Genomic DNA, 72,089 nt, shown 5'->3' with positions numbered 1-72,089 from the left:
TCTATGTTAAACTTTTTGAGGACCTGTCAAATGCTTTCCAAAGTGGCTTCATCATTTTACATTCCCATCAGCAATGTAAGAGGATTCCAGTTTCTCTATATCTCTGACAACACATTGTCTTTTTTTAACTTCTTATTTTATATTGGAGTATAGCCGATTAACAATGTTGTGATAGTTTCAGGTGCACAGCAAAGGGACTCAGCCATACATATACATGTATCCATTCTCCCCCAAACTCCCCTCCACCCAGGCTGCCACATAACATTGAGCCGAGTTCCCTGTGCTATACAGTAGGTCCTTATTGGTTAGCCATTTTAAATGTCGATCCCAAACTCCCTGACTATCCCTTCCCCCATTCCCTCCCTCCTGAGAAGTTCATTTTCTAAGTCTGTGAGTCTGTTTCTGTTTTGTAAATAAGTTCATTTGTATCATTTCTTTTTAGATTCTACATATAAGGAATATCATATGCTATTTCTCTTTCTCTGACTTACTTCACTCAGTATCACAATTTATAGCCATCCTAGTATTTGTGACATGGTGTCTCATTGTGGTTTTAATTTTCATTTCCCTAATGACTAACAGTGCTGAATACCTTTTCATGTGCTTCTTGGTAATTTGGACACTTTCTTTGAAGAAATGTCTATTCACAGCCTTTGCCTATTTTTAAATTGGGTTGTCTTTTTGTTGTTGAGCTGTAAGAGTTCTTTATATATTCTGGATACAAGTCCCTTATCAGGTATATAATTTGCAAATATTTTTTCAAATTCTGAAGTTATATTTTCACTTTCTTGATGGTATCTTTTAAAGCACTAAAGCCCCACTCAACAACTTTAACCTTCAGCTCATTGATTCTAATTATGTTATGTGGCCACCTGATCTGAAAAATGGATTGGAAATGTTTTCTACCAAGGCAAAATTATCATTCTCAACCATGAGAAGGACTTTGTTAGTAAGAGGAAAGACAGAATGGTTAATGGGGTGGAGATCAGAGGACTGCCATTTAGGGTAAAAGGATGAGTCAGTTAATCAGTATTAGAGTGCCTCTTTCCTCTCAAAAATCTGACACAATCTAGGATATCCCTTGCTCTTCATTTCCAAAATCCTGTCAACCTGTGTAATGTCTCCCTTTCACCTTCCAATCACAGGACAAAAAAATGACTCATCAGAATCAATTATTGATGACCTGTGCATTCCACCAAGCTTTCTTGAGCTCTGCATCATTGTTATAAAGTTCCCACTATAACCCACAGGAAGGTTTTTGTGATATTTTATTCACCTCTTCTTAATGATTGCAGTATACAGATACCAGAATTGTTTCTAAAGTAATCATCTTCAGATAGAAACCTAGAAAGATATAAGAAGCAAATGAGAAAATAGTACAAACACTGATATACCACATTTTAGATCACGGATGTTATTTCATGTCTTATTCAGTGGAACTATACTTCCACTTAACAAAATTATGACGTCTTATATTTAGTATTGACTACTTAATGGAAAAGACAGGACTATGACCAAATTCAGAGTGTCATTCATTTACAATTTATTCACTGATTTGCTCAATAAATATATATCAGGTATTTATTATATGCAAGACCCTTGCCTATAGTGAGTTTACAGTTTAGAGGTAAATTTAAATTAGTTTGTCTTAATGAGTTTATAGTTTACAGGTAAATTTTGCTATTTATAAATGAGACTGAGGTTCAAAGAGGTTAAGCCCCAAGAACATAAGGTATCATCCTTAAATATTGATCTTATTTTGTCTTCTTTTTCTTCATTCTTTTTTCCTTTTAGATTTAGGCTCTGTTATAATATCTATATTGTAGGCTATTTTTAAATATCAAATTTTAAACACAAATTTCCTTCAGAGTTATTTGTTATCTGATTCAAAATACTCTTATTTAATGGGTTCCTGAATCTCTTAGTAAATCCAAACTTTTTACATGATTATTTTTTAGGTGTCTGTGTTCAAATGTTCACAGCTGAACATAGGGACTATAGGATATACTAAATTATCAGTTGCATTGATGGTGTGGAAGTGAAGCCAGTAACATGATAACATGCAGTTCTCTCTACATTTGGTATAGGAAGACACAATGAATGAACAGATTTTAGGAAAGGTGTAGTAGGTTAACATACAGATATATTTTAAATTAGAGTAAATAATCCTTAAGACTGAAAATTGAATACTTTATTCACTATGTATATAAATAAATATTTGGTATAAATTAAATATTTTCCAAAATGCATTTGACAATTTCTAAATCATTTATAATTTCCCTGATATTACTATTCAAGCTAAAGAAAGCCAAAAATTTTAGCTTTTTCTGAATTAAAATATTTTGTTCTCCCCAAAACTGCCACCACTTTCTTGGAATTCTTCCATTCATCTCTGTACTCTCTTTCTCAATAGTGGAAAGATAGGAGAAAGGGTAATGTAAAGGAGGATCAATGCTATAATCTTGAACAATTATTTGAACTTGGAGACATGCCACTCAGTGCCAACTATGTCTTGGAGACATGCCACTCAGTGCCAACTATGCCTGTTTCTCCATGGGCACAGTTAGAGTTACTGAAATGTGACTTAACATCACCTTGGCTGCTGAAATGAATGGGCAAAGATCAGTTACTACATCCCACATTGCCATGTTTCCAGGCCCCAAACAGAAATTTTACGTCATCAGATGGTATCTTCTATTGACAGCCACAGACAGTGCCATTTCCTACTGTGAATTATTCCTTCCAACAGTTCACTTATTCTTGTTTACCAGTATATTTTTTTATGCTATACAAAGCCTAGGTGATCATCACGTCATATCATTACTCTGCAAAGAGCATTTTCCACGGTCATGTAAAACCAATGCACTAAAATAGTTTAAATACTTCTAAGCCAGGTATAAACAGTAGGGGGAAGGTCACTTCTAGAGACCAACACTAGAGTGAAGGTTGTAAATGTTACTATTGCACTTCTCATGTTTGTGTTTATCATTTAAAGAGTGCTGGATTTGCTGCAGACAAGCATGTTTCACTTTTGGAATGAATATTTCTGCTTAATCCAATGTTCCAGTTCAGTTAGCACACTTTATACTAAACTTCTTACCCATCAACATAGTCAAGAAAATTTTTTTCATTTCCAGCCAGATCAGTGGATTTTTGCCATGGACCTTACAGATATCTGAGATTATATCAACATTATACAACATTTAGTATACAGTATATAGAGAAAAACTACTGAATCCAAATTGAAATTTAATTAATATCATGGCTAACATATTATTATATTCAGGACAACAAAACGTATTTACATGAGGGATCAGCCTATGAAAGATGCCAATACTTAATCTATTTGAGAATGTAATACAGGAATACATAAAGGAATTTTTGTACAGGTTAAGTCCTGTATGACATTAGATAATTTTGGGGAAGAAAATCTGATATATCCTTTTTTAAATTTTTAAATTTTAAGGCCAAGATGTGCAACAACAAAAACATATCCTAAAAAAGGTTGTGTAAAGTGCCATATGGTAAACAGCCAAGGTTTCTTTAAATTGGCTAAGTACTTGTCCACCATTATGTAACACCAGTTCATGTTTTGAAAATCCTGCCTGCATTGGATTGTGATAAATTCACAGTACCTTATCTTCCAATGCAGATAGTAAAATGCACCCTGATAAGAGTTGTAAAATGTTTACATTTAATGGAATTTGAGTCCCAGAAATTAAAATAAATGTGCTTTCTGTTAACACATGACTTGTAATATCTGCAATATATATTGTGGAGAAGAATTTTATATAGTACACAATAATAACCAGTATTATACTTATTTTATAGTCACATTCCTCCAGTTAAAGATACAGATCCTATGGTCTGTTATTTGTGTTTGACACATTCAGAGTTCTCTGAAGTCTACTTTGAGAATCTACAGAATTTCAGTATGCTATGAAGGCATATGTTTATTTAAACTTTCAAATAATTTAGGAAAAATACTACATATTTTAAAAGTTTATTCTCTTCACCATTTCCAACTTCTACTTTAAATCTTTTTCCTTCTTTGACACAAAGGTTTTTGTTTGTTTTTATTCTGGAGAACAGCCAAATGACTTTTTTGGAGTTTTCATTAAGTGTCTACAAATAACCCATGAATACTTAAAATATACTTTGCTAGCCAGTTACAGTGTTCAAATTACAAGACTGATAATAACCAGATAGAGATGACAAGACCTCTCAGGAACTACCCGGATGTAAATGTCATAAATTATTTTATTATCTCATATATAAATATATTTTAAAGAAAGTTATATTGCCTGGGGGTGGGATAGGGAGGGTGGGAAGGAGGGAGATGCAAGAGGGAAGAGATATGGGAACATATCTATATGTATAACTGATTCACTTTGTTATAAAGCAGAAACCAATACACCATTGTAAAGCAATTATACTCCAATAAAGATGAAAAAAAAGGAAGTTATATTGTTTCATTTATGACAGTAAAATATTTAACATCTTAAAAATGCTTAGCAAAAATTTGTTTCACGGATATTTTTCAATACTATAGAAGATGCGTCCATACAAAGAAGTGCTCCACGTCAGTGGACTTTGGAATCAGACAATCCTGTGTTCAAATCCTCATTTATCATGTAATCCTGGACAAATTATTCAACTTCTCAAGAATAAATGTCTCATCTATAAAGTAGGAATAATATATACCTACTTCATGGAATTGTTGGGAGGATTAGTTGCAAACACAAATGTAGAGAGTTAAGCAAGTGCCTGACACAGAGTAAACACTTAATAAATGTTAGATTTTATTTTCCTCAGAAGGCTTAGAGATATATATGAAAATCAAATACGTAAATAAATTCTGACTACAAGTCTATTAAGATAATAAAGCGGACTACCAAGGATCCTGTAAAATCTTCTGTGAGTGCCTTCTCAAAATAGATAAAACTGTTTCTCTTATAGGCTATGTGTGAACCTTACATCTCAACAGACACAGGTGCCTTGTTATTGACCTTCAATCCCCTGTTGCTTCCATGTATAATTTAATAGCTAGAAGCATCTTGCTAAAGGAAGAGAAGTCTCTATTTCCAGAGGAATGCAGAGCTTTTGACTCAAATTTAAATGAGCTTCAAAATCCCTCTATTACTCCACCTTCATCATGTTTATCTCTTGAGCCTGTGGTTCAAGATATTGGATTCTTTCATATTAATTACTTGCTGGTTAACTCTTACCAGCATGCAAAACAAAAAAGCATAGGTTAGAAATGAAAATACTTAATTTTAGATTTTGGCTCCAGTATTATTCCTGAGCATCAGGTTCTACATTTGTGAAAGAATAACTACCCTGCCTCTGAGAAGTCAATGTTCAATCACGTGATGGGAAAAGTAGAAGACGTTAAAGGTACAACATGAGAAATACTTTAAGACAAAGCTTAGACTGCAGTGGAGAATTCCAGGCAATTGATCAAGCCAGAGTGGTAACATGATCAGGGAAGCTTATGCTTTAGTTTTATTATAAACCTAATATAGGATATCTCTTCTGCTACTAAAATATCTTTTCCTGTTCTCATTAAAATGTCCTAATTTAAAACTCTGTAAGATTCACAACTAAATAAAAATCAAAACTCACCAATCTACCTATAAAAGATTCCATAGGCTCCTTCTACTTGTGTGTGTGTGTATATGTGTGTGTGCATGTACATACGAACATATTCACTTGTTCATCTAAAACTACAGCTGATTCTAATTACATGGATATTTTAATTTTTATATTTTATCTGTGTTTGCTTTGTTCCTCTTATTAATGTAAAGTATTCCACCTTCCTTTATGACTCCTCATTATCATAAAGTGTTTCAAGTAACAGTGTTTTTTAAAATAATTTCCTCTTGGAATGAAACAAATATATTAGGTAGATATTCAATTTTTCTTAACATTCATTTTCAAACTTTAAAAATAAACTATTAATTCTGGTTTCTTGAACACTCCATTCTCATTTGAGCTCATAGTGACAATCCCAGATCAAACTTAAGAAATACTTGTTTTGGAATATTCAAATTTTTAAAAAGTTTTTCTTGTACATATTATATATGTATACATGTACATATATATGTATATATATTATATATATGAACAATACATGTGTATTGTTTAAAAAATAGAAGAAATTAAAGAGAAATTAAAAAGAATCACCTATAATTCCACACTGCTTGTATTTTGCAGTATGTTTTATAATTTTTATGCACATGAATCTACCATGCTTTAAAAAATAGAATTATATTATTCATAGTTTTATAATTAATTTCACTTATATGTGCTGTCTCTTCATGGCAATAACCATGTATGTATATAATAATTATAATGGCTTCATTATATATTGCATTGCACACACCAAATTTTATTTACCAATCCAATATAACTGGACATTTACATTGCTTTAATTATTTTTCCATAAACAATATTATGATAAATATACCCAACTCTTTGTACAATTGTCCAATTAATTCCCTTAGGATAAATTTCTAACATCAGAATTACTTACGGCAAAGGATATATCTTTTTAGCTTTTCGTATACTTTGACAAAATCCTCCAAAACGTTTCACTTTATTTTCACTCCTAACAGCAGGGCTGAAGAATGCCTCTTTGCTATATTCTCAACAATATTGAGTTTTAATTTTTAAAAAATTGTCTGTATATGAAATAACTTGCTTTACTCAGATATCCTTTATTATTATTAAGGTTGATCTTAATTGGCCATTTGTTTTTCTTATATGAAATGCCATTTCTCATCCTTTGCTCATTTTTTCAATCAAGTGGTTTTCTTTATATTACTTAATAAAGAGTTTTTTATATGTTAATGTAGATAACCCTTTACCTTTGTATATAAGTGTTTTTCAAGGTTTTTCCTGCTTTATTTATTGTAGTTTTTTATATATGGAGGTGTTAAAATCATATATATATAAATTGTGTTATGGTTTCTGTTAGCAAGTTCTCCTCAGTGCTAAGATGACATAAATATGTAGTGGAGAACCTCAAATCTCTTTCGGTTTTAGATTCAGAGTTAGTGTACCTTCCCCAGGCCCTTCAGTCGGTGTGAGGGCACATCCTTTATTCCTCCAAGGCTCCTCTGCTTCTCCAACACAGCATTTAACAAGCTATACTACCAATGCCTACTTACTTTTCTGTCTCCATCTCAGACCATAAACTCCTTTAGGTTATGAACAGTCTTACCTATATCTTGGTATAAATGGGAACTTTGTTACGTTAGTTCTCTCAGTTATTGTCTAGCAGGCATTTATAACCTGTGTTTGAACTTGCTGGTGTAATTGCATTAACCCTGTGTTATTGATACAAGTAATTAATTATATAAGCACTTGGTACCATTGTACCTCTCCAAAATGTGTCGTAATTATAATACTCATATTGGTTATACAAATGCTAGGTTAATATTGGTTGCCTCTCTAGAGAGAAATTAAGTCTATTTTGTACATTTCTGGATCACTATTATATTTCACTAACTGTGGAATAATTGAGAATTGTAAATGAATGAATCAACAAATATACAATTTATAACCAAGGACCTCTAGACAAAAAAATCATGATTGCTCTTTCTTGAAATTAATTTAAAATATTTTAGTTTTTCTATTTATATTATGATAGGAAACACTATATGATAGGACAGACCATGAAGAAGATTTCTAGTTTAATTTCTGCATTCATTATTGTGTCATATTGAAATAACTCAAGGAGTCTACAATATTTAAATTTTAAAATAACCATCAATAAACACTTTACAGCAAAAGCATTTTGTCTCAAGTTGCCAATGAATTGTTTTATTTTTTTGTTAATTTATGGACTCATATGTATAAACGGCATAGTGCAATGCTGGACAGGAGAATAATAAAAACAGATGGAAAACATTTTCAGTTGAATGACCTTTTAGTTCACAGGCTTCAATAAGGTTGAATCTAGTTATGCAAAATAACTAGTTGTACCTCTGAGCACCTGTTCAGTCTCCTAAATGTATTCAACCTTTGCTTCTGGGTTGTTGAGAATAACCGTGTTCTGTGATGGTAGGCAGATGTGACTTGATGTTGATGTGGCTGTACAAGCCATTCTAGTGAATCCTCAAGGGTAAAAAAATGTACAACCTTGAAGATGACCTATGAAGATGATAACCATTTGCTTAATGTCTCTTCTCACTATGGAAAAAAATTAATTTTCAATGAAGAGAGTAAAGGCTATATTTATTTTTCATCTTGTAGTATGATAGGTGACAACAAAATCAAATTGGGTTTATTCACAATCTTTAATAACATATACAATATTAAAAGTATGCTAAACTCATTTTTAGTAAACTAAAACACTGATTTATTTAATGGAAGGAGACAGATGCTGGAGTTCAGATGCTCTGGAGCTCTGAGCATCTGAGCTCTGGAGTTCAGATCCAGAGCTCAGATGCTGGAGTCTGCATTCCTGGACTCAAATCTTGGTTCTAGCTCTATACTGTACCAGTTATTAGCTATATGAACTTGGACAAGTTCTTCAACTTCTAGGTTTTCTTGACTATAAAATGGGGTTTATAATACTATTAACCATTAACTCAATTCTTGAGACACTTCATGGTAATAATTTCCACAGTGAACACTTAAAACACTCAATAATTATTATCAATTATTAAGATTATATGAATGAAAGCCTAAATTATAACAGTTTTATAGATCCCTATGTTTCCTTCAAGATCCAGATCATAAGTCACTAGTTTTATGAATCTTTCTTACCCAGAGCAGATCTAATTTTTTATTCATCTGAGCTCCTATTTATTCATGATTAGTTAATATAATGAGATTAATCTGTTGGGTTACTATTTAGATAAGTCACTTGGGCTGGGGTAAAACACTTCAAATAGGGTTACTTGAGAAGCACCAAGTATTCACAATTCCATTAATTTGGGGGGCTTTTGCTTTACGGAATGAAGTGGCCAGGCAAAACTACTTAGGGTAATAAAGATGTATAAAGTCTGTATACAAAAGGAAAAAAATGGAGAAATGAGGTGACAGAGAGAATTGAGAAAACTTGGAGAGAAGAACCTTATATACCTGAAGAAATGTATCAAGTTTCTGGGATGTATTGTGTAATGTGAGTTATCTTCCCCACTAGATCTTTAGTAAAACATCTATTTATTATCAAAGCCTTGTAAAGATTGATGGGTTTGGAAGAGTGGTATAACAAAGTACTAAGAGCATTTTGAATAGTTCAAAGACAGAAAGAGGACTGCCAATGAGAGTTCTGACATCTGCCTGTTTCCATGGCTAGCCTGTGAGTTCCTGCAGGTGGGACGATGTCATTGATAGCTGATGCCTGCCAAAGAGTCTAAATAAGTGCTAGGGATTAGAAGAAAAGTTCCTATATGTCCTTAACCTTTCCAAACTATGAAACCCTGTCTTCCATTAATATTGTGAACTGAACTTGTAAATGTAGCCATATTATCCCTTTAAAAGGAAGTGAGATTCTGATAATGTATCTAAACCTGATCACAAATGCATATAAACAGAAATACCCATGATCACATATATATACATATATATATACAAGAAAATATTAGCCTATTTATTATTTTTTTACGTTTTATATAAAGTTTTCAAAAAATTTAGAGTTTCAACATGGAATTCTAAAAACTGATTTTAGAGCCAGGATATACCAAAACAATGTTTATGTTAAAAAAAATTGACTAATTACACAGGAATTTTCCAACATTCCTTAATTAAATACATTAAATATATTCTTTGCCAGCTAAATATTATGCCTATTTCAGCTGGGAATGATGAAGCTAAAGCAAAATTTAAGGGCTCAGGAATGCTAAAGATGGATGAAAAAAACATTTTAAAATATAGCATTGGGGCAGAGGCAAATTAGAGAAACAAACCTTAACACATTGCAATAAATGCATTACATTTTTTTTTGTTTTTTTAAGTATAATTGACTTATAATATTATATTAGTTTCAGGTGTGCAGCATAATGATTTGATATTTTTATACATTATGTACCGCACAAAGTTACTACAATATTATTGACTATTTTTCCTATGCTGAACATTACATCGCTGTGACTTATTTATTTTATAACTGGTAGGTTGTACCTCTTAATCCCCTTCACCTATTTCTTCCATCCCCCTACCCCATTCCCCTCTGGCAACCACTAGTTTGTTCTCTGTATCTATGAGTCTGTCTGTTTTGTTATATTTGTTTGTTTTTCTTGTTTTTCAGATTCCACATATTATTGAAAATATACAGTATTTGCCTTTCTCTGACTTATTATTTCACTTAGTATAATACCCTACACGTTCATCCATGTTGTCACAAATGACAAGATTTCATCCTTTTTTATGGTTGAGTAATATTTCATTTTGTGTGTGTGTAAATATATATATAAATATATATATCACAATTTCTTTCTCCATTCATCTCTTGATGGACACTTAAGCTGTTTCCACATATTGGCTACCTGCAAACAATGCTACAAAAAAATGAATATAGGGGTGCATATATCTTTTCAAATTAGTGTTTTTGTTTTCTTTAGATAAATACCCAAAAGTGGAATTGCTGGATCATATAGTAGTTCCATTTTTAATTTTTTGAGGAACCTCCATACTGCTTTTCATAGTGGCTATACCAATTTACATTCCCAACAGTGGTGCACAAGCATTCCCTTTTCTCCACATCCCTGAAATTCCATGTATAGTTTTCAAAATTGGGTCTAAAAATAGTCATACTTACCAATTTATTACAAAAATCCTTTGGTGCTTACCATCAAAAACATTAGCACCTCTTGCACACCTAATTATATCATAGCAGATTTGTCAATATATACACCTTCAATAATACGGATAGACTTGCTAGATTGTGTTTCTTTTGCCATAGTTTCTATTTAAAGACCATGAGTTTAGGCATAGATAGTTTCAGCTACAACAGGAAGAAAATTGAGGAATGAGCGCAGTAATATGGTACTTGGGAAGGTTAAAGCCACACAACTCTTAAATGATGTTTCAACACATGGATTGACCATCTTGGCTGAACTCACTATTCACTAGTGTGACCAGTTTTGATATTTAGAGCCATTGAAACCAAGTTGATGAAATCATAACCCCTGAAAATCAAAAAGAATTCTGGAGCTACTCATTCCTGAAACTCTGCAAGACATTCTAGGAAGGGGGAGACAACTAGGAAGGGGAAGCATGAAAGTCATACATAGACTTAATGTTTCCATGGTCTCTGCTTGAATATTCTAGGAATGTCTATGCCTACATCCAACTGTGATGCTCTCTCTAAAGTTTTAAGGAGATTACATAACCGAACAAAACTTTTCACATCTTTTTAAATTACTAGCTGCAGGAGTTTCTTTTCTTTCTTTCTTTTTTTTTTTTTTGTCTTCACTCAGCCAAGTCCTTTTATATTAGGATCCTACTAGCTGGCTTTGGGATGATGATAATACAGCTTGGTCACTTCAATTACTGCATTTTGTCTGTCGTTTTCCTCTCATGCACTTAATGTCTGCTTTGTACAAGATGAAAGACACTTAGTACAAATCCCCCTTGAAAACGAACACAAATAAGTTCACATAGTCAAAAATTAATGACAGGCAATCTTTCATTTCTACCTGCTTGTATCCTTTTGTCTGATTGTTCCATTAGTCCCTCTCCTCTGAAGTTTGAAATAAAGAAAATGTAATGCCACCTTTAAGTGTAATTAGAATGGATAAATGAACAGAAAAGGAAGAAGCATTCTCAGTCAATTGTCCTAACAGGTTCAGTCTTGGAAACATGAATAATGAATATGCTAAACAAAAGAGAATGTGCACGTTATGCTTAGAAGCAAAGTAAAAATCAGTGAGAGGATCGGCATACAGGAGGAAAATATAGGATGCACATTGCTAAGCACCACTTAGAAAATGATGTATGCTTCCTCCTTATGATACTGTTATCATAATGATACGATAGCCATACCGGTTGAAAGCTTTGGGTTTGGGTGAGTGAGTTCTGGAAACCTTGACTTATTGACAGGGCTAATATTAAGATGCAAAACTCTTTTTTAGATTGTGTTTACATATTCAAATTATTTGATCATTTAAATTATTTTTGTTTGGTTAAAGTAAAAAGAGATTCTGTTGTTTGCATGTGTTAAGAGATAAACTGAAGTGTATTAAAATTTTTGAGTTTATTTGGGTAGCACCAAACCAGAAGTGGTTAGGAGTGCTCCACCCAAAGGAGCTCAGAGAAACTTTTATAGAGAGAAGGCAGAAGCAAAGCAAAGAAATTGACTGGCTATAGCTTAAAGCCTAGTCGGCTGTTTGTGATTGGTTGTCCTTAGGTTTTGAATTCATAATCTTGAGCCATTTAAAGGCTTAGATTTTGGTTGGCTCATGTAGGCCACCACAGCATTAGAGCCACCTCAGTCTAACGGTCTCCTTGTTTAATTAATTTAACACATGTGTTTGTTGTGTGTATGTGTATCTGTGATTATGTGGGCAGACTTTAAAAGTAGGCTTAATTGTTAGCATTATGGTAAAGAATTTATAGCAAGAGATGAGGGAGCAATGGCACAGATAAATAACCATACTTCATAAATTTTTCCTCTTATCAGAGAGACAGTGTGGTAAGGGAGTTAAGACTTGGAAAGCATATTCCTGGGGGCTCAAATCTCAGCTCTGTCACTTAGTTGCTCTGTTTTCTTGAGCAAATTACTTTTTCACTATGCCTGTTTTTTTTTTTTTTTTTGTGAAGTGGGGATGTTAAAGGTAGCTAATAGGCTTTTGTGAGGAATAAATGACTGAATATATAAGCAAGTGCTTAGAACAGTGCATAGCCCATGGCAAACATCCTTTATCTCTCAGGATAACTATAAAATATCATGATGATACATAGTACTGTCAACTGTGTTCTGGGTGATGTTAGAAGATGACAAGTTTTTACGTGATAATCCAGGGCTCAAGTAATCTATCCAGAGTCTGAAGGGTAACTCATTTGCAAAATATAAAAATACTAAAGATTATTATTTATACTAAAGGACTGATATATTGAGCTGGCCATAGTTGATTTTACCAAGATTATTAAGATGTTTATTATAATAGAACCCATGGGGATGTTGCTTTTCCTGCTATCTCTGAGTCTTTCTAGTCCCACTTCTTAATGTACAATAAATCAAAAATTCAAAGTTCATGTAAACTGATAGCCAAATGGCCCATAAAATGCAAAAACAAAAGTCTAAAAGTGCCTAATTCTCATTTGATATTCCCCTTGTCTGTCACTTCAGCAATTCATCAATAGACAAAAAGTGACAAGTTTGTAAACATAAGCAGAGAACTAGCCCTATATGGAAAATCATTTTGGAGCACCTCCTAACATAACGGTCTTTATCAGTAAGGTGCTTTCTCCCTCTTGCTCCCACTTACCATCAAGACAATGGGGCAGAGCAAATGGGGAATTAGAAAGATGTGACTTAGCTGGAGATCTACAAGGCATGAAGAGGAAGTAGGAAGCAATGTATCCCCTCATCTTTCCATCTTGTGGCTTTTGGAAGGAATAAGCGAAATGAATAGAAGTTGAGGAGAGCATGCCTCTGTTCCTTTCTCTAGTTCAAACCTGATGTGTGTTGTGAAAGGGGGGAGGCAAACTGTAGAAATATCTAGATAGGAATGAGGAAGCATGGTAGCTAGGGACATGATGCCCTGAACATGGCCTGGGGGAGTCTATAAGCTCTAAGAGACACCCTCCAGGCACCTCAGCATCACATGCGTTATGACATGGGAGTAACAGCAGTTTTCACATATGCCATAGAGAACATGCAAAGGTGCCAATGGTGACACAGAAGACTGCAGTTGATAAGAAGAGCAGCCAATGGCAGAGACCCAACATCAGAAGGCAAGGGCCAAATTAGCCATCATAAGCCGTTACATTCCAAAAGGCAAAGTGATAGGCACAGCCCAGCAGAGCAAGTTCAGAGATGGAGCTGACTGGGCCAGCCCTCCTAGATGGACAAAGGCCAGGGCATACAGACTGAAGTCTCTCTCCCTTGTGGCTGGGAGGTCAACTCATTCCTCCACTCCAACACACCCAGGTACAACAGTGGGAGGAAGAAAAAGGGGAATAATATCTGAAAGTTTGACCATTTCACCAAAAAAAGACTTGAATAACTACATTAAGGGCGCTTAAGACCAAAAGAGACTAACATATTGTTAAATTTCAGTTGAAAGAACATTTCTATACCTCTATACCACACTGCCCCCAATCCAGCTAGTGGGGTTTATATTAATAATTAAATTAGATATAGAAAACAGAGAAACTACATCTTCTTTCTTGATATTAGTCTTCATAAAAATGTGACCCCGGGCTTCCCTGGTGGCGCAGTGGTTGAGAGTCCGCCTGCCGATGCAGGGGACACGGGTTCGTGCCCCGGTCCGGGAAGATCCCACATGCCGCGGAGCGGCTAGGCCCACGAGCCATGGCCGCTGAGCCTGCGCATCCGGAGCCTGTGCTCTGCAACAGGAGAGGCCACAACAGTGAGAGGCACCGCGTACCGTAAAAAAAAAAAAAAAAAAAGATGAACACATACAAACTCTACAACCAAGAAAATTCTGCTTTCAGATATATATACAACAGAAAGGTGAATATATGTTCACCAAAGAACATGAACACAAATGTTTAGAGCTCCAGTACTTGAAATAGTCCCAAATGCAAAACAATCCAAATTTTCATCTATGGTAGGAAACACGAAACATTTGATGTATTCGTACAATATTATACAGCAAAAATAATGAATGAACTAGGATTATATGCAACAAAAGGGGTAAAGCTAACAAACACAAGCTTGAATGAAAGAAGGTTGACCACTCCTACAAAAAAACAAAGTGTATGACTCCGCTTAATACAAAGTTCAAAGACAGGTCAAATTAATCCATGATATTAGAATTCAAAACAGAGCTTCTCCTTGGTACAGGACAGGAAGAGGGTTGATGGGGGGAGTGACTGTAGAGAGGAGGGGGCTTCCTGTTCCGCTAATATTTGGTTTCTTCTTTATCTGGATGCTGGTTAAAAGGCGAGTTCACTTTTGTGAAAATACTCTGAGATAAACATTTATTACATGTAATTTGGGGAATAGATTTTTTTAATACATCTTAGTTTTTTTAAAGTTTATTGGAGTATAATTGCTTTACAATGGTGTGTTAGTTTCTGCTATATAACAAAGTGAATCGGCTATATATATACATATATCCCCATATCTCGTCCCTCTTGCGTCTCCCTCCCACCGTCCCTAACCCACCACACTAGGTGGTCACAAAGCACCGAGCTGATCTCCCTGTGCTATGTGACTGCTTCCCACTAGCTACCTATTTTACATTTGGTAGTGTATATATGTCCATGCCACTCTCACTATTCGGTCCAGCTTACCCTTCCCCGTCCCTGTGTCCTAAAGTCCATTCTCTACGTCTGCGTATTTATTCCTGTCCGGCCCCTAGGTTCGTGAGAACCAATTTTTTTTTTTTAGATTCCATATATACGTGTTACGATAAGGTATTTGTTTTTCTCTTTCTCACTTACTTCACTCTGTATGACAGACTCTAGGTCCATGCACCTCACAACAAATAACTCAATTTTGTTTCTTTTTATGGTTGAGAAATATTCCATTGTATATATTTGCCACATTTTCTTTATCCATTCACCTGTCGATGGACACTTAGGTTGCTTCCATGTCCCGGCTATTGTAAATAGAGCTGCAATGAACATTGAGGTACATGACTCTTTTTGAATTATGGTTTTCTCAAGGTATATGTCCAGTAGTGGGATTGCTGGGTCATATGGTAGTTCTACTTTTAGTATTTTTCTTTTTTTTTTTTTTGCGGTACACAGGCCTCTCACTGTTGTGGCCTTCCCCATTGCGGAGCAGAAGCTCCGGACGCACAGGCTCAGCGGCCACGGCTCACGGGCCCAACCGCTCCGCGGCATGTGGGATCTTCCCAGACCGGGGCACGAACCCGTGTCCCCTGCATCGGCAGGCGGACTCTCAACCACTGTACCACCAGGGAAGCCCTACTTTGAGTATTTTAAGGAACCTCCATACTGTCTTCCATAGTGCTGTATTAATTTCCATTCCCACCAGAAGTGCAAGAGGGTTCCCTTTTCTCCACACCCTCTCCAGCATTTATTCTTTATAGATATTTTGATGATGGCCATTCTGACTGGTGTGAGGTGATACCTCATTGTAGTTTTGATTTGCATTTCCCTAATGATTAGTGATGCTGAGCATCCTTTCATGTGTTTGTTGGCAATCTGTATGTCTTCTTTGAAGAAATGTCTATTCAGGTCTTCTGCCCATTTTGGGATTCGCTTGTTTTTTTGATATTGAGCTGAATGAGCTGCTTGTATAATTTGGAGATTAATCCTTTGTCAGTTGCTTCATTTGCAAACATTTTCTCACATTCTGAAGGTTGTCCTTTTGTCTTGTTTATAGTTTCCTTCACTGTGCAAAACCTTTTAAGTTTCATTAGTTTCGATTAGTTAATTTTTGGTTTTATTTCCATTTCTCTAGGAGGTGGGTCAAAAAGGATCCTGCTGTGATTTATGTCATAGAGTGTTCTGCCTATGTTTTCCTCTAAGAGGTTTAGAGTGTCTGGCCTTACATTTAGGTCTTTAATCCATTTTGAGTTTATTTTTGTGTATGGTTTTAGGGAGTGTTCTAATTTCCTTCTTTTACATGTAGCTGTCTAGTTTTCCCAGCAACACTTACTGAAGAGGCTGTCTTTTCTCCAATGTACATTCCTGCCTCCTATATCAAAGATAAGGTGAGCATATGTGCGTGGGTTATCTCTCGGCTTTCTATCTTGTTTCTATATTTGGGCCAGCACCATACTGTGTTGATACTGTGTTGATTACTGTAGTTTTGTAGTTTTGTAGTATAGTCTGAAGTCAGGCAGCCTGATTCCTCCAGCTCCATTTTTCTTTCTCAAGATTGCTTTAGCTATTCGGGGTCTTTTGTGTTTCCATACAAATTGTGAAATTTTTTGTTCTATATCTGTGAAAAATGCCACTGGTAGTTTCACAGGGATTGCATTGAATCTGTAGATTGCTTTGGGTACTATAGTCATTTTCACAATGTTGATTATTCCAATCCAAGAACATGGTATATCTCTCCATCTGCTTGTGTCATCTTTAATTTCTTTCATCAGCATCTTATAGTTTTCTGCATACAGGTCGTTTGTCTCCTTAGGTAGGCTTATTCCTAGGTATTTTATTCTTTTTTTTGCAATGGTAAATGTGTTTCCTTAATTTCTCTTTAAGATTTTTCACCATTAGTGTATAGGAATGCCAGAGATTTCTATGCATTAATTTTGTAAGCTGCTACTTTACCAAAATCATTTATTAGATCTAGTAGTTTTCTGGTAGCATCTTTAGGATTCTCTATGAATAGTATAATGACATCTGCAAACAGTGACAGCTTTGTTCTTTTCTGATTTGGATTCCTTACATTTCTTTTTCTTCTGATTGCTGTGGCTAAAACCTCCAAAACTATGTTGAAAAACAGTGGTGAGAGTGGACAACCTTGTTTTCTTCCTGATCTTAGAGGAAATGGTTTCAGCTTTTCACGATTAAGAACAATGTTTGCTGTGGGTTTGTCACATATGGCCTGTATTATGTTGAGGTAACTTCCCTCAATGCCTACTCTCTGGAGGATTTTTATCATAAATGGGTGTTGAATTTTGTCGAAAACTTTTTCTGCATCTATTGAGATGATCATATGGTTTTTCTCCTTCAATTTGTTAATATGCCTTATCACATTGATTTGCATATATTGAAGAATCCTTGAATTCCTGGGATAAACCCCACTTGATCATGGTGTATGATCCTTTTAATGTGCTGTTGAATTCTGTTTGCTAGTATTTTGTTGAGGATTTTTGCATCTATGTTCATCAGTGATATTGGACTGTAGTTTTCTTTCTTTGTGACATCTTTGGTTTTGGTATCAGGGTGATGCTTGCCTCATAGAATGAGTTTTGGAGTATTCCTCCCTCTGCTATATTTTGGAAGAGTATGAGCAGGATAGGTGTTAGCTCTTCTCTAAATGTTTGACAGAATTTGCCTGTGGAGCCATCTGGTCCTGGGCTTTTGTTTCTTGGAAGATTTTTAATCACAGTTTCAATTTCAGTGCTTGTGATTGGTCTGTTTATATTTTCTATTTCTTCCTGATTCAGTCTCAGAAGGTTGTGCTTTTCTAAGAATTTGTCCATTTCTTCCAGGTTATCCATTTATTGGCATAGAGTTGCTTGTAGTAGTCTCTTAGGATGCTTTGTATTTCTGCACTGTCAGTTGTTACTTCTCCTTTTTCATTTCTATTTCTATTGATTTGAATCTTCTCCCTTTTTTTCTTGATGAGTCGGGCTAATGGTTTATCAATTTTGTTTATCTTCTCAAAGAACCAGCTTTTAGTTTTATTGATCTTTGCTATTGTTTTCTTCATTTCTTTTTCATTTATTCCTGATCAGATTTTTATGATTTCTTCTGCTAACTTTGGGTTTTTTTGTTTTTCTTTCACTAACTGCTTTAGGTGTAAGGTTACACTGTTTATTTGAGTTGTTTCTTATTTCTTGATGTAGGATTGCATTGCTATGAAATTCCCTCTTAGAACTGCTTTTGCTGCATCGCATAGATTTTGTGTTGTCATGTTTTCATTGTCATTTTGTACTAGGTATTTTTTGATTTCTTCTTTGATTTCTTCAGTGACCTCTTGGTTATTTAATAATGTATTTTTTTAGCCTCCATGTGTTTTATTTTTTACAGATATTTTCCTGTAATTGATATCTAGTCTCATAGCAGTGTGGTTTGAAAAGATACCTGAAATGGTTTGTATTTTCTTAAATTTACCAAGGTTTGAATTTGTGACCCAATATATGATCTATCCTGGAGAATGTTCCATGAGCACTTGAGAAGAAAGTGTATTCTGTTGTTTTTGGATGGAATGCCCTATAAATACCAATTCAGTCCATCTTGTTTAATGTGTCATTTAAAGTTTGTGTTTCCTTATTTATTTTCATTTTGGATGATCTGTCCATTGGTGAAAGTGGGGTGTTAAAGTCCACTACTATGAATGTGCTACTGTTAATTTCCCCTTTTATGGCTTTTAGCATTTGTCTTATGCATTTACGTGCTCCTATGTTGGGTGCATAAATATTTACAATTTTTATACTTCTTCTTGGATTGACCCCTTGATTATTATGTAGTGTCCTTCTTTGTCTCTTGTAATAGCACATTTATGTAATATACTATATGTAATAGTATATTAAAGTATATTTTGTCTGATATGAGAATTGCTACTCCAGCTTTGTTTTGATTTCCATTTGCATGGAATATCTTTTTCCATCTCCTCACTTTCAGTCTGTATGTGTCCCTAGGTCTGAAATGGGTCTCTTGTAGACAGCATGTATACAGGTCTTCTTTTTGTATCCATTCAGCCAATCTATGTCTTTTGGTTGGAGCATTTAACCCATTTATATTTAAGGTGATTACCGATATGTATGTTCCTATTACCATTTTCTTGTTTTGGGTTTGTTATTGCAGGTCTTTTCCTTCTCTTGTGTTTCCTGCCTAGAAGTTCCTTTAGCATTTGTTGTAATGCTGGTTTGGTGGTGCTGAAGTCTATTTGCTTTTGCTTGTCTGTAAATGTTTTAATTTCTCCATTGAATCTGAATGACATCCTTGCTGGGTAGAGTAATCTTGGTTGTAGCTTTTTCCCTTCATCACTTTAAATATGTCCTGCCTCTCCCTTCTGGCTTGCAGAGTGTCTGCTGAAAGATCAGCTATTAACCTTATGGGGATTCCCTTGTATGTTATTTGTTGTTTTTACCTTGCTGCTTTTAATATTTTTTTCTTTGTATTTAATTTCTGGTAGTTCGATTAATATGTGTCTTGGTGTGTTTCTCCTTGGATTTATTCTGTATGCGACTCTATGTGCTTCCTGGACTTGATTAACTATTTCCTTTCCCATATTAGGGAAGTTTTCAACGATAACCTCTTCAAATACTTTCTCAGTCCCTTTCTTTTTCTCTTCGTCTTCTGGGACCCCTATAATTCGAATGTTGTTGCGTTTAATGTTGTCCCAGGGGTCTCTAAGACTGTCCTCAATATTTTTCATTCTTGTTTCTTTATGCTGCTCTGCAGTAGGTATTTTCACTATTTTTTCTCCCAGCTCACTTATCCGTTCTTCTGCCTCAGTTATTCTGCTATTTATTACTTCTAGAGAATTTTTAATTTCATTTATTGTGTTGTTCATCGCTGTTTGTTTGCTTTTTAGTCCTTCTAGGTCCTTGTTAAATGTTTCTCATATTTTCTCCATTGTATTTCCAAGATTTTGGATCATCTTTACTATCATTACTCTGAATCCTTTTTCAGGTAGACTGCCTATTTCCTCTTCATTTGTTTGGTCTGGTGGGTTTTTACCATGCTCCTTCATCTGCTGTATGTTTCTCTGTCTTCTACTTTTGCTTAACTTACTGTGTTTGAGGTCTCCTTTTCACAGGCTGCAGGTTCATAGTTCCTGTTGTTTTTGGTGTCTACCCTTAGTGGCTAAGGTTGGTTCAGTGGGTTGTGTAGGCTTCCTGGTGGAGGGGACTAGTGCCTGTGTTCTGGTGGATGAGGCTGGATCTTGTCTTTCTGGTGGGCAGGACCATGTCTGGTGGTGTGCTTTGGGGTGTCTGTGCCCTTATTATGATTTTAGGCATCCTCTCTGATAATGGGTGGGGTTGTGTCCCTGTCTTGCTAGTTGTTTGGCATAGGGTGTCCAGCACTGTAGCTTGCTGGTCTTTGAGTGGAGATGGGTCTTAGCATTGAGATGGAGATCTCTGAGAGAGCTTTCACCATTTGATATTATGTGGAGCCAGGAGGTCTCTGGTGGACCAGTGTCCTGAACTCGCTCTCCCACCTCAGAGGCATAGGCCTGACACCTGGCCTGAGCACCAAGACCCTGTCAGCTACATTGCTCAGAAGAAAAGGGAGAAAAAAATAAATAAAGTAAAATAAAGTTATTTAAAAAAATATATATAAAAATTTTAAAAATTAAATAGTAATAAAAAAGAAATAAAGAAAGAAGAGAACAATCAAACCAAAAAACAATCCACCAATGATAACAAGCACTAATAAGTATACTAAAATAAACAAACAAAAAAAATGGACAGACAGAACCCTAGGACAAATGGTAAATGCAAAGCTATACAGACAAAATCACACAAAGAAGCATGTACATACACACTCACAAAAAGAGAAAAAGGAAAAAAATATATATCTATATAAAAAAAGAAAGAGAGCAACCCAATCAATAAACAAATCTACCAATGATAATAACCTCTAAATACTAAACTACAATAAACATAAAACCAGAAACAAATTAGATGCAGAAAGCAAACCTCAAGTCTACAGTTGCTCCCAAAAGTCCAGCGCTTCAATTTTGGGATGATTCGTTGTCTATTCAGGTATTCCATAGATACAGGGTACATCAGGTTGATTGTGGAGATTTAATCCATTGCTCCTGAGGCTGCTGGGAGATATTTTCCTTTCTCTTTGTTCACAGAACTCCTGGGGTTCAGCTTTGGATTTGGCCCTGCCTCTGCACGTAGGTCTCCTGAGGGCATCTGTTCTTCGCTCAGACAGGACGGGGTTAAAGGAGCAGCTGATTAGGAGGCTCTGGCTCACTCAGGCTGGGGAAAGGGAGGGGTATGGAATGTGGGGCGAGCCTGTGGTGGCAGAGGCCTGCGTGACGTTGCAGCCTGAGGTGCGCCGTGTGTTCTCCTGGGGAAGTTGTCCCTGGATCATGGGACCCTGGCAGTGGAGGGCTGCACAGGCTCCCAGGAGGGGAGGTGTGGATAATGACCTGTGCTTGCACACAGGCTTCTTGGTGGCTGTAGTAGCACCTTTAGCGTTTCACACCCATCTCTGGTGTCCGCGCTGATACCCGCGGCTTGTGCCCATGTCTAGAGCTCGTTTAGGTGGTGCTCTCAATCCCTTGTCCTAGTGCACCCTGGAACAATGGTCTCTTGCTTCTTAGGCAGTTCCAGACATTTTCCCGGACTCCTTCCTGGATAGCTGTGTCACACTAGCCTCCTTCAGGCTGTCTTCACGCAGCCAACCCCAGTCCTCTCCCTGGGATCTGACTTCCGAAGCTGGAGCCTCAGCTCCCAGCCCCCACTTGCCCTGGTGGGTGAGCAGAGAAGCCTCTCAGCTGTTAAGTCCTGGTTGGCAGCAATCCTCTGTGCAGGAATCTCTTCGCTTTGCCCTCTTGCACCCCTGTTGTTGTGCTCTCCTCTGTGGCTCCGAAGTTTCCCTCCCACCACCCCCCGTCTCCATCAGTGAAGGGGCTTCCTAGTGTGTGGAATCTTTTCCTCCTTCACAGCTCCCTCCCAGAGGTGCATGTCCCGTCCCTATTCTTTGGTCTCTGTTTTTTCTTGTTTCTTTTGTCCTACCTAGGTACGTGGGAAGTTTCTTGCCTTTTGGGAAGGGTGGTCTGCCAGCATTCAGTCGGTGTTCTGTAAGAGTTGTTCCACATGTAGATGTATTTCTGATGCACTTGTGGGGAGGAAGGTGATCTCCACGTTTTACTCATCTGCCACCTTGAAGGTCTCTCTGATAGATCTTTATTGGAGTATAATTGCTTCACAATACTGTGTTAGGAAAGATGTTTTATATCAAAATGATTTACATGAAACATAGAGATTTCACTCACATATTCTGTCATAGTCTCTAGGGATCATGGAATAAATATCACTTTCAAAGTGTTTGGCCTGATTTAGCAATAAATTTATGAAATTTCAGTTGGTGAAGGAAAACTCTGGCATTTATCCCAACACATCCCAAAATGTCCATGGTACATATTCACAAGCACACATACCTACAGCTTGAAAGTACACTCTGTTGTAATCCAGCAGATACTCATTTCTATTATTTCAGTGTGTTCAGTTCTTCTTTTATTCATTACCAAGCAAACTGCCATATAGCTTATAACAATTTAAATTAACTAAAAGATATTAGACTGTTTAATAAACATCTGTGTTTGAAGAAAAAATAAATTACAATATTACACCTTACCTTCTGCTGTTAGAGATGTGTTAAAGCTAACAGAAAAGATACTGTCTCTGGCATTATAATATTTGCTTTTCTTAACCAAATTTATAGGTGATAAATGAATATTACTCCAAAGTCTGTATTAACGTTGGCCTTCGTTTACACTCAATATATCAAATTAATTTAACACACTCATTCAAAACACACTTATGGAGAGGTTACCATGTGGCAGGCACTGAAGTAGGTTCCAATGATACAAAGTTAAAGAAGAAACAATGTCCCTCAATGAACGTTCATTCTATTAGGGGCAAGACACAAATAAATCGATAACTGCAGTGAAGTATAAGAGATAATGGAAGAAATAAGCACAGCATTTTGGTGTACTGATAAGAGCACAAAGGAAAACACAGACTCCATATTTAAGATCTTCATAGGACACGTTACCTTTGGACAAGGTTTTTAGCAAATGTGTGTTTGGAGTGAAGGGAATGGGGAACAAATAATCAACTAATGGTTGTAGGGAGGATTTCAGCGAGTAAGAATGTCATATGACTAGACACATATCTCAAATCTTTCTGGTCCCTCAGATGATTTTTAAATATGATACACAACTTTGATATAAGCCTGACCCTAGAATAGCAAGATGACTGCAAAACAGTTCTTCAAAACAGTAGAGTGATTTCATGAGGTAAAGTGGCAAGAGATGAGGTTAGAGTTACAGGCAGGAATTAAATCATGAAGGGCCTGTGTAGCAAGTTAAAGAGTCTCTTTACCCTGAAAATAATTTGTTCAAGATCACATAACAGATGAAAAGTGAACTAGGATTTCAATCCTAGTCTGAATCCAGAACTCCTACTCTTAACCACTGAGCCATTTTGCATTGCATTTTAGAAAGATGGCATCAGTGTGAATAGTACTTGGGGAAGAGAGGTGGACTACATTGTCAGAGCAATTAGAAAGCTCTCACAGTGACTGAGATGATGAGGTTCTAAGGGGAAAAGGAATTAGAGGGGGTGAGGATTCAAAGGAAAGAGATTAAAAGCCAGCTCATAGACTTAAGGGTATTAATAAAATAGCTCCATAAAATAGCTCCAAAAATAAAATAGCTCCACAAAAGGGTATTAATAAAATAGCTCCACAAAAGTCAAGTTTGTAACATTATCTTAAACTGTCACTGAGATAAAACATTTAGGATCAGGTAGACCAAGGTCCAGCCCCAGATCTTTGATTTACTAGATGTGTATCTTTGGAACAGAAATTTAATCACACTGAGCCTTTGCTAGTTGTCTGTAAAATGGAAGTGAGAAGGTTTAATCTCATGGAAATGCCATGAAAATTAAACAAAGGAATAAATTTTATAACCTGTATCACAATATCTAACACATAGTAAGCCTTCTCAAACCAAGGTTATAATCCAGGTTTGGCAAATGTAGTTCTTTACACAAGCATAGTGTTTCATTCTAATGCTATCTCTCCCAAAACAGTATATAAGGAAGCGTGTATGTTGAACACCTTTTCCTTACGAAGATAAATAGGAAAGTGGTTCTATGTCTGCAGTTGCCACTGATTTGGATATGCATTTCATTACTCAGCTTCCTCATGACATCAAAGTTTAGGAATGATTTTGAGGACTAGTAATGTTAGGGGAAGGGTGCATGTGAAATTTTATGACTCTTTCTCTTAATCTTCTTTTCTTTGCCCCTTCAAACTAAGTCCTTGAGATTTTTTTTCTTGTAACTTAACAAATAATTAAATCATGGCTGTTTTTCTCTGCTCAAGTAATGTCAAAGGTTAACATTTATTTTGTTGTTTGTGAATTGAGAAAGGGTGTTAAATGAGCAACTACACAAAATAGATTTATAAACCTACAAAGTATTACCACTTCTCATTTAGGAGAAAAGTATAAGTACAAAATATAAATCTGTCTAAACAACATGAATATACAAACTAGAAATAAAGATTTAATAGCACAATCCGTACCACGGATATGAATTCAAATTCATTCAATTTGTCACACAGACAAATATTATTAGGTCAAAAAAGATCTTCATCAGAAAAATAATGGGAAAACCCTGAAGTATAAGCACTAGAGTAATTTGACAAGCATATTTATTTTCCTTAATTATAGCCCTTCTATTATTTTCAAATACAACATGATTTGCAAACTATGAAAGCCATACTGAAATTTTATTATGGAAAATAAAACCACTGATCTCTCCTTCCTTGAATATTTTCCAAATTAAAACTGTGGGTAGTAACTACTCAAATTAGAAATATGTAGAAGGTAAGACAAATAGATTGTAATCATGGGAAGTCTTAAAAGATTTTAATTTCCTTATCTGAAGGTCTTTAAAAGTAGACCCATCAACCATCTGAAACACATCCTTTCTTGCATCCTAAATGAATTAAAGAAAAAATAAAAATTCAGCCTAGACAAAAGATGTGTGGATCTCAAAATACCATGCGTTTTTAATAATGCATTCACTTTTCTAATAGCAAGCCACAGTTTACAGTTCTAATCCAAATTAGGTTTGCTTAAAGGTCAAATAGACAATGTTGTTAGAAACAACAGGAATGATATTTCCAACACTAATGCTCATAATAACCACATAAATTAAGGGCACAGCATAACTACTTTATATATTACTATTCTAGAAAAAAAGGTATAGCGACATATGCATTGAAAATTAACAAATAGCTGCTGCTAGGAAATATTACCTATGCTATCAGAATATTGCTGATGAGTTTATGCAAGATATTAATTTAAAATATATGTTTCTTTGCAGTTTAGAAATAAGACTTTCTTTCTTTGGACAATTAATTTATATTCCTGTGTCTTTTTTTCAATCTTTATAAATATTTTTCATTATGAGATATATACACTGAGAAGAATGTACGATACATAGATGCTCAATTTTTAAAAAATTATTAAGACAATATACTTATAACTCCCTCTGAGGTTAAGAAACAGAACCTTTGTTGCATTGCCAAAGCACACTCCTTTGTCCTTCCCAGTCAAAACTCCCTACTTTTGCCCAGGGTTAACCACTGTCCTAACTTCTATGACAAACATTTTCCTGGTTCTTATTATGATTTTACCATTGTTATAACTCCCTAAAACGTATTATTTCATTTTGCCTGCTTTTATTTTGCTTTATATAAATGGGATCTATTCTATATATTCTTCTGAGAATTGCATAATTGATCAACATTATGTTTGATTTATCTGTGCTATTGTCTGTAGCAACTATCCTCAGGTTTTGGAATCTGAGTTAATGGTAAGCTCTCAAAATGAATTTAAGAGTATTTCTCTTTCTATTCTCCAGAGGATTCTGTGCAAGATTAGAATTGTTTTATTTTTTGAAAGGTGTGAAGAATTTTCCAGGAAAAATTATTATAATGTTAACAATGTAGTAATTTTTTCATGTATATGTATTACCTTACATAATTTAAAATTTATTTATTATAAATATTAACAGTGCTATGTGTATCAATAGATACATACATTTACTTTGTTTGGAATGGAGTTCAGTCTTCCTTGGTTTTTGTTGTTGTTGCTTTTTTTTTTCTCTCATTTTTAAAAAATTGAATGAAAGTTTCTTTAAATTCTATAGTGCTCTACGATTTTCAAAAGTTTCACACACATGATTTCATATAATCTGATAATAACTCTTACTTTCCCCCACCCCTGTATTGCCCCTCCCCACTTCCCTCTCTCCACTGGTAACCAATAGTTTGTTCTCTGTATCTGTGAGTCTGCTTCATTTCTGTTTTATTCACTGGTTTGTTGTAGTTTTTAGATTCCACATATAAGTAATATCATACAGTATATGTCTTTCCCTGTTTGACTTATTTCATTTAGCATAATGCCCTCCAAGTCCATCCATGTTGCTGCAAATGGCAAAATTTCATTCTTTTTTATGGCTGAGTAGTATTCCATTATATATATATGTATGTGTGTGTGTACATATATATATATATATATGTACACACACACCACATCTTCTTTATCCATTCATCTGTTGATGGACACTTAGTTTGCTTCCATGTCTTGGCAATTGTAAATAATGCTGCTATAAACATTGGGGTGCATGTATCTTTTCAAATTAGTGTTTTTGGTTTTTTTGGAGATATATCCAGAGTGGAATTGCTGGGTCATATGGTAGTTCTATTTGTAGTGTTTTGAGAAACCTCTATACTGTTTTCCACAGTGGCTACACCAATTTACATTCCCACCTGCAGTGTACGAAGGTTTTCTTTTCTCCACATCCTCTCCAACATTTGCTATTTGTGGTCTGATGACAGTCATTCAGACAGATGTGAGGTGATATCTCACCATGGTTTGATTTGCCTTTCCCTGATGCTTAGCGATGCTGAACACATTTTCATGTGTTTATTGGCCATCTGTATTTCCTCTGGAAAAAAGTCTCTTCTGCCCATTTTTTAATTGGGTTTTTTTTTTTTGATGTTGAGTTGTATGAGCTGTTTATATATTTTGGATATTAATCCCTTATTGGTCATATCATTTGCAAATATTTCTCCCATTCAGTAGGTTGCCTTTTCATTTTGTCAATGGTTTCCTTTGCTGTGCAAAAGCTTTTAAGTTTAATTAGGTCTCATTTGTTTACTTTTGCTTTTATTTTCTTTGCTTTAGGAAATGGATCCAAAAAGATACTGCTGCGATTTATGTCAAAGAATGTTCTGCTTATGTTTTCCTCTCGGAGTTTTATAGTATCCGGTCTTACCTTAAGGTCTTTAATTCATTTTAAGTTTATTTTGGTATACGGTGTTAGAGAATGTTCTAATTCCATTCTTTTACATGTAGCTGTCCGGTTTTCCCAGTACCACTTAATGAAGAGACTGTCTTTTCACCATCGTATATTCTTGCCGACTTTGTCATAGATTAATTAACCATAAGTGTGTGGGTTTATTTCTGGGCTCTCTATTCTGTTCCATTGATCTATGTGTCTGTTTTTGTGCCAGTGGTTGGTTGGTTTTTAATTGAGTAGGGCCTTCTTTGACTTATACAGCTATTCAAAAAAGTAGAATAATAAGTAGAAAAAATTTGATTATTTTAATATGGAAATAAAAAGCTTTTCTCCCTCCAAACAATTGAATATAGAAACTGTTTTAAAGTTTTTAAGGTCTGTTTTGAAATAACTTGTCTGGATATTTTTATCTTTATCATAAAATGGTAATGCAATACCCCTTTCAGTATTAGGTACAGAGTCATATTCCTCTGTTTATCATAATGCTGAGGACTCAGAGTCCACCTTCCCATGTTTTAGTGTGGAATTTCTTATAATCCCCAAAGAGATAACACCAACACCAAAATTGGTCTCATGGTGCATTGTGGTAGATAGAAATGCCTGTTAAATAGAATAGAGCAAACACTGATGGCCAACATCATTGAAGTTCAAATTTAATATCACTATCAAAAATTGAACTAATAAGTAAAGTCATTATTTTGTGAATCTATTCAACACCTTGCATTTCATGTTTTCGACTTCTTTGTGCTCTGATTTCATTTTTAAATCAACTTCCTCCTGAATAAAATGAAATGTTAAAGACTTCTTGGAACAAGTGTCTTCATCTACCAACAGGGTCTTTTTCTTTTTGGAAATATAAAATACTTGTCTCTATTATAATCTGAATAACGAATTACATAATATTGTTGGATAGTTTCAAAGACTTAATTAGATTTTTGCCAAAGGCCTATACATATATTTCCCCCAAGGGAAAAATAAAGTGCGGTGTAAACCACAGATACATGAACCTAGTAATTAAAATAAAATATTGAATATAAAATATTGGCTATATTAATTATCAAGTACTCCAGCAAAAAGACTAAATAAACAAATGAAGTTTAGAGAAAATGAAAATTTTTCATAATTCTACGTTGTTGTGACAGCACTAACAATCATGTCAAAGCCAAGGCCAATGTACATCATGTTTATTTTTATTCCATCTTGGAAGAAGTTAATCACTTTAAAGTGGCTACCACTGCCACGCTAAAGGTTATAGATCTTTTCAAAATTGTTACTGTTTTCTCAAGAGAAAATAGTCCCAATCTTAACCGGATAGAGGTATTTTTGTGATCACAGTGTAAGTACCTCGCAATCTTTCAAAATGTAGAAAACTTCATGGCACAAAAATCACATTCTTTTTACTCATTTTTTTCTCTCAATAGCCTTTTCTTGCATCTTTTCAAAAATCTGAATTTAATCCCATACCCTGTAAATAAAAGTATCTCTGAAAAGATTCTTTATACTTAAGTAAAATAAACACAGAGCATCAGAATTTTTCTCCTAAGAAAATCATTTTAGAACTTTATAAAAGAGCTTTTTAAAAGGGAGTGTCTTTTAACTCTTCTATATATTACCCTAACAAGTAATTCAGGGGAGTAAAGTTTCAGGCTAACTTAAAAAGTGAGAAAATACATATGAAAGTTTCACATTCCATCCTGTTCTCTCACATCCTCTAGACCTATAAATAGGATAAAATTATTGTGCACAGTGCTTTGCCTAGCTTTTCTCAAATTAAAAAAAAAACGTTTAAAAGAACCAAGTGGGTTTCTACCCATTGTGAAGCCCTATCTCCTGTTTAAACATTAAGTCCCTACTGATAGGGAGGAATGAAATTGTAACATCTACCACTGGAAAGCTTCACTCTTGCTCTTAAGAATTGGAGGGTATACAGTTTAACCTAGTTCGGTCTCTCATGGAATGCAGCATAGATTCATGCACATAAAGACAATTCACATTCACCTATGATACTTTTCATAGAGGTAAATTAGCGCCTGCCTCTACATGATTTTTATGTACTTGGAAGAATCAAGTTCATAGTCATCACTTTCAGTGTTTAGTTATTTGAAGAACAGGGCATTTCCCTTTGTTCTGACTGTCCATATATAATTAATTTATAGGCATTCAAGACTGATCATTTGTACTTAAGGTACCTAATTTTTCCTTAGCCTTTATTTAATGTTTGCTAATACATTCACCCCTTGTTGCCTTCTGGTGCCTCAGTATATTCTATGAATGGTAAGGACTGGTATTGTATCCTAAAATCTAACACTAAATTTTCAATAAGTTCATTGAGTATAGAAATTATATCAAACAAACAAATTTTAAAAACCCCACAAACTATTTAAGGTGAGCTCTACCTAACATTCTAGAAGACAATTTTAGTTTTTTAGTTAGAAATACAGATATTATTACTGGCACTTCAACATCGTCCAACTATTATTTATAAATTACTAAGAAGTTTTCTCTTTTCTTATGGTTGCAACAGTCTAGAGGTTAACAACTTCCCAAGATGAAAACCTGTGTTTGAATACTGCTCTACAACTTATTTACTATCTGTGTGACCACCAATAGGTTCTTTAACTTTACTAAAATTCATTTTTCTCATATATAAATTCTTCACAGTTGTATTATTTCACTTGTCTACTGCACTAGATGGAACTTCCAGTACGTTATTATAGAAGTGAAAGGCAGAAACAGAGACACAGATGTAGCAAACAAACGTATGGACACCAAGGGGAGAAAGCAGGGGGTGGGGGGGGCGGTAGGATGAACTGGGAGATTGGGATTGACATATATAAACTAATATGTATAAAATAGATAACTAATAAGAACCTGCTGTATAAAAAAATAAATAAATAAAATTCAAAAATAAAGTGATGAGATTGGACATACATACCTTATCCCTATTTTTAGGGGGAAAGTGTTCCATATTACCAGTGAGTATAATGTTAACTGTAGGGTTTTCATGGACTAGCAGGAATATATTAAACAGAAACTGTCTCAATATCTTAAGCCATCCCACCCCTCAAATCTCATAGTTACACAAATTATAATGTTGTATTTTCAACAGATATAACCAAGAAAATAAAATAAGTTAGAGTTTAGTGATATTTTAAAAATCACTTAAAAAGCTGAAAAATACAGTTCTTTGTTTTTAGTCAGTGGAGTTATGTACACTACAAAGTCCATTATTCTTTCAAGAAAAGACCCATCATTTATCCCTTTCAATTCTTAAGTATTTCAATTTCCTCTGATAATTTTACCCCAAAACTGAAACTCATGTCGATGAGACATAATCCTGAGTTTTTTTCTGTTGGGCTGCTCAGAACTGAGAGAATTTAAAAGCTAATTCTTCCTAGTGTGATTGAACCCATGAGAAAATGTTCTTCCTTCTTAACAGATCAGTACAAAATATTATCCACAGGGACACCAAGCTCACACGTGAATATACTATCCCTCCATTGTTAACAAAGATAAATTACTTCCTCGTTATTTCTCCCTGCATGACAAACCAGCTCCACTTTGTATGTAGGCTGCTTCAAATCCAGAAATGTTTTACAAGATTGCTCTTTCATTTATGTTTTAGGTATTCAGTAATTCTAAATCTTTATTTATATTGGTGGTCTTCTCAGGGAATAGTTTATGTGCTAAATGAAATTTCCTGTGATGTGCTTGAGATGTCAAATCCCTCTGTTTAAAAACAGTTCCTTCCCTTTCTGGAATGTTAAAAAAAGAAAGGTTGTAAGTTCTTTGAATTTGACAATGAAATCTATAGTTGCTTCTGAGGGTATTAGATACTATTAGTCATGTTTCTCTGACTCATATTGCTTACTTCCTTAATACCAGAAATTAGAATGCTTTAGTGTTCATTATAAAAAAAGTAGTTGGGGGAGAGAATTCTAGGTTCCTGGTAAATAAGTAGTCATCTGAATCTGAATCTCTTCAAATACCATCTAAAAACCCTATCACTTGATAGAGAAAGCAAACAGAACCAGCTGTAATCCATGCCTATAGTGTAGTCAGATGATAGAACATACTAGAAAACTTAACTTGCATGTATATAGGGAAGTAAACACCCCACACCAGCAGAGCCAGCTCTAGAGTCCAGGCTGGACTGAAAAGTCAGGCAAACATCATGCCAAAAATGGAGAGAGCTCTGTGCACCTAGGAGTAAAAGAAGACAAATAAAATCATCATCACCATCATCAAAAAAGAGGACTGCCCTCTGGTAGAAAATACTGAGAAGAATCTGAGACCTTTGATTCAGAGGAATAGCTACAGAAAAACTGAAGGCCGGGCATTTAAAAGCATATGTGAACTGCAGTCCTGGGAAAGCACAACTTTGTAAGAAGAGGGAAGAGACTTTTAAAAAGTGCTTCTTTAGTAAAGCAAAAGAAAGAAGTGGGCAGTAGAATTTAAAGATCGTACAGAAGCAAAAGAAAATCACAAAATTAGAAGATACTCCCTAAAATCACCATATATTAAAGAACCTGAACATCATACTATAATAGGAGAGGACAGTCCTGAACAAAAAGACAAAGAAAGACCATCTAACTACTCACACCTTCAAAGATAGCATCATCTGTTACTGTCCATCCAGGAAATATGACATTGGAAAAAAACAGAAAATCCATACAGTTAATATCCATACAAAGTCACTATAAAAAGCAAATGAAAATGAGAATCAAAACAGTTTAATGGATTAAAATACTCCTCGTAAAATCAACCATGAAACAGAAGAATAAATGTAAAACAACATGGAAATCTGAATTAAACAAGCATTTATAGATATGAAAAAATGAAAAACTTTAAATCTCAAAAGAGAAATAGATAAAATCAGAAGATGTGAAATTATAAGATTTAAATTAAAGAAGAAAACTGAAGAAAAAACAAAATTATCTCAGATTTGAAAAATGAAGAATAAATTAGAAGGTGCCAAAGGGAAAAAAGACATGACTGAAAATTTAATACGGCTCATTGAGGAGAGTACTATAATGAAAACAGCCAGAAGAACAGAACGCAAAATTAAAAAGTAAAAGAAACAGAGAGAAAGTGAGAGATTTAGAAGACAGGTGAAGAGTATTCAGCATATTTATAGATGGAGTCCCAGTAAAGAAAACCAAAACAATAATTAAGACAGTACGCCATCAGTAGAGGGATAGATACAGAGATCAGTAGAACAAATAGAGAACCCAGAAATATATCCACATAAATATGACCAACTGATTTTTAACAAATTTTCAAAAGTAATTCAATGGAGGAAGGATAGTCTTTACAACAAATAATGCTGGAGCAATTGGACATCGATAGGCAAAAATATAAACATTGAGCTAAATCTCATACCTCATATCAAATGGATCATATATTTAAATATAAAACTATAAAACTTTTATGAGAAAATAGGAAAAAAGTCTACAGAACCTAGGGTTAGGTGAAGTGTTCTTAGATATAAAAACCAAAAGCACAATCTATAAAAGAAAAAAATGATTAATTTTAGCAAAATTAGAAACTTGTTTTGTAAAAGTTACTATTAAGAGAATGAAGATAAGTCACAGACTAGGAAAAAATGTCTGCAAATCTCATATCTAACAAAGGACTCATATCTATAATATGTAAAGAACTATACTCAAGAGTAAGAAAATAAATAATCCAATTAGAAAATGAGCAAAGGAATTGAACAGACACTTCATTAGACACAATGAGAAATAAGTACATGAAAAGATGTAAAACATCATTAGCTATTACGGAAATGCAAATTAAAATATGAGATAGTATAACATACCTATTAGAATGACTAAAATAAAAAATATTAACAGTACTAAATTCCAGTGAAGATGCATAGAAACTCAATCTCTTATACACTGATAATGCAGATGTAAAAACAACTACTCTGGAAATTAGTCTGATATCATCAACCAAATAATTAGCTTGATTTGTATAAATTCACTGTAGAGTTCTAGTAATTTATCCCTCCAGTCAAAGTAAACATCCTGGTATACTTTTCAAAGTTCTGTCCACTGGGAGATTTTCCTATATGACTGTCCTTCAGGAAAATCTCAGAGAGGGATTGCAGTGCTGCAGCTGAACCAACTGCTGACCAGGCGCAAGTATGTTTTTCTTCAGTCCACTTGTCATAGAGAACTTCCCATACAGTTACAGGTGGAGACTGAGAGGTAGGAGACAATGTAGCCAGACTGGAGGATTATGGCACCTGGGCCACTTACTCATGCAACTTACTGGTGCCTTCACAACTTACTCAAGCCTGATCTTTTATATACTACTTCTGTTTGATGATGGAGTGCTTCTGTGCATGCCCAAATTCATGGCTAGCTCACGATGGGGTCACTTAGTAGACAATGATCTAGCATTCAATACTTGCTAAGGTTTGCAGCTTTAGAAATCTCCAGAGGATAGCACACTTTGCTCCAAAATCCTAGGACTCTGTGCTGTGATTCAGTTTTAGAAACATGCTGTAGGTCCTATACAGCATTTCTGTCACAGACATTTCAACCATGATTGCATTTACTGAGACACATGTCCCAAATTACAGAGCAGCTGGCACAGAAGCCTGGACCGACTGCAAATTCTTCACTTATTCTGCGTATTAGTCAAAACTATCAGTTTTTCAGTTACTTGGTAAAAGGGTCAGAGTAGCTCTCCCAAATGACGTATATGTTGCATCAAAAATCCAAAGAAGATTCACTAGGCATTGTCCCTCTTTCTTAGCAGTAGGATGGAACAGATGCAGCAACTTTCCTTCACCTTGTAAGGGATATATCAACGTAACCACCCAGACCATTGGACTTCTAGAAATTTTATGGAGGTGACAGGTCTCTGAAGTTTTGTAGAATTTGTTTTCTATTCATAATCATCCATGCATGTGCTTTATTAAGGTATTTTTCCTGATCAGCAGGTCTAATAAGCATGGTATCATCAATGTATTAGTAAACCTTCCACTATGGATTCCTGTTAGAAGAAGCAATCAAATTCACTGTAGATTACATTTTGCCATAGGGCTGGAGAGTTCATGTAGTCCTGAGGTAGGACACTGAGGTATAATGTTGGTTCTGCCCAGTAAAAGCAAACAGCCTCTGATAGTCTTTACTAAGAGGTAATAAGAAACATTTGCCAGATATCAAATTTGCATAAAGAGTACCAGGAGATATGCTGATTTAGTCTAGCAAACGTAAAAAACCACATCTGGATGAGCACCTACAATTGGATTCTTTACCGTCTTAAACTGACGGTAATCCATTCTTCACAGGCTCCATCTGTCTTCTGCACAGGCCAAATAGGCAAATTGAGTGTTAAGTGGTAGGAGTACCACTCTGCATTTTTCAAGTCCTAGATAATGGCACTAATCTCTAAAATACCTAGGAATGTGGTATTGCTTTCATTTTATTATTTTAGAAGGTAGAGGTAGTACATTAGTCAGGGTTTTCCAGAGAAACAGAATCAACAGAACAGAACATGGGTGTATATATGTGAATGTGTATGTATGTATGCATGTGTACACACACACACACACACACACACACTGCAAGTTAGCTATAAATTACTGGTCATCTATTTTAGTTCTTGGAGCATCATGATCAACTACCCAATGGTAAGATCATTGCAGTTCAGAATATTCGATCACGGCTTCAGATCTGCTGTTCATTATAATATTCATAACCATCTTGTCTTTGGTGATAAAGTCCCACCACTTGCAGAGATACCATCATCCACACAAAATTCAGGAAATTCAGTTTGATTTCAACAATTCTCACCGTGAACCACCATATAGCAAACACATACCCACAGAGTAAGAGAAGGAGAGCAAGGGCAACAGAGAGGGAGAGAGGAAATAGGGATTATATTTTCTTCTCAAAGGCATGTGAGATTATAGCCTCAATAACCATAAAAATTGACCATATGTTAGGTAATTTTTTAAAATCTCAAAAAGTGTGATAAGATAGCAATAAAAAAATTCTCTGTTCAGAATGCAACAAGTTTAGAAATTAATAACAAAAGCAAAAAAGAAACAAAAATGTACTCACATCTGGGAATATGAAAACTTTTGCATTAAACAACTCTTGGTTTAAAGTAGGAACTCAAATAACAGCATTTCTAAAATATAATGATAACAAATATATTTCACATCAATGATCAGACACAAGTTCTTAGGTCCTTATAGTGATAAAATTGAAAAATAGAATAAAAAGAATTAAAGTCCCACCTCAAAAAATTTAGAAAAGTAATATTCTATGAGTATCTACTAGATGTCAGGCATTCTTGGCAACTTTCCTTATTATTAATAAAAGACATTTATTATTTAGTTTGCCCAGATATTATACTAGGTATTCTAAAGCATACCTCATTTCATCCTCACAACAATTTCATGAGGTAGTATTATTCCCATTTTACAGATGAAGAAAATGAAACCCAGAATAATATATCCAAGATCTGAAGGTCATAAGTAAGAGAACCAGGGTTTCAGAGATCCATCTGACTCCTCAGCCTCTTTACTCAGCCTTACTCTCAGCATACTTATTTTGGCAGTGCCTGAGACCATACTTGTAGTATTATTTACATGATTATGTTTGAACAATCTTAAAAGCATCTGAGGGAATGTAGTTTTCTGTTGCCTATCCTAATTTTTAGCCTATACGTCTTATATCTTTAAGCTTGAGTACATGGAACTCCAACACTTAGAGAGAAAGAGGAACTCTAAAAGCACCTACACAAATTCATGAAAAAAAAAAAATGCTTCATGACCAGTAAAGAATTAAGCAACACTTAATGAACCAAAGAATACAGTGACAGCCAAAATTTACTCTCATGCCACTCATCTGAATTTATGTGACTTTCTATTTAAAAAAAAACCCCACAGAAACCATACAAATTAAGTTTTAAATATTAAATTGACCCTTTGTAATAACATGCATATGATTCACTAAATTCACTCAAATGTATAGAGCTTCCAGCTGGCATGTCAATAGATTCACATCTGGTTGTTTCATAAAACGTGAGTCAGGTATCCTTTCTGTTCCTAAAGTACTGGTGTTCCAGCCTGGAAATAATGAACTGTAAGTAGACTGCGTGTCAAGTGTGCATCACAGCAATGCTATAGGAACATGACTGTGCCACTTAAAATCTGTTATTACAGATAAGTACTAGTATTTAAAATATTCAATGTAAAGCATTTTAACATCAGTTGCAAAACTTACACTGAAATACGTAAAAGAGTTCACGGTAGGAATAGTAGGAGACACTGTCCAAACTGATGTGGTCATTTCTTTCACAGCCTTATTGACATGCCATCTGTCTTAGTCCATTCAGGCCATAGACTGTGTAGTTTATAAACAACAGAAATTTATTTCTCACAGTTCAGGAGGCTGAGAATTCCAAGATCAAGGTGACAGTACGGTTGGGTTCTGGTGAACAGTTCTGGGTTGTGACTTCTCACTGTGTCCTTACATGGTAGATGGGGTGAGGGATCTCTGTGGGGTCTCTTTTTTACGAATACTAATCTCATTCATTAGTCTCCTCCCTCATGACCTAAACAGTTCCCAAAGGCTCCACCTTCTAATACTATCACATTGGACATTAGGATTTCAACATATGAATTTTGAGGGGGAAACAATCAGACCATAGCACCAGCCTATTGCTTTTCTCTAAAATGACTATGATCAGACCTCTCTTCCAATCATGTTAATTCTAGTAGTCCAAGTGAATTCTTCATACATTTGCTGGTCCTCATAGTGGAGGCTTCTAGAAATCTGGCTCTCATAAGATAATAGAAATACCCGTTTAGGCAAAGCAGGCCTATGCACAATCCATATGAATATACAGTTAATATGACTAAGACCCAGAGGCTTCAAGGTAATGTAGCAATGTTTAATGGAGGACTATGGCATAGAAATCTAGAGAGCTGAATATACTTTCCACTCAGCCACAAACTGATAATATGACCATGGAGAAGGCATTTACCTACTCAAAGTTTACTTTTTCTGAACTATCCTATGAAGAAAAGAATTATATATAAACTTTAAGGTTTGATTGAGTTATAAAATTCTGTCATATATGATTCTTGGCAAGATGGCAAACTAACATGGCTGGCTGTTTCCCTCCCCAAAATCAAGTTTGGAGAAAGTATAGCTTCCAGAAAGAAATATAAATTCAAAGAACTAGAAAGAGATAGAGACAGAGACACCACAACATTGGGAAGAAAACTTCTTGAACAGTTTTATGGGGATCGCGTTACTGTTGGACAATTACTACCTAAGACATCACCACAGGTATTACTAGCAACAGCCCAGAATACTGTACACGAAGGTGATATCAACACAAAACAAAAGTTTTGAAGTGAAGAGGAAAGGCCCCACCAGCTGCCCACAGGCATTTCCTCATCCATTCTTTCTAGTTCAAGCTCCCAGAGCTGGGGAATAACAAAGTCAGAGGATATCTTCCCTTCAATGCTGCCTCTACCTCTGGGTTTAAAGGTAAAACGCTGAACAGAGGAATTATCTGGCAGAGTGAGAGCAAATGGAAGCTACTAACAGTAGTTTTGTCGGTTGGAACCATCTATTCTAGGGCTCATAACCTCACTCTCTTTAAACGCAATAGGACTGATATAAACTAGGGCCTGGTCTTTGGCCCTTTCATAGTTTGTATTACCAGAAAGAACAGCTGATAAACCCTAAGAAACATGAGCTCACAGGCAAAATAACTAAACATCTGAGTAAAACAACAACTTTGAAAAGTTTGAAATTTAGGAAATTCAGCTTGGAGTAGAATTATTAGAAGAGATACACCAAGAATTGAAGTTAAAATGATGGACATACATAAGGAGATAAAGATATTAACATATAAAAAGAATGAGATTATTAAAAATCAAGATTTATTAGGTATAAAAATAGTAGTTGAACAAAGGAAACACTTTAGATGGGACAAATAATATGATAGACACAGCCAAAGGTACAGCCTGTGAGATAAGGGTAAAGAAACAATATGCCCTTTTAAGATTCAGATAGTTTATTAACTTATATACACAGTGAAAGTAACAGTAGTCAAAGGTGCTAGCTCTCTGCATCATTTATCCCACAGGATGGCACTGAAAGGAAAGGGTATACAACTGTAACATAAATGATGGGACACACTGTTGCTAAGAAGCCATGCTATAGCTAATTAGTTTTATAGCCTCTTATACACCTTAGGATGGGTAAAGCAGGTATTCTCATACCTTCATTGGAACGAGAAACTGTATCATGACAGGCTCCTTGGTAGATAGAGAGGTGAGTGGGTGATGGTCACAAGCCTCTCATGGTTTCATGTTCTGGGAGGATTACAAAGCATTCTGTCAAGACTCAGATCAGCTATGGTTTAAGCCTTTTCTACATGACCTGTGTGGATACGTGCAAGGTTGTTCGGGTGTCATAATAGAGTCATTCTCCTACAGACAAAAAGCATATGTAAAAGAAAAGAAGGAAACATAGATGACAGAAATGGAAATGCCAATATCTGGATAATAAGAGATATAAGAAAGAAGAGTAAAAATGGAGAGGAGGAAAGAAATTGAAGAAGTAATGGATAAATTTTACAGAGTTAAAGAAAGTTAAAAATCTCAGATTGAAAGATCTAATAATGTTCAAATAAGGAAAGAGAATGGAAAAATCACATGTGAACATGAAAGCAGGAAAGTTAAGAATATCAAAACCAAAGATTCTGAAAGGATCTAAAGAGAAAGAGAAGTTAACCAATGATAAGAAATTAGGTTTACATTCGACTTTCCAATAAAAATGTGAAATAATCGCCAATCTTATAATTCCATGTCCAGCAAGAATATCTTTTAAAAATGAAGGCAAAGTAAAAATGTTTGCAGAAAAATAAAAGCTGATGGAACAGAATTTCCACACTTCAGTCCGCCAAAAGTGATCACAGAGGGAAATACACAATGTGGAAAGGAAAAAAGAACACCAAAAAGGGTAACTATAGGGAAAATATAAATTAATATTGATTATAGTTTTTGCCTGTCCATAAGCCTGAGAATGTCTGACCAGAATTATTTGTAGGTTTCTTTAAAATGTGAGGTGTTTTATACCTCTTTGGCCTCAGCTTTGGGCCCAAGTCATCAATTCCAGATGAGTGGAAAAATAGCACTATTATTATAACAGCCTTCAAAGCACATTGACACAACATTTCAAATAAATACCAAATCAATGAGAAACACAACATGTACCCAAAAGATGAGGGGAAGTGAAGACTCCTTTGTGCCAGAATTTTCAGAGCCTAGATTTGATTAAGGAAGACGACCTGAGTTGAGCTTAAAGAATAGCTGTACTGTAAATGAAGAGGCAGAGGGAGGACAGTCCATGTAGTAATTTGCAGTCAGTATGGTATTTGAAGACTTGTTGGAAGTGGAAGCAAAGAAATTGGATGGAGTCAACTAAATGAAAAATGTTAAACCTTAGTGATAAGGAAAATAATAATAGAATTTGACCAAATCAAAGAAGCCTGGTAGAGGAACTATGAGTAAAATGAAGTTTGAGACATGTTTAATTTCAGGTGAAGGCAATGAATAAGTTCAGTAGTCAAAAGAAAGACACTACCAACAGCATGTAAGTACAAGGTCAGGGATGAAACTGATCAACTTGCATTAAAAACTTGCATCAGTCTTTTAAAAACTAATTCAAATCAACTACCTTAGAAACTCATGTTCTCCTGGAAGCAAGATTTCTTGCTATGTTAAACTCACTCAAACCTCAAATAAGATCTAAAAAAAAATGTATTTTAGTTAGTTCTTTATTGCAATCCTATTCAACAACTTCCTTTGCAGAATAAGAAGAGGGCTTATTTTAAAATAACTTGATATTCTGAAACTTTTATTTTGGAATGAGTCACTAATGTATGAGTCACTATGGATGATTAAATATAAATTAGAATTAGTGAGTATTTGTTCTGTAGAGTACGAATTTCAATGTAGCCTATTCAAAAAGAAACTAAAATTTCAGGCAAAATACATACTTCAATACTGGATATTGATGACCCTATCACTTTAGCAAAGAAGAAATAAAAGTTATAAGATTTTTATTCCATTTATGCTGTTTTTCAAGTACTTAAAATTAATGACTCTACAGAGATCTTTTAAAATAAAAGGTTTTTTTCCTATGTGAAATGAAATCCATTGACACCTAAATTAGACAGCCATATGCAATCATGTAGTAGCTTTATTATTCATAATGCCTTTATCTAGGTGATATTGAAAATAATTCTCTTTGAAATTTTCATGAAATACATTCCCAGAAGTAATAAAGCATGAAATAAAAGTATTATATTGATATTTTGTAGAAACATGGTAGAGTATTATATATAATAAAATAGAACATTTTTACTACTGGTGCTCACACACTTGTATGGTAAATTTTCACAGTATTTCTAGTTAGTATTTAACAACTTAGGATAATGTAAAATTTATAGTATGCAGAATAAAACATAAAATAAAATTGTATAATATAAAATATTTTCTTTATTTTCATTTTCCTTCAAAGAGAATGACTTTCACGTCACCCATTATCACACTCTATGTGTGGAGAGTGATGATCTTTCCTGTCAATCATAGCAGTCTGCTCCAACAGTAAATGACAAAGTCACAGTCATGAACCCTGAAATGTGTAAAGATAGTTCACAGTTACACAGCTTCTGATTTGGTCTGCATGAGCTTCTGATTTGGCCATAAAAAGGGATTATATCAATCAGAATAATATTAGGCTGGATGCAGTAGAAAACTTCATGAATAGTGACTTTTACTTTAGTAGTTTACTTGGGTCATGTAAAAACTTAGAAGTTTGGTAAATACTGTTGGGTGATGCAGCTGCATGAGGACATTTATCTTCCTGAGCTGTCACTCAGCTTTTACTCATGGTGACCTGACGGCTACTGCATTTCTAGGCACCACATTATTGTCTCAGGCTTGAAAAGGGGGAAACGACAAGGCCAGTGGAGCACGCCAGCCTAACCAGTCCCAGAATGCCCACCCAGGGCACTTCATTATTTGGAACTAGATCACCTTTAGCTACAAAAAAAAAGTTTGGAAGGCATTTTAAATCTGCATATTCAATATCAGAGGAAAGCAAAGGGAAAGGGAAGTGGGGGTAGCATTTGGGCCACTATCATACAGCACAGAGAACACTAGAGAGCTGCAGAGGGTCTCTTCAAGTATTCAGCTGAGTACTCATAGTACACATGAGTTCACTACCAGGGTATGCATAGTGTATGCATATAAGTCCAAGAAGAGATTCATCTGAAATAATTAGAGGTAACAGTGCCCAGTACTCAGAAAGGACTGCAGATAGTGCCTATTCCCACAAGCCAGTTGGAAAACATCATAATTCATAGGACATTGGGTAGAGTACAGAAAGGTTTTGCTCTAGTAGTGGGGAATTATTAGGTCCAAACTGAGCACTGCTCCAGTCCCATTTTTAAAAAAATCTTAATAGTAAGACCCAAAAGGATCAACTATTTCTAAATGTCTTAACTAAAACCAAGAACAAAGGCCAAAAACTTAGGCATTCAAGAAGCAGGAAAAATCTACCCATAATGAAGGGGAAAAAAGCCAATCTAATTAAAGACATAGATGTTAGTGGACAAGGACATTACAAGTTATTCAAATCATATGCCATATGTTCACAAGGTAGAGACATGGATGATATTAACAAAAAAGACTCAAATCAAAATTCTACAGATGAACATTACAATGTGTAAGATACTGGGGATGGGGTTAATGGCAGATGAGACATTCCATAAGAAAATATGAATGAATTGGAAAACAGAAATAAAACTATTCAAAATGAAATAAAGGAATAGAATTTAAAATGTGAAAGAGGAGCAGTGAGTTGTGGGACAACTTCAAGAAAATTTGTATGCATGTAAATGAAGTCCCTGAAAGAGAGACATGGGGAGAAAAAATACATAAAGAAATCATGTATGATTATATACAATACCCAATATATGGAAACAACCTGTGTCCACTGACAGATAAATGGATAAAGAAAATATGGCATATATTTACAATAAAATATTATTCAGCCATTAAAAATAAAGAAACCCTGCCTTTTGCAACAATGTGGATGGACCTTGAGGGAATTATACTAAGTGAAACAATCAGAAAGACAAATACTGTATGTTCTCACTTATTTGTGTAATCTAAAAATGCTGAACTCACTGAAATAGAGGATAGAATGGTGGTTGCCAGGGGCTGGGGGAGATGTTTGTCAAAGGATACAAACTTCCAGTTATAAAGTAAATAAGTTTTGGGGTTCTAATGTACCTCATGGTGACTATAATGAACAACACTGTATTATATACTGGAAAGTTGTTAAGAGAGTAAATCTTAAGTGTTATCACCACACCAAAACATGGTAATTATATTAGGGAATGAAAGTGTTAATAAATTGTATTGTGGTAATCATTTCATAGTATATATGAACATCAAATTATCATGTTGCATACTTACATATATATGTCAATAACAACTCAATAAAGCTGGAAAAAAGAAAAATAATGTCTCAAATTTTTCCAAATTTGATAAAAGCTATACACCCAGATTCAAGAAGTTCAGCAAAACCCAATCTCACACACAGGCACACACACACACACACACACACACACACACACACACTACACCAAGGCATATTATAGGTCAAAATGAGAACAAAAGAAAATCTTAAAAGGAACTAGAGACAAGCTACATAAGATTAAAGGTAAGGATGACAGCAGATTTCATATCAGAAACAATATCAAGTGATAAAATAGTAGAGGAACATATATAAAGTACTGGAAAAAAAGTTAATCTAAAATTCTAAACCTAGAAAAACATATCTGAAAAATGAAGGTAAAATACACTTTTTCAAACATACAAATTCTGGAAGAATTCATCAGACAGAAGGAAAATGATATCATATGGAAGAATAGAACTAAGCAAAGAAATAAAGAGCACTGGAAATATAATACTTGGGTAAACATATTAAAATTTTCTTATTGTTTATAATTCTTTAAAATGTAACTGACTTTAAATAAAAATAAAAATAATATTGTGTGGGTTCTAAAAGAAAATGAATGACAATACCAGAAGTTGGGAATAGGGGGAGTAGGTGAAAGGTATACTGTGATAATTTAAAGATATATACTATAAAGCATGAAGCAGCAACTAAATACAGCATGATAGGTATAACAAACCAACAAGGGACATAAAAATAGACCCATAAAAAATTTCCAATAATTCCAAAGTAGGCAGAAAAAGAGATTAAAAAGGGACAAAGAACAGATGGGACAAATAGAAAAAAAATTACAAGATAATAGATTTAAATTATATCATATCAGTAACAACATCAAATATAAATGGTCCAAAAACCCCAAATAAAAGGGAAAGATTGTTACACTGGATTTTTAAAAAGCACGATCTAATTTCTACATGCTACTGTGTCAGTCAAGTTCAACCAGAGAAGCATGACCAGTGTGTGTGTGTGTGTGTGTGTGTGTGTGTGTGTGTGTGTGTGGTGTGTGGCATGTGTGTGGTGTGTGTGTGTATGTATGTAGGGCAGGCATTTAGGAAAGGAAGACCATAATCAATACAAAACTCCATAAGCACAAGCCAAAGCTATTGGTCACAGGAAGAATCTCTTCTCTTCCTAGGAGAATCCTCATTCCTGTTTTCAAGGCCTTTCAATTCACTGAATCAGGCACCCAGATAACCCAGGATAATTTCTCTTAAAGTTAACTGATCAAGGACTTTAACCCACCTGCAAAACATCACAGCTACCCCTAGGTTAGTGTTCAAATAATTTGGAACTGAAGTCTAGCCAAGTTGACATTTAATTTGTGGAATATAGCTAAATCATTACTCATAAAAAATTTACAGTATTAAATTCCTACATTAGAAATGACAGGTTTCAAGTCAGTTATCTCAACTACTGCTTTAAGAAACTAAAAAATAAAAAAATATAAAAAACAAGAATAAGTTAACAAAGTAGAAAAAAGAAAATAATAAAGATCAGAGTAGACATTAGTAAAATGGAAGATAGAAGAAAAAATTGGAAAAAATCAAAACCAACCAAAAGCTGGGTACATTGAAAAGATTAATAAATAATAAGTCAGTCTACCAATAGTGATCAGGGAATAAAGAGAGAAGATACTAACTACCAATATCAGGAATGGTAGGGGAGACATCACTATAGATTCTATAAATATTAGAATAATAATAAAGAAAAATTATGAAGAACTCTATGCCAGTAAGTTTGACAACTTTAGGCAAAATAGACAAATTTATTGAAAGAAGCAAAAACACCAAATCTAAGTCAACAAGAAAAAGACAAGTGGAATATTATCCATTAAAGAAACTGAATTTGTAGTTTAAAACATTCTTCTAAGGAAGACTCAGGGAGCAGATAGCTTCATTTGTAAAGTCTCCCAAACATTTAAGGAAGAAAGAATACCTAATCTACACAAACGTTCCAGAAAACTTAAGGAGGGAACACATCTCAACTCAGTCTATATAGCCAGACTGACCTTGGTACCAAAACCAGAAAAAAGACATTACCAAAAAAAAAAAAAAGAAAGAAAAAAGAAGGCTATAGGTAAATATCTCTCATAAACCTAAATTTAAAACTTGTAAACAAATTTAAAAAACTGAATCCAACAATACATAAAAAGGATAATACATAACACTCAAATTTTTTTTTTTTTTTTTTTTTTGTGGTACGCAGGCCTCTCACTGTTTTGGCCTCTCCCGTTGTGGAGCACAGGCTCCGGACGCACAGGCTCAGCGGCCATGGCTCACGGGCCCAGCCGCTCCACAGCATGTGGGATCTTCCTGGACTGGGGCACGAACCCATGATCCAGGGAGGCGGCGGACTCTCAACCACTGCGCCACCAGGGAAGCCCAACACTCAAATTTTTTAATCTCAGAAGCAGAGGGTTGGTCTAACATTCAAAAGTCAATCAATGTAATTCACCAAATATATAAAAAAGTTTTATAAAATCCAACATTTATTTCAAATAGGAACTCTCAGTAAAGTAGGAATAGAAAGGAACTTCTTCAACCTAACATAAAGCATCTGTTAAAAACCTAGAGCTAACCAAACTTAATACCAAACAAAATAATTCTTTCCCTCTAAGACTGAAAGATCAGGATTCTACTGTCACCAGTTCTTTTCAAAATTTTTACTATAGGTTCTAACCCATGCAAAGGGGCAATACAAAGAAATAAAAGGCATCTAGATTTGAAAAGAAGCATCAAAATATCTCTATTCACAGGTGACATGAGCATCTATGCAGAAAATCCAATGGAATATACAAAAAAAGCTACTAGAATGCATAATGTTAGCATACTTGCAGGATGCAAGATTATATACAAAATTAATTGCCTATACTAGCAGTGTTCAATTAGAAGTGAAATTAAAAACACAATACCATTTATAATGCATCAAATATGTGAAATACTTGAGTAAAAATGGGATAGAAAATGTCAAAAAGCCAGATTCTAAAAATTACAAAAGGGGCCTGCTTCAATATGGCAGATGAGTAAGACATGGAGATCAACTTCCTCCCTACAAATACATCAGAAATACACCTACATGTGGAACGACTCCTAAAGAACACCTACTGAATACTGACAGAAGACCTCAGACTTCCCAGAAGGCAAAAAACTCCCCAAGTACCTGGGTAGGGCAAAAGAAAAAACAGAGACAAAAGAATAGGGAGGGGACCTGCACCTTTGGGAGGCAGCTGTGAAGGAGGAAAGGTTTCCACACACTAGGAAGCCCCTTCACTGGCAGATACGGGGGGAGGCGGGGGGGAAGCATCAGAGCCACGGAGGAGAGCACAGCAACATGGGTGCAGAGGGCAAAGCGGAGAAATTCCTGCACAGAGGATTGGTGCCAACCAGCACTCACCAGCCTGAGAGGCTTGTCTGCTCATCCGCTGGGGCGGGTGGGGGCTGGGAGCTGAGGCTTGGGCTTCAGAGGTCAGATCCCAGGGAGAGGACTGGGGTTGGCTGTGTGAAGACAGCCTGAAGGGGGCTAGTGTGCCACAGCTAGCCAGGAGGGAGTCCAGGAAAAAGTCTGGAACTGACTAAGAGGCAAGAGACCATTTTTTCCAGGATGCTTGAGGAGAGAGGATTCAGAGCACTGCCTAAATGAGCTCCAGAGATGAGCGCAAGCCGCAGCTATCAGCACGGACACCAGAGATGGGAATGAAACACTAAGGCTGCTGCTGCCGCCACCAAGAAGCCTGTGTGCAAGCACAGGTCACTATCTACACCTCCCCTCCCAGAAGGCTGTGCAGCCCTCCAATGCCAGGGTCCCGTGATCCAGGGACAATTTCCCAGGAGAACACATGGTGCACCTCAGGCTGTTGCAACATCATGCAGGATTCTGCCGCCACAGGCTCAGCCCACATACCATACCCCTACCTCGCCGTGGCCTGAGTGAGCCAGAGCCCCCTAATCAGCTGCTCCTTTAACCCCATCCTGTCTGAGCAAAGAAAAGACACACTCAGGTGACCTACATGCAGAGGGGGGCCAAATCCAAAGCTGAATCCCAGGAGCTGTGCAAACAAAGAACAGAAAGGGAAATATCTCCCAGCAGCCTACGAGCAGCGGATTAAATCTCCAAACAACTTGACATACCCTGCATCTCTGGAATACCTGAATAGACAATGAATCATCCCAAAATTGAGGCAGTGGACTTTGTTTGATTTTGTCTGTATAGCTTTGCTTTTACCATTTCTTCTAGGGTTCTGTCAGTCCATTTTTATTATTTGTTTGTTTTTGTTTTTTTTAGTATAGTTTTCAGGGCTTGTTATCATTGGTGGATTTGTTTTTTGGTTTGGTTGCTCTCTTCTTTCTTGTTTTTATTATTTTAAAATTTTTTTATTTTTAATAATTTTAAAAAAAATTTTAACTTTTTCTTCCTTCCTTCCTTCCTTCCTTCCTTCCACCCTTCCTTCATTCCTTTCTTTCTTTCTCCATTTTCTTCTCAGCCATGTGACTGACAGGGTCTTGGTGCTCTGGCCAGGTGTCAGGCCTGTGTCTCAGAGGTGGGAGAGCCGAGTTCAGGAACTGGTCCACCAGAGAACTCCCAGCTCCACATAATATCAAACTGCAAAAGCTCTCCCAGAGGTCTCCATCTCAACGCTAAGACCCAGCTCCATTCAATACATCTCCACTCCACCCAGCTCGACACCCTATGCCAAAAAACTAGCAAGACAGGAACACAACCACATCCATTAGCACAGAGGCTGCCTAAAATCATAATAAGGACACAGACACCCCAAAACACAACATCAGACGTAGTCCTGCCCACCAGGAAGACAAAGTCCTGCCTCATACACCAGAACGTAGGCACAAGTCCCCTCCACCAGGAAGGCTACTCAACCCACTGAATCAACCTTAGCCACTGGGGGTAGACAACAAAAACAACGGGAACTACGAACCTGCAGCCTGTGAAAAGGAGACCCCAAACACAGTAAGTTAAGCAAAATGAGAAGACAGAGAAACATACAGCAGATGAAGAGGCAAGGTAAAAACCAACAAGACCAAACAAATGAAGAGGAAGTAGGCAGTCTACTTGAAAAAGAATTCACAGTAATGATAGTAAAGATGATCCAAAATCTTGGAAATAGAATGGAGAAAATACAAGAAACGTTTAACAAGGACCTAGAAGACCTAAAGAGCAAACAAACAGTGATGAACAACACAATAAATGAAATTAAAAATTCTCTAGAAGGAATCAATAGCAGAATAACTGAGGCAGAAGAACAGATAAGTGACCTGTAAAATAAAATAGTGGAAAAACAACTGCAAAGCAGAATACAGATAAAAGAATGAAAAGAATTGAGAACAGTCTCAGAGACTTCTGTGACAACATTAAACACACCAACATTTGAATTATAGGGGTCCAAGAGGAAGAAGAGAAAAAGAAAGGGACTGAGAAAATATTTGAAGAGATTATAGTTGAAAACTTCCCTAATATGGGAAAGGAAATAATCAAGTCCAGGAAGCACAGAGAGCCCCATACAAGATAAATCCAATGAGAAACAGGCCAAGATACATATTAATCAAACTATTAAAAACTAAATACAAAGAAAAATTATTAAAAGCAGCAAGGTAAAAGCAACAAATAACATACAAGAGAATCCCCATAAGGTTAACAGCTGACCTTTCAGCAGAAACTCTGCAAGTCAGAAGGGAGTGGCAGGACATATTTAAAGTGATGAAAGGGAAAAACCTACAACCAAGATTACTCTACCCAGCAAGGAACTCATTCAGATTTGATGGAGAAATTAAAACCTTTACAGACAAACAAAAGCTAAGAGAATTCAGCACCACCAAACCAGCTTTACAGCAAATGCTAAAGGAACTTCTCTAGGCAGGAAACACAAGAAAAGGAAAAGACCTACAATAACAAACCCAAAACAATTAAGAAAAAGGTAATAGGAAAATACATATCAATAATTACTTTAAATGTAAATGGATTAAATGCTCCAACCAAAAGACATAGACTGGCTGAATCGATACAAAAAGAAGACCTATATATATGCTGTTTACAAGAGACTCACTTTAAACCTAGGAACACATACAGACTGAAAGTGAGGGGATGGGAAAAGATATTCCATCCAATTGGAAATCAAAAGATAGCTCAAGTAGCTATTCTCATATCAGGCAATACTGAATTCAAAATAAAGACTATTACAAGAGACAAAGAAGGACACTACATAACAAGCAAGAGATCAATCCAAGAAGAAGATATAAAACTTGTAGATATTTATGCACCCAACATAGGAGCACTACAATACATAATATGGCAAATGCTAAAAGCCATAAAATGGGAAATCACCAGTAACACAATCATAGTAAGGGATTTAACGCCCCACTTTCACCAATGGACAGATCATCCAAAATGAAAATAAATAAGGAAACACGAACTTCAAATGATACATTAAACATGATGGAGTAGACTGATATTTATAGGACTCCATCCAAAAACAACACACTAACTTTCTTCTCAAGTGCTCATGGAACATTCTCCAGGATAGATCATATATTGGGTCACAAATCAAGCACTGGTAAAATTAAGAAAATTGAAATCATATCAAGTATATTTTCCGACCAGAACACAATGAGATTAGAAATAAATTACAGGGGGAAAAAAGTAAGAAACACAAACACATGGAGGGTAAACAAAGTGTTACTAAATAACCAAGAGATCACCAAAGAAATAAAAGAGGAAATCAAAAAATACCTAGAGACAAATGACAACAAAAACACCATGATCCAAAACCTGTGGCATGCAGCAAAAGCAGTTCTAAGAGGGAAATTTATACCAATACAATCCTACCTTAAGACACAAGAAACAACTTAACTAAACAACCTAATCTTATACCTAAAGCAATTACAGAAAGAAGAACAAAAAATCCCCAAAGTTAGCAGAAGGAAAAAAATCATAAAGATCAGATAAGAAATAAATGAAAAGGAAATGAAGGAAACAATAGCAAAGATCAATAAAACTAAAAGATGGTTCTTTGAGTAGATAAACAAAATTGAGAAACCATTAGCCAGGCTCAACAAGAAAAAAAGGGAGAAGACTCAAATCAATAGAATTGGAAATGAAAAAGGAGAAGTAATTAGTGACAGTGCAGAAATACAAAGGATCATGAGAAATTACTGCAAGCAACTATATGCCAATAAAATGGACAACCTGAAAGAAATAGACAAATTCTTAGAAAAGCACAACCTTCCGAGACTGAACCAGGAAGAAATAGAAAATAGAAACAGACCAATAACAAGCACTGAAATTGAAACTGCAATTAGAAATCTTCCAACAAACAAAAGCCCAGCACCAGATGGCTTCACAGGCACATTCTATCAAACATTTAGAGAAGAGCTAACACCAACACTTCTCAAACTCTTCCAAAATATAGCAGAGGGAGGAACACTCCTAAACTCATTCTACAAGGCCACCATCACCCTGATACCAAAACCAGACAAAGATGTCACAAAGAAAGAAAACTACAGGTCAATACCACTGATGAATGTAGATGCAAAAATCCTCAAAAAAATACTAGCAAACAGAATCCAACAGCACATTAAAAGAATCATACAATCATGATCAAGTAGGGTTTATCCCAGGAATGCAAGGATTCTTCAATACACACAAATCAATCAATGTGATATACTATATTAACACATTGAAGGAGAAAAATCATATGATCATCTCAATAGATGCAGAAAAAGCTTTCGACAAAATTCAACACCATTTATGATAAAAACTGTCCAGAGAGTAGGCATACAGGGAACTTACCTCAACATAATGAAGGCCATATATGACAAACCAACAGTCAACATTGTTCTCAATGGTGAAAAACTGCAACAATTTCCTCTAAGATCAGGAACAGGACAAGGTTGTGCATTCTCACCACTATAATTCAACATAGTTTTGGAAGTTTTAGTCACAGCAATCAGAGAAGAAAAAGAAATACAAGGAATCCAAATCAGAAAAGAAGTAAAGCTGTCACTGCTTGCAGATGACATGATACTATACATACAGAATCCTAAAGATGCTACCAGAAAACTAGAGCTAATCAATGTATATGGTAAAGTAGCAGGATACAAAATTAATGCACAGAAATCTCTTGCATTTCTATACAATAATGATGAAAAATCATAAAGAGAAATTCAGGAAACACTCCCATTTACCAGTGTAACAAAATGAATAAAACACCTAGGAATAAACCTACCTAAGGAGACAAAAAACCTGTATAGAGAAAACTATGACACTGATGAAAGGAATTAAACTGATAGAAACAGATGGAGAGATATACCATGTTCTTGGATTGCAAGAATCAACATTGTGAAAATGACTCTACTACCCAAAGCAATCTACAGATTCAATGCAATCCCTATCAAACTACCAATGGCAGTTTTCACAGAAGTAGAACAAATATTTCACAATTTGTATGGAAACACACAAGACCCCATATAACAAAAGCAATCTTGAGAAAGAAAAACGGAGCTGAAGGAATCAGGCTCCCTGACTTCAGACTATACTACAAAGCTACAGTAAACAAGACAATATGGTACTGGCATGTAAACAGAAATATAGATAAATGGAACAGGATAGAAAGTGCAGAGATAAACCCACATATATATTGTCACCTTATTTTTTATAAAGGAGGCAAGAATATACAATGGAGAAAAGACAGCCTCTTCAATAAGTGATGCTGCGAAAACTGGACAGCTACGTGTAACATAATGAAGTTAGAATACTTCAAAACACCATAAACAAAAATAAACTCAAAATGGATTAAGGACCTAAATGTAAAGCCAGACACTATAAAACTCTTCGAGAAAAACAGGCTGAACATTCTATGACATAATTCACAGCAAGATCCTTTTGATCCACCTCCTAGAGAAATGGAAATAAAAACAAAAGTTAACTAATGGGACCTAATGAAACTTAAAAGATTTTGCACAGCAAAGGAAACCATAAACAAGGCAAAAAGACAATCCTCATAATGGGAGGAAATATTTGCAAGTGAAGCAACGGACAAAGGATTAATCTCCAAAATATCCAAGAAGCTCATGCAGCTCAAAATCAAAAAAAGCCAATCCAAAAATGGGCAGAACACCTAAATAGATATTTCTCCAAAGAAGATATACAGATTTCCAACAAAGACATGAAAGGATGCTCAACATCACTAATCGTTAGAGAAATGCAAATCAAAACTACAATGAAGTATCACCTTACACCAGTCAGAATGACCATCATTAAAAAGTCTACAAACAATAAATGCTGAAGAGGGTGTGGAGAAAAGAGAACCCTCTTGCACTGCTGGTGGGAATGTAAATTGATACAGATTCTGTGGAGAACATTATGGAGGTTCCTTAAAAACCTAAAAATAGAATTACCATACGACCCAGCAATCCCACTACTGGGCATATACTCTGAGAAAACCATAATTCAAAAAGAGTCAGGTACCTCAGTGTTCATTGCAGCTCTATTTACAATAGGAAAGACATGGAAGCAACCTAAGTGTCCATCGACAGATGAATGGATAAGACGTGGCACATATATAAAATGGAATATTACTCAGCCATAAAAAGAAATTAAATTGAGTTATTTGTAGTGAGGTGGATGGACCTAGAGTCTGTCATACAAAGTGAAGTAAATCAGAAAGAGAAAAACAAATACTATATGCTAACACATATATATGGAATCTAAAAAAAAGGTTCTGACGAACATAGGGGCAGGACAGGAATAAAGATTCAGACATAGAGAATGGACTTGAGGACACAGGGAGGGGAAAGGGTAAGCTGGGTAGAAGTGAGAAAGTGTCATGGACATATATACACTATGAAATGTAAAATAGATAGTGGGAAGCAGCCACATAGCACAGGGAGATCAGCTCGGTGCTTTGTGCCCACCTAGAGGACTGGGATACGGAGGGTGGGAGGGAGACGCCAGAAGGAGGAGACATGGGGATATATGTATATGTATAGCTGATTCACTCTGTTATAAAGCAGAAACTAATACACTATTGTAAAATAATTTTATTCCAACAAAGCTGTTAAAAAACAAAGGTAAAACAATTTTAAAAATTAAAAAAATACTAAACACTGAAAAAAATTAAACAACTAAATGGAGAGATATACTGCATTCATGGTTTGGAAGATGTAATATTATTAAAATGTCGTTTTTACTCAAACTGATCTGTTAGTTCTCCTCAAATACAATACCAATCAAAATCTCAGCAGCCTTTTTAAAAATAGAAATGGACCAAAAAAAAAAAGAAATTGACAAACTGATCTTAAAATTCACATGGAATTGCAAAAACTAAATTTGCCAAAACAAATATAAAAACAAGAACAATGTTGAAAGACACCATCTGGTTTCAAGATTTATTGTAAAGGTGCAATAATCCAGATAGTGTGGTACTGGCAGGATTATAAACAAAATAACAAAATAGTCAAGTGTACATAATAGATTCCCGAAAGAGATCCACATACGTGGATCTGACAAAGGTATATCAACATTTTTTTTTAACTTTGGAATTTTATTTTATTTTTATACAGCAGGTTCTTATTAGTCATCAATTTTAAACACATCAGTGTATACATGTCAATCCCAATAGCCCAATTCATCACACCACCATCCCCACCCCACTGTGGCTTTGCCCCCTTGGTGTCTATGCCCTTCTTCTCTACATCTGTGTCTCAACTTCTGCCCTGCAAACCAGTTATTCTGTACCATTTTTCTAGGTTCCACATACATGTGTTAATATACGATATTTGTTTTTCTCTTTCTGACTTACTTCATTCTGTGTGACAGTCTCTAGATCCATCCATGTCTCAACAAATGACCCAATTTTGTTCCCTTTTATGGCTGAGTTATATTCCATTGTATATATGTACCACATCTTTATCCATTCGTCTGTCAATGGGCATTTAGCTTGCTTCCATGTCCTGGCTATTGTAAATAGTGCTGCAATGAACATTCGGGTACATGTGTCTTTTTGAATTATGGTTTTCTCTGGGTATATGCCCAGTAGTGGGATTGCTGGGTCATATGGTAATTCTATTTTTAGTTTTTTAAGGAACCTCCATACTGTTCTCTATAGTGGCTGTATCAATTTACATTGCCACCAACAGTTCAAGAGGGTTCCCTTTTCTCCACACCCTCTCCAGCATTTGTTGTTTCTAGATTTTCTGATGATGCCCAGTCTAAGTGTTCTGAGGTGATACCTCATTGTAGTTTTAATTTGCATTTCTCTAATAATTAGTGATGTTGAGCAGCTTTTCATGTGCTTCTTGGCCATCTGTATATCTTGTCTGGAGAAATGTCTATTTAGGTCTTCTGCTCATTTTTGGATTGGATTGCTTGTTTCTTTAATATTGACCTGCATGAGCTGTTTATATATTTTAGAGATTAATCCTTTGTCCATTGATTCGTTTGCAAATATTTTCTCCCATTCTGAGGACTGTCTTTTCATCTTGTTTATGTTTTCCTTTGCTGTGAAAAAGCTCTGAAGTTTCATTAGGTCCCATTTGTTTATTTTTGTTTTTATTTCCATTACTCTAGGAGGTGGATCAAAAAATATCTTGCTGTGATTTATGCCAAAGAGTGTTCTTCCTATGTTTTTCTCTAAGAGTTTTATACTGTCCGGTCTTACATTTAGGTCTCTAATCCATTTTGAGTTTAGGTGTTAGAGAATGTTCTAATTTCATTCTTTTAAATGTAGCTGTCCAGTTTTCCCAGCGCCACTTATTGAAGAGGCTGCCTTTTCTCCATCGTATATCCTTGCCTCCTTTGTCACAGATTACTTGACCACAGGTGCGTGGGTTTATCTCTGCACTTTCTATCTTGTTCCATTGATCTATGTTTCTGTTTTTGTGCCAGTGCCATATTGTCTTGATTACTGTAGCTTTGTAGTATAGTGTGAAGTCAGGGAGTCTGATTCCTTCAGCTCCATTTCTTTCTCTCAAGACTGCTTTGGATATGCGGGGTCTTTTGTGTGTCCATACAGATTTTAAGATTTTTGTTCTAGTTCTGTAAAAAATGCCATTGGTAATTTGATAGGGATTGCATTGAATCTGTAGATTGCTTTGGGTAGTATAGTCATTTTCACAATATTGAGCCTTCCAATCCAAGAACATGGTATATCTCTCTATCTGTTGATGTCATCTTTAATTTCTTTCATCAGTGTCTTATAGTTTTCTGCATACAGGTCCTTTGTCTCCCTAGGTAGCTTTATTCCTAGGTATTTTATTCTTTTTGTTGCCGTGATAAATGGGAGGGTTTCCTTAATTTCTCTCTCAGATTTTTCATCATTAGTGTATAGGAATGCAAGAGATATCTGTGCATTAATTTTGTATCCTGCAACTTTACCAAATTCATTGATTAGCTGTAGTAGTTTTTTGGTGGAATTTTTATTATTCTCTATGTATAATATCATGTCATCTGGAACAGTGACAGTTTTACTTCTTCTTTTCCAATTTGTATTCCTTGTATTTCTTTTTCTTCACTGATTGCTGTGGCTAGGACTTCCAAAACTATGTTGAATAAAAGTGGTGATAGAGAACATCCTTCTATTGTTCCTGATCTAAGAGGAAATGCTTTCAGTTTTTCATCATTGAGAATGATGTTTGCTGTGGGTTTGTCATATATGGCCTTTATTATGTTGATGTACATTCCCTCTATGCCCACTTTCTGGAGAGATTTTATCATAAATGGGTGTTGAATTTTGTCAAAATCTTTTTCTGCAACTAATGAGATGATCATATGGTTTTTCTTCTTCAATTTGTTAATATGGTGTGTCACATTGATTGATTTGCATATATTGAAGAATCCTTGCATCCCTGGGATAAATCCCACTTGATCATGGTGTATGATCCTTTAAATGTGTTGTTGGATCCTGTTTGCTAGTATTTTGCTGAGGATTTTTGCATCTACATTCATCAGTGATATTGGTCTGTAATCTTTTTTTTGTAGTAACTTTGTCTGGTTTTGGTATCAGAGTGATGGTGGTCGCATAGAATGAGTTTGGGAGTGATCCTTCCTCTGCAATTTTTTGGAAGCATTTGAGAAGGATGGGTGTTAGCTCTTCTCTAAATGTGTGATAGAATTCACCTGTGAAGCCATCTGGTCCTGGACTTTTGTTTGTTGGAAGATTTTTAATCACAGTTTCAATTTCATTACTTGTGATTGGTCTGTGCCTATTTTCCGTTTCTTCTTGGTTCAGTCTTAGAAGGTTATACCATTCTAAGAGTTGTCCATTTCTTCCAGGTTGTCCATTTTATTGGCACAGAGTTGCCTGTAGTAATCTCTTAGGATGCTTTGTACTTCTGTGGTGTCTGTTGTAACTTCTCCTTTTGCATATCTAATTTTATTGATTTGAGTCCTCTCCATCTTTTTCTTGATGAGTCTGGCTAATGATTTATCAATTTTGTTTATCTTCTCAAAGAACAAACTTTTAGTTTTATTGATCTTTGCTATTGCTTTCTTTGTTTCTATTTCATTTATTTCTACTCTGATCTTTATCATTTCTTTCCTTCTGCTAACTTTGGGTTTTGTTTGTTCTTCTTTCTCTAGTTCCTTTGGGTGTAAGGTTAGATTGTTTATTTGAGATTTTTCTTCTTTCTTGAGGTAGGCTTGTATTGCTATAAACTTCCCTCTTAGAACTGCTTTTGCTGCATCCCATAGATTTTGGATCGTCATGTTTTCATTGTAAATTGTCTCTAGGTGTATTTTGATTTCCTCTTTGATTTCTTCAGTGCTCTCTTGTTTATTTACTAACGTATTGTTTAGCCTCCATGTGTTTGTGTTTTTTACGTTTTTTTCCCTGTAATTCACTTCTAATCTCATTGCGTTGTGGTCAGAAAAGATGCCTGATATGATTTCAATTTTCTTAAATTTACTGAGGCTCGATTTGTGACCAAGATGTGATCTATCCTGGAGAATGTTCCATGCGCACACGAGAAGAAAGTGTAATCTGTTGTTTTTGGATGGAATGTCCTACAAATATCAATTAAATCTATCTGGTCTATTGTGTCACTTAAAGCTTCTGTTTCCTTGTTTATTTTCATTTTGGATGATCTGTCCATTGGTGTAAGTGAAGTGTTAAAGTCCCCCACTATTATGGTGTTACTGTTGATTTCCTCTTTTAGAACTGTTAGCAGTTGCCTTATGTATTGAGGAGCTCCTATATTGGGTTCATATATATTTATGATTGTTATATCTTCTTCCCTTGATCATTATGTAGTGTCCTTCCTTGTCTCTTGTAATTCTTTATTTTATAGTCTATTTTATCTGAAAGGACTATTGCTGGTCCAGGTTTCTTTTGTTTTCCATTTGCATGGAATATCTTTATGCATCCCCTCACTTTCAGTCTGTATGTGTCCCTAGGTCTGAAGTGGGTCTCTTGTAGACAGCATATAGATGGGTCTTGTTTTTGTATCCATTCACCAAGCCTGTGTCTTTTGGTTGGAGCATTTAATCCATTCACGTTTAAGGTAATTATTGATATGTATGCTCCCATGACCGTTTTCTTAATTGTTTGGGGTTTGTTTTTGTAGGTCTTTTTCATCTCTTGTGATTCCCACTTAGAGAAGTTCCTTTAGCATTTGTTGTAGAGCTGGTTTGGTGGTGATGAATTCTCTTAGCTTTTGCTTGTCTGTAAAGCTTTTGATTTCTCCATCGAATCTGAATGAGATACTTGCCAGGTAGAGTAATCTTGGTTGTAGGTTCTTCCCTTTCCTCACTTTAAGTGTATCATGCCACTCCCTTCTGGCTTGTAGAGTTTCTGCTGAGAAATCAGCTGTTAACCTTATGGAAGTTCCCTTGTATATTATTTGTCATTTTTCCCTTACTGCTTTCAATAATTTTTGTTTGTCTTTAATTTTTGCCAATTTGATTACTATGTGTCTCGGCGTGTTTCTCCTTGGGTTTATCCTGTATGGGACTCACTGCACTTCCTGGACTTGGGTGGCTATTTTCTTTCCCATGTTAGGAAAGTTTTCGACTATAATCTCTTCAAATATTTTCTCGGGTCCTTTCTCTCTCTCTTCTCCTTCTGGGACCCCTATAATGCAAATGTTGTTGCATTTAATGTTGTCCAGAGGTCTCTTAGGCTATCTTCATCTCTTTTCATTTTGTTTTCTTTATTTTGTTCCACAGCAGTGAATTCCACCATTCTGTCTTCCAGGTCACTTATCCATTCTTCTGCCTCAGTTATTCTGCTATTGATTCCTTCTAGTGTAGTTTTCATTTCAGTTATTGTATTGTTCATCTTTGTTTGTTTGTTCTTTAATTCTTCTAGGTCTTTGTTAAACATTTCTTACATCTTCTCGATGTTTGCCTCCATTGTTTTTCCAAGGTCCTGGATCATCTTCACTATCATTATTCTGAATTCTTTTTCTGGAAGGTTGCCTATCTCCACTTCATTTAGTTGTTTTTCTAGGGTTTTATCTTGTTCCTTCATCTGGTACATAGCTCTCTGCCTTTTCATCTTGTCTATCTTTCTGTGAATGTGGTTTTTGTTCCACAGGCTGCAGGACTGTAGCTCTTCTTGCTTCTGCTGTCTGCCCTCTGGTGGGTTAGTCTAAGAGGCTTGTGTAAGTTTCCTGATGGGAGGGACTGGTCCTGGGTAGAGCTGACAGTTGTTATGGTGGGCAGAGCTCAGTAAAACTTTAATCCGCTTGACTGCTGGTGGGTGGGGCTGGGTTCCCTCCCTGTTGGTTGTTTGGCCTGAGGCAACCCAATACTAGAGCCTACCTGGGCTTTTTGGTGGGGCTAATGACAGACTGTGGGAGGGCTCATGCCAAGAAGTACTTCCCAGAACTTCTGCTACCAGTGTCCTTGTCCCCACAGTGAGCCACAGCCAGCCCCTGCCTCTGCAGGAGACCCTCCAAGACTAGCAGGTATGTCTGGTTCATTCTCCCCTGGGGTCACTGCTCCTTCCCCTGGGTCCTGATGCACACATTACTTTGTGTGTGCCTTCCAAGAGTGAAGTCTCTGTTTCCCCCAGTGCTGTTGAAGTCCTGCAATCAAATCCCACTAGGCTTCAAAGTCTGATTCTCTAGGAATTCCTCCTCCCGTTGCTGGACCCCCAGGTTGGGAAGCCTGAGGTGGTGCTCAGAACCTTCACTCCAGTGGGTGGACTTCTGTGGTATAAGTGTTCTCCAGTCAGTGAGTCACCCACTCAGCAGTTATGGGATTTGATTTTATTGTGATTGTGCCCCTCCTACCATCTCATTGTAGCTTCTCCTTTGTCTTTGGATGTGGGGTATCTTTTTTGGTGAGTTCCAGTGTCTTCCTGTTGATGATTGTCCAGCAGCTAGCTGTGATTCTGGTGTTCTCACAAGAGGGAATGAAGCACGTCCTTCTATTCCACCATCTTGGTTCCTCCAATCACAGTGACTGGTAATTCAATATTAAACAGAATCTTTTTAACAAATGATGCTAGTACAACTGGATATCTATTTGCAAAATAACAAAACAATCACCAGATACAAAATTAACTCAAAAACAGATCATATAATTCAAAAAGAAAAATCTAAAACTAAAAATTTTTAGAAAAAAATATTGGAGAAAACCTTTGGATTTGCAAATTTGGATTATGCAAGCATGTCTTAGCTAGCACACAAAAAAGCATGAGCCACAGAAGAACTGAGAAATAAGTATTAATCAAAATTTAATTTAAGGCTTCCCTGGTCGCGCAGTGGTTGAGAGTCTGCCTGCTGATGCAAGGGACATGGGTTTGTGTCCCAGTCCGAGAGGATCCCACATGCCACGGGGCGGCTGGGCCCGTGAGCCATGGCCGCTGAGCCTGCATGTCCAGAGCCTGTGCTCTGCAATGGGAGAGGCCGCAGTGGTGAGAGGCCCACGTACAGCAAAAAAAAAAAAAAAAAATTAATTTAATTTAATGGTTTTCAAAAGATACTATTAAAAGATTGAAAAGACAAGTCACACATTTGGGGATAATATGTGTACACCATATAAACAAAGATGAAGAACTTCTCTCCAGAATATGTACAGAATATTCAACTCAAGAAAGCAATCCAATTTTTTTAAATGGACAAAAGGTATGAAGAAACACAAAAGACAATACATGGACAGAAAATAAGCACATGAAAAGATGCTCAACATCATTAGTAATTAGGTACATTGAAATTAGAACCACACTGTGATAACATTACATACATTGCTTCTTCCATTCTGCAGTGAACCTCTCAGAAATAATTTTGACATGTCTGGCTTAGAGTTTTAGAATACACAAAGAAAAAACTAGGAATTTTTGGTCCTAAATTATTCTGAGGATATATATTACAAATTATGCTAAAGTATTCCTTTAGATATAAAATTTTATAAAAGAAGTTGATTTTTATATGAGTGTGTTTGTGCTATAATTAGAAATATTGTCAGAAAGATAACAGAAAATCTGACCCTGAATTTACTGTCTGAAACACAAAAAAATTTTAAGGATGGGAGTCTGAGTGGTATTCATATTTGTGTCTAGTGCTTACCATCATGTGAAGCACACAGATATGGAAATAAGCCTTGAATATGGTTCCCAGTGAACTCCACACCTTCTGATATTCACACCCCACCCTGTACCAAGTTTGGCCTGTGTAATGAATAGAACACAGCAGCAGTGATTAATATCACTTCTAAGATTTGTTATAAAAGACACTGTAGCTTTTGGTATACTGTCTTTTTTTTGCATCATTTTATCTGGAGAAAGGCAACTCTCATGTTATGAACAGCCCCACATGAGAAATTGACGTTTCCTACCAATAACCACTGAATGAGCTTGGAAACAGATTCTCCAACCCAGCCAAGCCTTCAGATGACTCCAGACCTAGCTGATATCTTGACTGTCACCTTATAAGAGATCTTAAGCCAGACCATATAACTAAACTTCTTTCAGATTCCTAACTCTCAGAAACTGTGAAATAAATGTTTGTTGTTTTGGCTGCTATATTTGGGGATAATTTGTTATAAAGCAATAGGCAACTAAAACAGTAGATGAGTGATAACTGTTTGCTGATTAAACAAATAAATGAATAAATAAGTATTTTCAAATAAATTATGATTTTCAATGCTTGATTAATCTAAAAAGTTTGAATAATGCCAGGGCCACTAAAATCCCTAATTCATACTTACACATTTTCAGACAGGGCAGACAAACTAAACTGTGGTAGTACTTCTATTTTAATTCAAATCAGTAGTTTATTAAGTCTTAATTTTCTTATTTTCTTACATCTGTAAAGGTACTTTTACTTTTTATAGGATCTTAGTATTTGAATCACCCTCTGCTCTCCATCGGAATTTCTATTCTAATGATGAGTACAAGATATTAAGTGCAAATTTCAACGCTTGTTTGTATTTCCTGTTGCGAAAGCTAAAAGAAACATGGGCAAAGAGAACATAATATGTTCAGTATGTTCCAACTTAAAAATAAGACATGTCTTCATAGTTAACCAGTTATTTTCTTGGAAAATTAAAATCTATTTATTGAAACATATATCAGTTTACATCTCCCCAAATTAACATTGCATGCTCTTTATCAGGTACATAAACCCTTATTTAAAAAGAAAGAAAAACTTAGACCTCAAAAACTTTCTCATATTAATATGATATAGAATCCTTCAAGCAAGTCAGACAAATGTGTTTTAAAATAGTTCTTCATTATACCAGTGCCATGAAACATAATCAATTTCCAAACTGTGATTCACATCCAATTTAAAACATTTTTCTATTATATGCATACTTGGTAGCACTCTTTTTCAAATTTGAGAATAAAAATTACAGAGAGAAAAGGTAGAAAGCGAGCACAGATTAATAGGATACATCTTCAGTGGTTTGATACTTTCTCAGTTGCTAAAATAAATCAACAAATAGGTCAGGAAAGCCATCATCTCATCTTAAAAGCATCAACTATAGAGTATAATGGGATTTATGCATATTAAAGCAGCGGGCTGAAAATGCCAATAGATAGCACACTGTCGTTTAAAAGGAACAAAAAACAGCACAACTATCCACTACACAATACAAATTAAATGGAAGATCACAGCTATTTAAAGGACTTGCCTAAAAGTACAGTAAATTTAACTTTAGTGGGATCGTAGTTTTGATTTTTCACTAGACTTAATATATTCATTCAAAGCCATTACTTTAACAATATCTGTGTAGAATTCACTTACCAGCAGTGATGAATGTGTTTATTTATAGCCTAGTTATTTATTTCACCTTATTTTCTTGTAAAATACATCCACTGTAGTGCCTCTAGACATGTGCGAATAAAATTAAATATAAACCTATATTTTCCCCAAAGATAAAAACTAAAATAAGAGTTATTAGATACCAAAGCCAGATGAATTTAATTGTAATGTAGAATTTGACCTCTTCAATTAGCTTCAGAATATCTAAATGGCCACAGTTCTACAGGGTGGTTAGGATATGGAGTTCCTATCCTGTAAACAGCCCCAAATGCTTAAATGCTGAAGCTTAAATGCTGAAGGAAAAAAAAATGAAGTTTTCAATTCTGTGCTTTAGATGAAAACTTATAATGGGGAAAACAGTTTTAAACACCTTTCTACATATATTTGAGCATTATTCTTTCTCACTACAAACAAGCTTAGTGCCTTGGCCTCCATAAATCCCATGTCCGCTTCTTCAGGTTCTGATTCCACACAAATTCTCTAAATGAGTTTTCCTTTCTCCCCATAGGCTGACCTTCAAAATTTCTCATTTCTTCAGTTTTACAAGGAATAAACACACACAGTGTGATTACATTTATTCACATAAATATGTGAAGGACTGTCATCATTTCAAACTTTGAGAGGATTTAGCAAAGAAAGATTCTCTTAGGAAAACTGTGATTAATGAATCTATTAAAAATATGTGGTATTCTCCAAAGAAGACATACAGATGGTTAAAAAGCACATGAAAAGATGCTCAACAGCACTAATTATTAGAGAACGGCAAATAAAAACTACAATGAGGTAATCTCACACCTGTCAGAATGGCCATCATCAAAAAGTCTACAAACTACAAATGCTGGAGAGTGTGTGGAGAAAAGGGAACCCTTCTACACTCCTGGTGGCAATGCAAACTGGTACAGCCACTATGGAGAAAAATATGGAGGTTCCTTAAAAAACTGAAAATAGAGCTACCATATGATCCAACAATACCACTCCTGGGCATATGTCTGCAGAAAACAATAAGTTGAAAAGATACATGCACCCCGATGTTCATTGTAGCACTATTTACAATACACAGAACATGGTAGCAACTTAAATGTCATCAACAGAGGAATGGATAATGAAGATGTGGTACATATATAAAAAGGAATATTAGCCATAAAAAAGAACAAAATAATGCCATTTGCAGCAACATTGTTGGACCTAGAGATTCTCATACTGAGTGAAACAAGTCAGAGAGAGAAAGACAAATATCATATGATATTGCCTATATGTGGAATCTAAACAAAAAAGGCTACAAACTTAACTATAAAACCGAAATAGAGTTACAGATGTAGAAAATAAATTTATGGTTATTGGAGGATAAGGGGGAAAGGGATAAATTGGAAGAATAGGATTGACACATACACACTACTATATATAAAAGAGCTAACTAATAAGGATCTACTATCTACTGTAGAGCACAGGGAACACTACTTAAAACTCTGAAATGGCCTATATGGGGAAAGAATATAAAAAAAGAGCAGACATATGTATTTGTATAAGAGATTCACTTTGCTGTACACCTGAAACTAACAAAACATTGTAAATCAATTATACCACAATAAAAATATTTTTAAATATATGTGGTATTTAGTGGCCCCTAGGTTCACCTTCAATCACTAGGTTTATACTGCCACCAAATATAGTAAAAATCCTTCTCAAAACATTCCATTTATACATATATACCCTCTTTTTTGGATTCCTTTCCCATTTAGGTCACCAAAACATTAAGTAGAGTTCCCTGCGCTATACAGCAGGTTCTCATTAGTTATCTATTTTTTTTAACATCTTTATTAGAGTATAATTGCTTTACAATGTTGTGTTAGTTTCTGCGGCATAACAAAGTGAATCAGCTATGTGTGTATATATATATCCCCATATCCCCTCCCGCTAGCATCTCCTTCACACCCCTCCTTATCCCACACCTTTAGGTGATCACAAAGCACCGAGATGATCTCCCTGTGCTACGCAGCTGCTTCCCACTAGCTATTTTACATTTGGTAGTGTATATATGTCCATGCCACTCTCTCACTTCATACCAGCTTAACCTTCCCCTCCCACCGCCATGTCCTCAAGTCCATTCTCTATGTCTACGTCTTTTTCCTGTCCTGCCCCTAGGTTCTTCAGAACCATTTTTTTTTTTACATTCCATATATATGCATAAGGATACGGTACTTGTTTTTCTCTTTCTGGCTTACTTCACACTGTATGACAGATTCTAGGTCCAACGACCTCACTGCAAATAACTCAGTTTTGTTTCTTTTTATGTCTGAGTAATATTCCATTGTATATATGTGCCACATCTTCTTTATCCATTCATCTGTTGACAGACACTTAGGTTGCTTCCATGTCCTGCCTATTGTAAATAGTGCTGCAGTGAACATTGTGATAAATGAATCTTTCTGAATTATGGTTTTCTCAGGGTATATGCTCAGTAGTGGGATTGCAGGGTCATATTGTAGTTCTATTTTTAGTTTTTTAAGGAACCTCCATACTGTTCTCCATAGTGGCTGTATCAATTTACATTCCCACCAACAGTGCAAGAGGGTTCCCTTTTCTTCACACCCTCACCAGCATTTATTCTTTATAGATTTTTTGATGATGGTCATTCTGACCGGTGTGAGGTGATAACTCACTGTAGTTTTGATTTCAATTTCTCTAATGATTAGTGACGTTGAGCATCCTTTCATGTGTTTGTTGGCAATCTGTATATCTTCTTTGGAGAAATGTCTTTTTAGGTCTTCTGCCCATTTTTGGATTGGGTTGTTTGTTTTTTTGATATTGAGCTGCATGAGCTGTTTGTATATTTTGGAGATTAATCCTTTGTCAGTTGCTTCATTTGCAAATATTTTCTCCCATTCTGAGGGTTGTCTTTTCGTCTTGTTTATGGTTTCCTTTGCTGTGCAAAAGCTTTTAACTTTCATTAAGTCCCAATTGTTAATTTTTGTTTTTATTTCCATTTCTCTAAGAGGTAGGTCAAAAAGGATATTGCTGTAATTGATGTCATAGAGTGTTCTGCCTATGATTTCCTCTAAGAGTTTTATAGTGTTTGGCCTTACATTTAGGTCTTTAATCCATCTTGAGTTTATTTTTGTGTATGGTTTTAGGGAGTGTTCTAATTTCATTCTTTTACATGCCAGTGTCCAGTACTGCCAGCACCACTTATTGAAGAGGCTGACTTTTCTCCATTTTATATTCTTGCCTCCTTTATCAAAGATAAGGTGGGTTTATCTTTGGGCTTTCTATCCTGTTCCATTGATCTATATTTCTATATTTGGGAAAGTACCATATTGCCTTGATTACTGTAGCTTTGCAGTATAGTCTGATGTCAGGGAGCCTGATTCTTCCAGCTCTGTTTTTCCTCCTCAAAGACTGCTTTGGCTATTTGGGGTCTCTTGTGTTTCCATACAAATTGTGAACTTTTTTGTTCTAGTTTTGTGAAAAATGCCATTGGTAGTTTGATAGGGATTGCACTGAATCTGTAGATTGCCTTGGGTAGTATAGTCATTTTCACAATGTTGATTCTTCCAATCCAAGAACACAATATCTCTCTCCAAATATTTGTATCACCTTTAATTTCTTTCATCAGTGTCTTATAGTTTTCTGCATACAGGTCTTTTGTCTCCTTACGTAGGTTTATTCTTAGGTATTTCATTATTTTTGTTGCAATGGTAAATGGGAAAGTTTCCTTAAGTTCTCTTTCAGATTTTTCACCATTACTGTATAGGAATTAAAGAGATCTCTGTGCATTAATTTTGTGTCCTTTTACTTTACCAAATTCATTAATTAGCTCTAGTAGTTTTCTGGTTGCATCTTTAGGATTCTGTATGTATAGTATCATGTCATCTGCAAACAGTGACAGTTTTACTTCTTTTCTGACCTGGATTCCTTTCATTTCTTTTTCTTCTCAGATTGCTGTGCCTAAAACTTCCAAAACTATGTTCAATAATAGTGGTAGGAGTGGGCAACCGTCTCTCACTCCTTATCTTAGAGGAAACGTTTTCAGTTTTTCACCATTAAGAACGATGTTGGCTGTGGGTTTGTCTTATATAGCCTTTATTAGGTTGAGGTAGGTTCCCTCTATGCCATCTTTCTGAAGAGTTCTTATCATAAATGTGTATAGATTTTGTCGAAAGCTTTTTCTGCATCTATTGAGAAGATCATATGGTTTTTCTCTTTCAATTTGTTACTACGGTGTATCACATTGATTGATTTATGTATATTGAAGTATCCTTGCATTCCTGTGATAAACGCCACTTAATCATGCTGTGTGATCCTTTTAATGTGCTCTTGGATTCTGTCTGCTAGTATTTTGTTGAGGATATTTTGGTATCAAGGTGATGGTAGCCTTGTAGATTGAGTTTGGGAGTGCTCCTCCCTCTGCTATATTTTGGAAAAGTTTGAGAAGGATAGGTGTTAGCTATTCTCTAAGTGTTTGATAGAATTTTCCTGTGAAGCCATCTGGTCCTGGGCTTTTGTTTCTTGGAAGATTTTAAATCACAGTTTCAATTTCAGTACTTGTGATTGGTCTGTTTATATTTTCTATTTCTTCCTGGTTCAGTCTCAGAAGGTTGTGCTTTTCTAAGAACTCGTCTATTTCTTCCAGGTTGTCCATTTTATTGGCATATAGTTGCTTGTAGTAATCTCTCATGATCCTTTGTATTTCTGCACTGTCAGTTGTTTCTTCTTTTTCATTTCTAATTCTCTTGATTTGAGTCTTCTCCCTTTCTTTCTTGATGAGTCTGGCTAACAGTTTATCAATTTTGTTTATCTTCTCAAACAACCATCTCTTACTTTTATTGATCTTTGCTATTGTTTCCTTCATTTCCTTTTCATTTATTTCAGATCTGATCTTTATGATTTCTTTCCTTCTTCTAATTTTGGGTTTTTTTGTTCTTCTTTCTCTGATTGTTGAGGTGTGAGGTTAGGTTGTTTATTTAAGATTTATCTTGTTTCTTGACGTAGGATTGTATTGCTATAAAATTCCCTCTTAGAACTGCTTTTGCTGCATCCCATAGGTTTTAGGTCATCATGTTTTCATTGTCATTTGTGTCTCGGTATTTTTTGATTTCCTCTTTGATTTCTTCAGTGATCTCTTGGGTATTTAGTAGCGTATTGTTTGACCTCCATGTGTTTTTATTTTTTACAGTTTTTTCCTGTAATTGATATCTAGTCTCAAAGCGTTGTGGTCAGAAAAAATACTTCATATGATTTCAATTTTCTTAAATTTACCAAGGCTTGATTTGTGACCCAAGATATGATCCTGGAGAATATTCCACAAGCACTTGAGAAGAAAGTGTATCCTGTTGTTTATGGATGGAATGTCCTATAAATATCAATTAAGTCCATCTTGTTTAATGTGTCACGTAAAGCTTGTGTTTCCTTATTTATTTTCATTTTGGATAATCTGTCCATTGGTGAATGTGGGGTGTTAATGTCCCCTACTATGATTGTGCTACTGTTGATTTCTCCTTTGATGCTATTAGGATTTGCCTTATATATTGAGGTGCTCTTATGTTAGGTGCATATATATATTTACAATTTTTATATCTTCTTCTTGGATTAATCCCTTGATCATTATGTAGTGTCCTTCTTTGTCTGTTGTAATAGTCTTTATTTCAAAGTCTACTTTGTCTGATATGAGAATTGCTACTCCAGCTTTCTTTTAATTTCCATTTGCATGGAATATCTTTTTCCATCCCTTCATTTTCAGTCTGTATGTGTCTCTAGGTCTGAAGTGGGTCTCTTGTAGACAGCATATAATGGGTCTTGCTTTTGTTTCCATTCAGCCAGTCTATGTCTTTTGGTTGGAGCATTTAATCCATTTACATTTAAAGTAATTATCAATATGTATGTTCCTCTTATCATTTCTAATTGTTTTGGGTTTCTTTTTGTAGGTCTCTTCCTTCTCTTGTGTTTCCTGCCTAGAGAAGGTCCTTTAGCATTTGTCATGAAGCTGGTTTGGTGGTGCTGAACTCTTTTAACTTCTGCTTGTCTGTAAAGGTCTTAGTTTCTCCATCGAATCTGAATGAGATCCTAGTTTCTCCATCGAATCTGAATGAGATCCTTGCTGGGTAGAATAATCCTGGTTGTAGGTTTTTCCCTTTCATTACTTTAAATATGTCCTGCCACTCCCTTCTGGCTTGCAGAGTTTCTGCTGAAAGATCAGCTGTTAACCTTATGGGGATTCCCTTGTATGTTATTTGTTGTTTTTCCCTTGCTGCCTTTAATATTTTTTCTTTGTATTTAATTTTTGATAGTTTGATTAATATGTATCTTGGCATGTTTCCCCTTGGATTTAACCTGTGTTGGACTCTCTGTGCTTCCTGGACTTGACTGTTTCCTTTCCCATATTACGGAAGTTTTCAACTATAATCTCTTCAAATATTTTCTCAGTCCTTTTCTTTTTCTCTTCTTCTTCTTGGACTCCTATAATTCGAATGTTGGTGCAGTTAACATTGTCCCAGAGGTCTCTGAGACTGTTCTCAATTCTTTTCATTCTTTTTTCTTTATTCTGCTCTGTAGTAGTTATTTCCACTATTTTTTCTTCCAGGTCACTATCTGTTCTTCTGCCTCAGTTATTCTGCTATTGATTTTTTCTAGAGAATTTTTAATTTCATTTATTGTGTTGTTCATCATTGTTTGTTTGCTCTTTAGTTCTTCTAGGTCCTTATTGAACGTTTATTGTATTTTCTCTATTCTATTTCCAAGATTTTGGATCATCTTTATTATCATTACTCCAAATTCTTTTTCAGGTAGACTGCCTATTTCCTCTTCATTTGTTTGGTCTGGTGGGTTTTTACCTTGCTCCTTCATCTGCTGCATATTCCTCTGTCTTCTCATTTTTTTAACTTACTGAGTTTGGGCTTTTCACAGGCTGCAGGTTTGTAGTTCCCATTGTTTCCGGTGTCTCCCCCAGCAGCTAAGTTTGGTTCAGTGGGTTGTGTTGGCTTCTTAGTGGAGGGGACTGGTGCCTGTGTTCTGGTGGGTGGGGCTGAATCATCTTTCTGATGGGCAGGGCAACGTCCGGTGTTGTGTTTTGTGGTGTCTGTGAACTTAGTATGGTTTTAGGCAGCCTCTCTGCTAATGGGTGGGGTTGTATTCCTGTCTTGCTAGTTGTTTGGCATAGGGTGTCCAGCATTGTAGCCTGCTGGTCGTTGAGTGGAACTGGGTGTTAGCATTAAGATGGAGACCTCTGGGAGAGCTTTTGCCATTTGATATTATGTGGAACTAGGAGGTCTCTGGTGGACCAATGTCCTGAACTTGGCTCTCCCACCTCAGAGGCTCTGGCCTGACACCAGGCCAGAGAACAAAGACCCTGTCAGTCACACGGCTCAGAAGAAAAGGAAGAAAAAATGAAGGAAAAAATATTTTTAATAATAAATTATTAAAATAAAAAAAGTAATAATAAAAAGAAGAGTGCAACCAAACCAAAAACCAAATCCATTAATGATAACAAGTGCTAAAAACTATACTAATATAAACATAAAAATCAGAAACAAATCAGTCACAGACAGCAAACCCTAAGTCTACAGTTGTTCCCAAAGTCCACCACCTCAATTTTGGGATGGTTCACTGTCTATTCAGGTATTCCACAGATATAGGGTACATCAAGTTGATTGTGGGGATTTAATCCACTGCTCCTGAGGCTGCACAGAGAAGTTTCCCTTTCTCTTCTTTGTTCGCACAGCTCCTGGGGTTCAGCTTTGGTTTTGGCCCCATCTATGTGTGTAGATCACCCTCAGACATCCATTCCCACCCAGACAGGGCGGGGTTAAAGCAGCGGCTGATTAGGGGGCTCTTGCTCACTCAGGCCCAGTGGAGCGAGGGGTACGGTAGTCATAACTAGAATGCAGGGCGAGCCTGCGGTGACAGAGGCTGCCATGATGTTGCAACAGCCTGAGGCACGACATGTGGTCTCCCAGGGAAGTTGTCCCTGGATCACAGGACCTTGGCAGTGGCAGGCTGCACAGGCTTCTGGGAGAGAAGGTGTAGATAGTGACCTGTGCTTGCACACAGGATTCCTGGTGGCTGCAGCAGCAGCATTAGCATTCCATGCTCGTCTCTGGGGTCCAAGCTGACAGCCATGGCTCGCGCCCATCTCTGGAGCTCATTTAGGCGGTGCTCTGCTGTCCATGGGTACACAGAGCAGGAATCCCCTCTCCTTGTGAGAGACCCTGAATCAACGGTCTCTTGCCTCTTCGGCAGGTCCAGACTGTTTTCTGGACTCCCTCCTGGTTAGCTGTGGCACACTAGCCCCTCAGGCTGTGATCATGTAGCCAACCCCAGCCCTCTCCCTGGGATCTGACCTCTGAAGCCCAAGCCTCAGCTCCCAGTCCCCACCTGCCCCAGCAGGTGAGAAGACAAGCCTCTCAGGCTGGTGAGTACTGGTCAGCACTGACCCTCTGTGTGGCAATCTCTCCTCTTTGCCCTCTGCACCCCTGTTGCTGCACTCTCCTCTGTGGCTCCGAAGCTTCCCACCCACCCACTCCCTGTCTCTGCCAGTGAAGGGGCTTCCTAGTGTGTGGAAACCTTTCCTCCTTCACAGCTCCCTCCCAGAGGTGCAGGTCCCATCCCTCTTCTTTTGTCTCTGTTTTTTCTTTTTTCTTTTGCCCTACCCAGGTACGTGGGGAGTTTCTTGCCATTGGGGAAGTCTGAGGTCTTCTGTCAGCGTTCAGTAGGTGTTCTGTAGGAGGTGTTACACATGTAGATATATTTTTGATACATTTGTGGAGAGGAAGGTCATCTCCTTGTCTTACTCCTCTGTCATCTTGACGGTCCCCCCTAGTTATCTATTTTATACATATTAGTGTATATACGTCAATCCCAATCCCCCAATTCATCCCACACCTCTCTTCCTCCCTTGGTGTCCATGTTTGTTCTCTCTGTCTGTGTCTCTATTTCTGCATTTCAAACAGGTTCATCTGTACCATTTTTTCTAGATTCCACATATACGTTAATATACAATATTTGTTTTTCTCTTTCTGACTTACTTAACTCTGTGTGACAGTCTCTAGGTCTATCCACATCTCTACAAATGACCCAATTTCATTCCTTTTTATGGCTGAGTAATATTCTATTGTATACTTGTACCATATGTATACATATTGTTGATTCACTTTGCTGTACAGCAGAAACTAACACAGCATTGTAAAGCAACTATACCCTAATTTAAAAAAAAAAGTATTTTCATAAAGGTAAAGCATGTATACCAGCACTCACATCAACAAAACGAAAATTATCAGTACCCAGCAGCCTCCCCATGCTCTCTTCCAGTCACTCCCCTGCCCCCACTATCCTAAGTTCTAACATCATAGATTAGTTTCTCCTGGATTTTTAGTATGTCTATGAGATTCATTCATCCACATCATTGCATATAGTTCATTCATTCTCAGTGTTGTATAGTATTACAT

Source organism: Monodon monoceros, unplaced genomic scaffold, assembly GCF_005190385.1.
Source record: "Monodon monoceros isolate NGI ecotype Baffin Bay Population unplaced genomic scaffold, NGI_Narwhal_1 Super_Scaffold_21, whole genome shotgun sequence".
NCBI lineage: Eukaryota > Metazoa > Chordata > Mammalia > Artiodactyla > Monodontidae > Monodon > Monodon monoceros.
This window is presented reverse-complemented; position numbering follows the sequence as displayed.